Source organism: Clupea harengus, chromosome 10, assembly GCF_900700415.2.
Source record: "Clupea harengus chromosome 10, Ch_v2.0.2, whole genome shotgun sequence".
NCBI lineage: Eukaryota > Metazoa > Chordata > Actinopteri > Clupeiformes > Clupeidae > Clupea > Clupea harengus.
Window position 1 is genome coordinate 11,983,098 of NC_045161.1, and position 71,324 is coordinate 12,054,421.

The following is a 71,324-nucleotide window of genomic DNA, read 5'->3' on the forward strand; positions in this document are numbered from 1 at the left end:
ACGCGCCTACCCACTCAGAAGAGAAAACAATACAGAGGCCAGACGTCCATTTCGCCCCACCATTACTCGCCGGGACGCTTTAATAACCTCCTGCTTATCAGGCTTGACATTTCACTGCTGCTTATTCAAACTGATGTGGTGATTAGGTGGGCTTACACAGTTACGGGAGATGCTGGAGATCTGTTGGAGGCTTGGAATAACCTTCCACAGAGCCTGCCACCACGACTGCTGCAGTAATAATGCCCCCGCTAATGTGATTTGGGCCTCTGCTCACTCTCCTCAGATGGGCTCTCCGAGCAGGAGAGACACTGCCGTCTCTGCTGCCCTTCCTGCATCTCAGCTCTGCAGTGAACTGCACTGGGACACAGAGACCAATGGCGGCTCAGGTGAGACACCTGCTGGTGGGAACAAGTAGGGGTCCATGGTCAGCAGCCACATTTTGTCAAATGTCTGTGTATGTCATAAACTAGTTGTAGAACTCTCAACCACTTCCAGAGAGCAAACTTTGATGGTCGACTGTAATGAAAGCTCCAAAACCTATACTATACTATACCTATACTAAGAGTACAACAAGATTAGTGAAAAAGGTTTTATGGCCTTTGACTCTATGTTATGTCATCTTGGTCTGTGAATCAGTGTAAAGCGCATTTAAGGACAATATATTCTATCTGTACACAAGTGTGTTTGTCTTATTGTTGTGTTTTGTAAAGACTTTGATCATCTGTTGTGTTTTAGGATTAACCTCAGATGGGTACCTGCGAGCTGATGGCCACCCCCCTGGAAGTCGGGACTATGAGGAGCACCTGTATGTCAACACACAGACCTTGGACAGCCTGGAGAACGCTGCCAACGGTGGGAGAGGGGGCAGGGGACCAGAAAGCCCAAAGAAAGATATTTTTGATATGAGTGAGTCCACTGGCCCCAAGGGTTAATGGGAGTCTGAGTTTTTTAATGTTAAATTTTTTTGAAATTCTTGAACAATTTTGAGACTACTGTTTCAAGCTCCCAAAGAGAAATAGGAATTATGTAAATACTGTAAATGGAATTGAATACAAAATTAATAAAAAAAACTCTTAATACCTTCTCATAAAGTACATTCAGGATTGTTTTAAATTATTAGATTAAAAGATTATCCACTGCTCTACTTGAGAGCCTGATGTCCGTGTCCTCCCCTCAGGGCCATTTGAGGACGCGCTGCGTCTGCATGAGGCGGCGGGCGTGTGTGTGTTGGAGGACTGCTGGCCGAGCCCGCCCCGGCGCCGGGCTCCCGTGGCTCCCACGGAGGAGCAGCTGCGCAAGGAGGCCTGGTACCACGGGCGCATGAGCCGCCGCGACGCCGAGAGGCTGCTGGTGCGCGACGGCGACTTCCTGGTGCGGGACAGCGCCACCAATCCCGGCCAGTACGTGTTGACGGGCATGCACTGCGGCCTGCCCAAGCACCTGCTGCTGGTCGACCCAGAGGGAGTGGTGAGTTATTAACCCCCAGAGTTGTTTTAGCTGCGTCAGTCGTCAGTCTCATCTCTGAATCAGGCCACTGATGCGATTCATTATATATGGGATTGCACTTTTTGTATTTATAAAGATAAGGTTTCTGGAAGCAAAGCCCATGCTGTGCTGTGATTTCCTAAAATAAACCCAGCTTCATCCCAGAGCAACAACATTAACTGTAGTAGATGGCTGGAGGGGCTGGCACATCCACATATGCTGTATAAACAATCCCCTAATCGTGTTAGTTTGGTCGAAAACGGGAAAACATCAAAGAGCCTGGTCTGGATTTACTAATGTATTTTCGCTCTGTCTACTGCTTGGCTCTGCAGGTTCGCACCAAAGATATGCTGTTTGAGAGCATCAGTCACCTGATCAACTACCATCTACGCAATGAGCTGCCCATAGTGGCAGCCGAGAGTGAGCTACACCTGCAGCAGGTGGTCTGCCGCAAACACTGACCCCCCCCCCCCCACGCTGCGTCTATCCCACACTGGTGAGGGAACGACACACACCAGCACATGTGGCAATCTAAGAGTAGACCTGTTGAGAATGTCATCATAGCTATTTGACACATTTTTAATTGAGAAGGCTTAGGGTCAGCTCAGGTCTTTTCATTTATATCACTGACTGAAAGTCACTAATTAATCAACATATAAAGGGTGCTATTAGGAATTACCCTGTCCTCCCAAAACACATCAATAATATTTAATTTGAGACCTCAGTTGTGAGCACAATAAATCAATTATGCTTTTATTTTGGATACAAAATGTTAAATGTAAGTTATGTCCATTAGAAAATATAAAAAGGGGATACCAGTGCTAAACGTGATACCAATGCAGTCTCCTGTAGGATTTAATTGGTTGTGAAGACATAAATGAAATGATTATTTTTGTTCCTTTGTTCCTCGTTCTACAGGTGACAGAGGTCCTCCGCACTCCTCCCAGTGTCTTTGAGAAGCTTCAAGTTCTAAACACAAAGACTATTAGCCTGCAAAGGCTTAACACAAATACACGCACACACACACACACACACACACACGCACACTTAAAGATTTGGCTAAAGCTGACTAACTCAGAAGGATCCTGCAAAGTGTGCGTCTCTACATCCAGACTGTTGCCAGGCTACCTAGAAAAATGGAAAGATCTGTTTCTGGAAATATAAATGGTCAGTTCCTAGAAATTTCTAAACCATTTTATTAATTCATACTTCCATTGCCAGAGACATTCCATTGTGTGATTAAATCATTCAGTTTTACAGATAACATGTGATGGCTGCCATTGTAGCTGCTTGCCATGAAAACCAATGGATTGATGGACATTGACATTAGTCAGTGAGCAACAAACGCATTCTTGATGTTATTCTTGCAGTATGTGCATTACTCCGACAAAGTCTACCTGTGTTGAAACAGCTCAGGATGCTAGTTTTAATGTTGGCTTGATCCTCTTGGGTGGTCTTGGGCTGAACGTGTTTTAACTCATTGTAGAGTTGATTACTCTTTTTCCCCCATGATAAAACACGAGGAGGCTCTTGGTTTATCAGTAAATCGACCCTGTGTTATCATTTAATTAATTTAATAACTTCTAACAGTTAGCGTCAGGACCAGACTATCAATTAGAAGTTTTATTATTATTCTTCAAACATTATTTTCTCTCCTGATGAACCTCATTATGTCAGTGTTCTGCTGCAGTCTCACTCACCTCCAGGGAGCTCTATTTCATATTTAACAGATCAGAAACATTAAAAGGACATTACCGACATGACTTCATCTTGAAGCTCTAGCACACTGACTGTCTTTTTCACTTCCTGTTCACACTCTTGGTCATGTTCTGCTCGTAGTGCAGGTCCCCAGGTGACCCAGCTTTCCTGTTAAACATTCAGGGCTTCCTGTTCTTGGTTTAACCCTTTTCCAGTACCTCAACTAATCTACTGCAGTACTGTGGTGTATAATTAGACAGAGCTAGTAAGTCTAGCTTGTCTGAAACTAAGTGCTATGCTCAGTAAAACAGCCATGCCCAGTGTTCCCAATGCAGCGGCCACATATAGACTGCTGTATAGACTCCTATTGATTCACTCAAGTGTTAAAATAGTCCAGTGCCTTACTTACACATAGGGTATGTTTTTGCTGAACATCAGTTGTTAGATCCTCTGTGCTGCTCATGATGGTGATGTGAAGGTTCTCTTAATAGGTGACTCCAATCATTTAAGTGATTACAAGTAAAGGGAGAACTGATAATTCCTAAAAGTTGTTTATTGTGTGCTGGATTATGGCTACACTATGACCATGGAGATTAATCCATAAAGGCACACAGTCAGATCAGTCACATGCACACACACACACACACCATTGAAGTGCACCACCCTTTTATCACTTTTCCTTCGACTCCTTCCTTTGCTTTTCTGAGGAGCTGCATCACCTGTGGCAGCATGTTCCATCGAACCAGAGAGCGAGTGATTGGTCACAGTCCTGTATGATTGATCAGTTATGGGTGTGTCAGTTTGCATGTGTGTGAGCGAATGAGGCGAATGGGGTGGTCTCTCTGTGCAACATCCGCGTTCTTTCAGTGAAGCACAGAGATGAGAGAGACCATATACTGAAAGACAAAGTCAGATGTTTATTTCTATTTGCTTTTTCAGGACTCTCTTGAATCTGCTCCCCTTCCAACTCAAGGTCTTTTCAATAAAAGGATGTCAAAAAAGAAGGTCCCATGTGTTGCCATGTTTGTTCACCTTGGACTGCTCTTGCTGGGTTTAATGTGGGTGATGAGGCCCAATGTTATACACTCAAGAAGATCTTTCAAAGTACTGGGTAATGCAGCATTTTCTTCTTTTTACATACAAGTCAGCGCCAAACATCCTACAAAAATGTGTCCACGTTTGATAGCTCAACATGATACATTTAAAATAAATGATAAATGGTTAATACCCTTTTTATTCACTACAACTAAGTAACTGACGAGTGTCTTCAGCTTCCGTAAAGGAAAGCTGAGGATTCAACACGGATGTTGCTGATGGTGCAAGAAGTCCAAGGTCACTACATTTCCAATCAATTCTTTCAGTTAATTATGTTCAAGGATGCAAGACCACCTCTGCAACCCCCTATGGTATAAGATTCTACTGTTATTGTCAGCACAATGGTCAAGAGAGATCAATGGCTTTCACTGGCTCTATGAACAGTTTATTTTACCAATTCTGTGTTGGAGAATGGAGATTCATTCAATTCCTTGTTTTATTTACCCACATGTAATAAAAGACAAGCCAAATATACAAAGAAATGGGTAGTTGCTTTGGCATCCTCCCAAAGCACTACTGTGGTGGCAGAGGCGGACTGAGTCTGGCTTTCATGTTAATAAGCAGTCAATACACCCATATTTCATATCAATTCTGCCGTGACAGGGCAATCACCAAAGACATTATTTTGAGCTGAAGGCATGAGATATGGAGCTACACACCGTCTCTCCTTATTTATTGAAAGAATAAGGTACAAAAAAAGCGACCAATAGCCCACACAAGAAACAGGAAATATATAGATGGTGTCTCGAAAATCAATACAGATAAACTGCATATTTATTTCTCTATCATCATCATCAAAATACAGGCCAAATATTTCCAAAGGCCTCCGTCAGTTCAGTCACAGGAATCTAATATCTCATTAGCAGCATGGTTTATACGCCACTGCCATCATCAATAGGGCTTCAACTGGCCTCCGTAGTCCGGCTGCATAGTAAAGTAGGCTTGTCTGTGTGTTCCTGGGGCGAGCGTTCATGAATAAGGGGGTTATTTGGCTCCTCAGAGGCTTAGGTCTTTGTTTGACATCCTCAGGATCTGCAGTAGGAGCGTCTGCACCTCCTCATCCATGTGGCCCTAAATCACCCCACAAACACACCGCGGTGATGAACCAGGGAGAGAGGAAGTGTGCTGTTTGAGAACAGACTCTGATGGAATATTACAGAATGATGTGTATGTGTATGGGCCTGGTAGGAGGTGTGATTATGTGGGTGTGTATGTGTGTGTCTTACCTGCACAGCAGAAAGCAGATGAGCGCGATAGATGGCAACCACTTGCTTGTGTTTGCGCTCACAGTCCTGCACACATACGTGAACACAAACACATAATTTATGTGCACTTGTTCTTAGTGTCTGACTCTTTTTTTTAAATCTTTTCTTTTACAATCTACCCTCATCCCTTGCCAGCCCCTCCCCTCTCTCACACACACAGACACACACAAGTGGGTAGTTGTATGCTGTGCTGCACCCTCACCTGCAGCTGCTGGGTCAGTGCAGATACACGATTCTGCAGTGCCACCTGCTGGCCGGGGTTGCCAGGAGGAGGCAAACCCAGCGGAGGGCTTAGAGCACCCAGAGCCTCCTTCAGGCGAAACACCTCCTTAGACAGCTCAGTGATCTAGGTATATACAGAGACAGAGAAGGACACAGACACACACAGAGCAAGAGAGAGAGATGGAATAATTGAGAGATGGAGAAATAGAGAGAGAGAGAGAGAAAGAGGAAGAGAGGGGGAAAATAGTAAATAAGACAACCATAAAAGTAAATAATGCAGCAATGCTTAGAGTAAAGGAATTTCCTTCAATTTCTTTTTCCTCTTCCTCTTCCTCTTTTCCCTTAGAGTCTAATGTCACTCTCCACTCTCTGGTGTGCGTGGGGTCCCACCTTGCGGTCCTTCTCCTTGATGAGACCCTGGGAGTGCTGGATGTCCTGGTGCAGCTGCTGCACGTGGCTGGACTGGGCCTGCAGCTCCTCCAGCTGCTTCTGCACGGCGGCCACCTGGGCCTCGGCCACCTGACGCTCACTCTTATTGAACAGAGCCTCCCTCTGCACCTGGAACACCTGAAATGAGAGAGAAAGGAGAAAGGGGGGTAGGTGGAGAGAGAGAAATGGATAGCAGGAGTTGGAAAAGGCAGAGAGGGATATACAAGGGTAGAGAGAGGTGAGAGTTAAAAAGACAGTGGGAGGCGTTTCATACTGTACATGACATGAAAGTCCATTGAATCTGTCGAATCTTGACAGTCAACTGCATGGACCACATGCCCATAATTCTGCCATCGTAAAACTCAAATCAATCAACTAGAAATCAATCATGTAGACAACAGGATGCATCCTTTATCACTGAGTGTCACTTTAAGATTGATGCAGAATTATCTGGTAAAAAAATTCAAATGAATCAGTACACTTCACAAGCCAAACAAAAACACACTTAGGCGACTACACTGCTGGGGGCTTAGCATACAGGGATATACTTACAGGTGGGATTATGCATGCATGGAGGGGAGAGAAGGTTCATCATTGTCCATTATGAAAATGAACAAAAACTCCCCCGCCCCAACATCACTGTAGCTCGTGTACACTACGCCTCACAAGTCCCTTAATTATCCCTCACATCCACTCAGATGTTAACTCTTCCAGTCGTTCACAATTCATGCATATGCACACTCCCACATACATGATATATGCACAATCACACATTCAGACATACAGAGAGTCACACACATGCACACACACACACGTATACAGAGAAACACCCTCACACATGCACACACACACACACTCATACACAGAGACAGATGTGGCCAGGCTGACCTCTGTGCAGGTCTTCTCGTGCTTGCGCTGGAGGTCGGCCATGCGTGCGGTGATGCCGTTGATGTCGGCCTGCAGGGAGAGGCGCTGGGCTTCGTGGTCCTCCTGGGACACTAGTCCCTGCTCCTTGGCCTTCTGAGACTTCAGCTCCTTCAGCTCCGTCTCCTTCTCGCTCAGCGCGTCCTGCGCCGCCTGCACTTTACTCACGCTCTCCTCCAGGGAGCGCTGTAGCTCCGCCTGAGGTCACAGAGAACAGAGTAAGGGTCAGGGATGGGTTTCACCAAACAACCACATCTACAACCCACAGTCAAAATGAGATTCATGGAATATACAGTATATAGTATATAATATATAATAATATAATAATATATATTATTTTTGCCATATTTTGCATATTCCTCTCTATACTAAGGTAACCTCATCTTCCAATTTTAACCTAAAAGATGTGCTATTCTACCACCTTCCCCCAGGGGGTGCTGCTGGTCAACCTGTGGGACACAAATGGAGGCCACAGGATAGTGGGGTTGGTAAAGAACCCCAAGTTATTAGATAATTGGATACGGTGGCAAAGTCCGAAAGGCAAAATCACCTGATAGCCTTTTTAAAAGCATAACATTGATTTAGAGTAGCCTAAAATGTAAACTACTGGAAACGACTGAATGAGCACGAGTGATATTATACATGCTGCATAATCTCAGTCTGGATGATAGCTTCGGGGTAACTTCAATCAGGCTTGACCAGTGCCATGCACGTCATGTTATGCCCAGCAACATAGTGTCCAAAAGTCTGGATATTAACTTGGGTGAAACTCAAGGTGAATCTCACATGTGCTCCCCCACATACAGAAGCTTTCCTACAGCAGAAGTTTAACTCGGTTGTCTAGCCACCTGGAGTAACCGGCTCAATAGCTGACTGCTCAAGGGTGAACACAATGTCTCAGAGTGCCCAGCCTACCTTGACCTTCTCGTGCTCCTCCCTGCTGATGAGGTCCCGCTGGGCCCCCTGCAGCTCCTCCTGCAGCCGCGTGGCCTGGGCCTGGGCCTGGCACCTCAGCGCCGCCTCCCTCTGGAGCTCGGCGGCCGTCTGGGCCAGCTGCTCGGACAGGCCCACCAGGGCCTCCTGGTGCAGGGCCAGCGGCACGGCGTCCCTCAGCTGCAGCGTGTCCTGGGCTCGGCCCTCGCGCTCCGCGCACAGCGAGTCCAGCGCCTGGGCCGCCTCCTGCCGCGCTGCCTCCAGCTCCGCCCTCACCGCCACCAGGGTCTGCCCACTGCCCGTGCCGCGCAAGGAACGCTCTGATTGGACAAAGGTCAAAGCAGGAGAAACATCAGGAGTGACGTTTTTGGCTGAGAGTTGATCACTTTGTGTCAGGGTTCACTGTTACTGGTTACTGTTGCTGTTATTTCATCATATAACCATTAGCACTGTGTGGGTTCTTGCCGCTATAGTTGCTGTCTGAATCGTCTTAGTCTGGCCTAAAGGTAGGTGGGCCTGTTTCTGCTGTGGTAACTAGGACACGCACACATACACAAACTAACTCTGCAACTTTGGCTTTCCAAGAATGCAAGCAGGCCTCCATCTGTTGTCAAGAGTTATTTCTGCACAGCAGAAATTAAAAGATTAAAAGAAGCACTGGTTTATTTTCAGCTCCCTCTTGGGAGGAAATGAGAGAGGGCAAGAGAGAGTAAGTGAGAAGGAGATGTTGAGAGAGTCAAGAGGGCAGAAAGAGCTGGTGGTCTTTTTGAGCGGTTTTGGGTAGGAAACTTTGCTGCCAAAGCGATAAGCTTGAAACAATGAGAAAACCAGTGTAAATGGCAGATATCAGGTAAAGACAATCAAACATTAATAAAGTAATTAATTAATTCTATTAACATATTATCAACCACACAGAGAAAGATCCCAAAACACGAGAGATGCTGAGCTGGACAAAAGCCCACAAAGATCCCTCACCTGAAATAATTGAGCGCTCGGACCCCTCTGATCGCTCGTCTTCGTCCAGTCCCTCATCGTCTTCCTCATCTCCATTCGATTGCGGCCGCAGCCTCTCCAGCTCCAGCAGGGCATCGTTGAGCCGCAGGGACAACTGGGCCCTCTCCCGGGCCAGCTGGTCCAGCTGTAGAGCCATGGTGACCCGCACCTCGTCCAGCTCGGTCCGCGGCACGCTGCCCCTCAGCTGGGCCTCCAGCTCGCCCGTCCGGGCCTGCAGGTGGCGGGCCAGTTCCCCCTCGCCGCTCCGTCTCTCCCCCGACTGCTGCTCTCGCTCCCCCGCCTCCTTCTTCTCCTCCTCCTTCTTCTCCCGCTTGCTTTTCTCCGCCAGCGAAGCCTCGAGCTCGCTCACGCGCTCCTTCAGCCTCCTCACCGCCTCGCTCTCCTCCTCCTCCTCCCGGTGTGTCTTTTCTTCTTCTTTTTTCCTTTCATTCTTTCTTCTTGCGCCGCTGGCCTCGCGCTCCTGCTCCAGGGCTCTCTGCAGCTCGTCCACCTTCACCCGCAGCTGTCGTGCTGCGTCACTCTCGCCCGGTGGCGCCCGTCGCTCTGCCAGCTCCGCCTCCAGCTGTCTCACTCTCTCCCTCAGCTGCTGGGGTACACCCTCACCCTCACCCTCGCTCCTCCCTGTCTCGGCCCGCTCTACGGAGAACACCCCCACCTGCACCTGCTCCCTCAGCTCCTCCAGCTCGGCCTGGGAGAACGCCAGCTGCTCCTCCAGGCTCCGCACCCTCTCCTCCGCACCACCGTCTCCTCCTCCTCCTCCCCCGTCCGTTGATTCCTCATCCTTTTTTGGTGGCTCCCTCTCCGCTGCGTCCTCCTCTGGCTCCTTGACCTCCTCAGGGTTTCCGTCAGACCTTAGTAGGGAAGAAGAATGCTTATGAACAAAAAGTGCAATAGGAACCATGTGCTCTCTCGTGTCCACTCTTTGAAGTTGGAAACACGAGGAAATGACTGTAAATCGTTTTGCCTGCTCCTCTTTTTTGCTAATACTGTATGTGGTTGTGAATATTAGATTTTTCTATGAAACATGGTCATTTTCTATTTATTGCAAAGTGCTTAAGCAGAGAAGTACATGCATATTAAAAATGAATTCACAGGTGTCAGACGGTGGTCAGAGGAGGCAAAGTCTGAACGCTGTTTTCCTGCCATACACGTGTAATAATATTAAAGAATGTGAACATCAATAATGTAGGTCAATGCTGTAAGTAATTTATGATCCTAACTTTCAATCACAAATATGCTTCAATCACTAGATTAACTACTCTTCCTAGTCTTCCATCCCTGCCACAGAGAACTGTGTTGGATGTATGCAGAACAGTGACTCTTATCTTTCTACCTGTGTTGCCATTAGATGACTGTAGATGGCCTGATTTGACCAGCAAAGATTATGTCCTTTGCCTCCAGCAGAAACATCCTAGTGTGTGTTTAATATTGCCAGTCTTTCACATGGAAGTGAGAAATAGAGATATGTCTGGTCCTGTGCTCACTCTTTGAACATCCTGATCCTACTGCTCTGTACCATACTACTACAGGTGTGCTAACCCAGGTTCCTCTATGCTGGAGCCCTCAGCAGCGGCCTGGGCCCGGGAGTATTTCTCCTGCAGCTCCTCAAACTCTTTCCTCAGGGACTCATACAGCACCGTGGGCACGAAGTCTGGGCCAGAGCTCTGCATGTTCGTGTCATCCGTCTCGAACATCTCCAGCATCTGTGTGAGTAATACAAATAATACGCACACACACACCCACACACACACACACACAGAGATATATGCTGTCCTCTCAGTGCCTGATAACACAATTAGATACAAAAATCACTCACTCACATCCATACTATGCGTATGTGTGTGTGTGTGTGTGTGTGGGTGTGAACGTGCACACGTTTGTGTCTGTGTGTCTTTTGCCACCTCATGTTTCACTTCGCAGTGTTTCCTTTTAGTAACAGCACAGCTGGTGTGTCCCAATATCGGCTACAGATTCTCCCACCCGTAGTCAACACAGCAAGAGGCACTTTGATTCTGAAAGTGCCTCACCCCCTGGTATGGCACTCCTTCCAACAAACAAACCTTAACTGTGTCATAACTCTGCTACAGCACAAATAGTTTTTTTGCTATATATTTGAGTTTTCTACTCATACATAACAACTGGGAAAAGTGGAACACTGCCTACATGATCTCAATCTGGGAGAAATTGCACAGCAGGTGGTCTCTATGAGAAGTAGGTGAGCGTAACACGTGACTCACACAAAAATCAGCCACACCAGTAATCAACACACAGAGCTGCTGGTCCCTGACTGTGTCCAGACCCAAAAACATACCCAGCATGCCTTGTGGGCAGACCAAGATCTCTGACCCAGTCTGGTTTGGATGAGTATGACCCACTTAGAGGAGAACGTTGGCACCTCTCTCCTCCTTCTCTCCTCCTGCTCTGCTGCTTGGCTATTTATACCTGAAGCACACTGCACAGCGACACAGAGCCGGTACCTAACAGTCCAGTCTCTATGTAGTGTGCTGACCGCTCAACCGGCACTTAATCTACTCCTCAGACATACTCAAGAGGACTTCAGCAGTGAGGTTTCTGAACAGCACAGTGGGCCACCTTGTAATGGGAAAGTGTAACAAAGCACTCACAGAAGAGCAATTGTAGGCTCAGTTTCAAGAGAGAATTATAGCCTTTCATTTCGCTGCGATTTATAGAAGAGGGAATCCAGAGCAAATGTTTTTTTTATGATTCTATTGAAAGGAACCCCTTCAAAGTCTTTGGAAGATTCTTTTTACAAAAAGCAACTGATAATTTAATTGGGGGTAAAATTGCAGGCTTACTTTAGCATAAGTGGGATAAATGATTGCACATAATGACAAAACTTCTGGAAGACCTTTTTGACAACCGTAGATCTTAGGTTACTGTTTCCTGTCTTCAGCAGGATATTCTTTCCCTGCAGAGTTATGATGAGTTATGAAGATAGTTATGGTCAAATGACCTCTAAACGTGGGTTTATTTTGAAAGGCTTAGATAGTGCAGCCTACATCCAAAGCTGTGTGCCAAACCTTGATATGCTCTGTCCTTGGTGAACCATGCCAAGGTAATGCGTGGGCAGGCATGTGTATGTGTATGCACTGTGTAGTAACAATATTCATGTGTGGATGGGTGTGGCTGAGGATGGGACTATCCCTGTGTTTGTTAGTGTAACATTTATGCATATTAAGATAACAATGACATTTCAGTAAATCTGGTCTGTGAATGTGACTGTATATGTATGTATGTATGTATGTCTGTATGTATGTATATATGTATGTATGTATGTATGTATGTATGTATATGTGTGTGTGTGTGTGTGTGTGTGTGTGTGTGTGTGTGTGTGTGTGTGTGTGTATGTGTGTGTGTGTGTGTGTGTGTGTGTGTGTGTGTGTGTGTGTGTGTGTGTGTGTGTGTGTGTGTGTGTGTGTGTGTGTGTGTGTGTGTGTGTGTGTGTGTGTGTGTGTGTGTGTGTGTGTGTGTGTGTGTGTGTGTGCCATGTTGGATTGAATTTGGTGTTATATACCTGTACTTTGAGCACTAGCTCAGAATTCTGAGATCTCAGCTCCTCCACTTGTTTCTGCAGCTTCGCCACCACTCCCGGAGCCTCTGGTTGCTCCCCTGACTCATCTGGGTCGGCCTCCCCAGCCGCGGTGGCCTCCTCCTGAGCATGCTCCCCCTCTGTACCCCTAGACTGCCGGGAGAGGAGCTTTTCTGCTCCTGACATATATAGCAATATGAGTGTAGGACATTATGTGATTACACTACTCATGAAAACACGAGTAAATATTCATATATTTTAAGCAGTTTAGATTCATTGAGGTTTGATTAGTATAGACGTTGGTCAAGTCTCTGTCTGTACACACTCTCACAGACACACACACACACACACACACACACACACACACTCACACACACACACACACACACACACAAACTATCTCTCAGACACACCAGGGAAGTCCAGCATGCCCTCTGAATCCTCTGAGTCACTAAAGAGCCCGACACACTGCCCTGCCCTCAGCTCCTCCAGCTCGGCCTGCAGACGATCCCGTTCAACCTCCGCCTGCCCCAGACGCTCACGCAGCACAGCCAGCTGAGAGACAGAGTGGGGGAGAACCGCACATACAGTGTACAGAGACAGGCACGACACATGGGACAGAGGAATAGGCAGACAAAACACAGCCAGATGGATTAAGACGAAGATAACATAAAACAGATGGGTCTATTTTGCACAGTAACTTGAAGATGTGCTGCACTGTAAAATGATAAGAGCTATGTTTACTTCTGGTTGTCAAATGGGAACCCTTCAAAGCCAAAACAAATGTCTAGGAGAATGAGTGCAGTACCTCCTCCAGAGCAGTGTGGGCGCTGTGCTGCTGCTGCTCCAGGACTTTAATCTTCTGCAGCAGGCGTCCCCTCTCAAACCTCAACCTACGGATCTCCTCAAACACCTCCTCATCCTCAGCCTCAAAGACACACACACACACACACACACACACATACACACACACACACACACACACACACACACACACAATCATTCTTTACAATGTGACATGGCTTCCCTGATAATAACTATTGGAGCTTCCAAGATAGGGATTATGTGGTCATGGGACATTTGGACCCCTGACAGGCATCTCTGCTGTTCAGTCCCTCACTTGGCTGATGGACTGTCTGATGGGTTGGCTTACAAAAACACTTCTCTTTGCTCCTTTTAAACATTATCACAAGCATATGGTATTGAAGTTATTTAAATGCATTAAATGGCACCAAAAAGCTCTTCTGAACGACACTACTACTGCACATAATACATAAGCCATTAGAAACAGCATCTGATGTTAACTTGGGAAAATACTGAGAATACCAGCTTTGCATCCGCATCCCTTGACCCTCATGACCCACACAGCTGATGGCTGACAGGAACAAACTGTCACCCATCACAGACATCTCTATAGACGGTGTTTCCTTTCTGCTCCTGCCCAAGGGGGATGTGTGTGGGTGTGTGTGTGTGTGTGTGTGTGTGTGTGTGTGTGTGTGTGTGTTTGTGCGTGTGTGTGTGTCAATACCCTATCTCCGCTAAGCTCATTTGTAAAGCCACACAAGGGCCACATGAAAAAAAAAGCAGCCGACTTGAATAGAGTTGCATAAAGCTGATATCTTCTGTCAGAGTATCCATAATTCATCAGGAGCTCTTTGAGTGGTGCTGGGTGAGTGCCGTGTGTGGTCCATTCACTTCATTCTCCGGTGCCGAAGGGCAGAGTGGAGAGGCTGTCACTCACTCACCAGGTTGGGCTGCGAGTTTATCTGGTTCTCAGGGGACTGGCTGGAGCGTGGGGAGCGGGGTGTGGGCCGGGGGTTCGCCCCAGGGGATGGCTTTGGGGTTGAGGTGGCTTGCGGCTCCGGGGCTAGGGGTGCAGCCTAGAATAAAACATAATCAAATAGGTCATGGCCAACATTAGTGGGGGGTCAGGGTCTGTGTTTGACAATGCATTAGGACATCACTGAATTTATTTATATCTATAAAGCAGACCAAAGGAAATCAACTGGGATTCCTGGGAAGACCTTCCAAATATCTTCTTGACCATTTAAGCATTTTGGCATATGTTAGACAATCAACACACCATAAGTATAATGTGAACAATAATGTTAAGGAAAAAACAACAACGATATGTTCATCAGTTAGTACAGAGAAGCATTATAATAGAAGGACAGGGCAGCGCAGCAGGGAAATATGAAGTATGTAAGTATGAATGAAGATCTGGGTGTCCATGTTAAGGTGCATAGAGCTTAATGGAAAAGTCAGTGCCAAAGCCATTCTCCTACCTGTGAAGGGGAGCGGGGTGGGGGAGGGGCCTTCCTCTTGCGGGGCAAACTTCCCCCCGGAACAGGGGGAGGGGGCGCAGGGGGCTGCTGGTGTCAGACGCCCAGATACAGGGGTCAAAGGTCAAATTTAGGGGAGAAGGGTGTAAAAAGCAAAATATGCAGCAAAATAAATTGAAAAATAGGCCCCAAACCACCTCTGTTTCTATGCATCATCAGCAAAATGTTTCTAGAACATTTTAACATGTGAAGTCTTCAGAAAGGGAGTTCTTTGGTTTGTTCCCATAGAAGAACCCAAAAGGGTTTTTACCTAGAAGCCTTCTTTTGTAGAACCATACAGGAACCTTTTGAGCTATCAGCATTGCAACAGTTTTCAGCTTTGAAGAACCCTGTGGAGTCCCAACTGAACCAAAACAGGAGCAGACAGGGATTCTTTGAGGAACCTTCAACTTTTTAAGAAAGATGTTTCCACATAGATAACACTTTCTGTCAAACTGGTTTTCTTTTCAACTTCGAACACTTTCATAACACTCATAGCTCACCAGGATTTCATACAAGGCTTCTACAAACAACTATTCATTAAATGTTTAAGCAGACACGTTTGTGTTCTCCTGGGGAGACAAGCCAAAGAGTCTCTCTTAAGAGTGTGTATGTGATACATTACGCCAATAATACTTTAAGCAGCATAGTAGGACTACTCAAAAATCTTCCATTTATCCCTGATGGAGGAAATTCTATCAACCGCTAAGTTCTAATGTAGAAATCTACTTTAGTTCCACATTTTGCCAAATGCTTCAGCCAAGCCCAGTATTAATAAAGTCATCCTTCCACAAGGACAAATGATGCTACCCAGCACCGTGGCTTTTTTCTAATGCAGTCTGGGTATTGGATCACTCATGCGGCAGATCCCTGGTGTGGAGAAGCTAAAAGACGAGACAGCGGGAGCCACATTTTATGCTCCAAAGTCTGAGTTGGCTGTTGGCTATGGACAAGCCAGGGCTGTCTTTATGACTGGTGCTGTGGACTGAATGTATAATGATTCAGAGTGATGATGATTTATCTGTGATGTGAAGAAATGCTGAGTTGTCGTGGTTACCTCCTCGCTTGCCCCCTCAGTGACTATGGGTGCATGTGGGAAAGACAGACATCATGACCTTTCACCTTTGGATGTTTCCCCTTTGACACATGCATGAGGGCTCACAGGAACACACACTCCAATTTGTAACATCAAACTCACAAACGCTCATTTCCACACACATGCACAGCTCAGATTTATAGCACAAATTAAAAAAATATTCCAGTCTATCACATCACACCAGCAGTAAAGGGGAAAGTTCAAAAGCAACCACACAGCACACATATCGCATGTCACATTTGAAATACACATTCACCAAAATACACACACACACACACACACACACACACACACACACACACACACACACACACACACACACACACACACACACACACACACACAGTGACCATATGGTTTTAATCAGTCGTTCAAGGCCTTTGTAACCGGAGAGAGAGTGCACTGTTTCTCTCTCTTTCATCCCTGTACAATAATCCACATCTGCCCCTCTGATCCACTTACTAAGATTACTCTCCACTTCAAGGGAACTAAGAGGTACCATAAGCCAGAGGGGACCTGTGCCTGTTTGTGCTTATGTATGTGTGTGTGTGAATTTGTGTGTGTGTGTGTGTATATGTCTGCATGTGTGACTTTGTGTGTGTGTGTGAGTGTGTGTGTGTGTGTATATGTCTGCATGTTTGACTTTGTGTGTGTGTGTGAGTGTGTGTGTGTGTGTATATGTCTGCATGTGTTACTTTGTGTGTGCATAAGTGGATCTGTGTGAGTGTGTCCTGGTGTGTGTTTGTTCGACGCCAGACCCCGTTCTGCAGCTGTCTGCTCGATCCTCTTGGGACTCTCCAAGCTCCAAGAGGCCCTGAGGCAGTCCTGTTACCTGCTGTGGTCTTACCCCCATTCTGCAGCAGCTGTGTGATTCTCTGGTTGCCGGTGGCGACGCTGTAGTGTGACGCGTCATGCCCAAAGACGTCAGTCAGCTGGGGGTTGGCCCCGCCTCTCAGCAATGCTTCCACTGTCTCCACGCTGTCACTCTCACAAGCTATCATCAATGCTGACCTGCAACACAGTTCAAAACTTCATATAGTTAGGTCTAGATCAATACCCATACGATACATTACTGCACACATTACAAAAGCACTTGTCTAAACTTGGTAATCTCCTCAGTAATGACATGCGTTATCCCTTGAAGAGGCTGGTTACAGTATCATGACTTAAATGGTGAATGTATTTGGTCATTTGGTCACTGGAGTGTGCCTCCCACCTGCCCTGCTGGTCCTGTATGTTAGCGTTAGCGCCTCGGCCCAGCAGGAAAGCACACAGCTCCGCTCTGCTCATCTGAGCTCCCAGGATCAGTGCTGTGGCCCCTTCCTGCAACATACACACTCTTACACCTCACACTGACATATACACACCTCGCATTACCCTAGTTAAGATCTTTACAAACATGCACAAAACACAAATGTCTCCTACAAAAAAACCTTCCAAACTATGAACACACTCACACTATTTTTGATAGCCCAGACCCCTGTCCTCAATTCCACCTACAGCACAGCAACATGCTACCATCAGTACACAATGCTTTCTTACACCCATATGCACAACCCAAAATACTGATACTTTCAGTCTTTTTCATCTTGCTTTGTTGTTATCTCTCCACCCCCATAAGACTGCCTCTGAGCTTACTTCAAAACAAAGTTGGATTAGAAGAGAAAGCGTACCCCATCCTGTGCGTCTAGCGTAGCCTTGAAATCCCACAAAGTCTCCGTGCATAACAAACACCCACTGATAGCTGTTTCAACAGAGAGAGAGTGAGAGAGAAAAAGGAGAGAGAAACAGACAGACAGAGACAGAGGAAAGCTGCTTTAATCTTGAGGTTGATGTGATGATTCTAAGTCCTCAGTCTCGCTTTTCCCCACACTAGGCTTTAGTACTTTATTTGACAGTGCCCACGTTTTAACGCGTTATAGCATTATTTAGAAATTAGTCACAATAATTGAATTGTAACCAGTTATTTGGACTAGGGCTAAATACTCTCTGAGACGTGTCTCATGGAAGATTTGAAAGCAGCACCTCTCCTGGCATATGATCAACAGCATTTGATATTGCTCCACAGCCATCAACCAATGCAGCAACAAAGGTGATTATTTATTACCTCATAAAAAGAGCCCTATAACAGGAAGTGCTCAACTGGCACACTGCCCAAAGCCATTTACAGGGAACTACATGATCTAAGACCAAAGCTCCATTAGGGAACACTACTAAGGTCCCTCAAATTGGATTCACAGAAGCGTGCTGTGTGTGCCTCACAGACCTGAGTAATTCTGCACCTATTTTTACAACATTCCCAGGGATGAAAAAGGCTCTGTTACGACCCCTTTCTTTTCATGCCTGGTAGAGTCATTTAGCTTTGGGTGACATCATGTGGACCACAGTACAGCACTGTTTAAGTGTTAAAGGGAATTCTCCAAAAGTATATAAAGAGACAGCCCAAATGCCTTATGGGGTGAGTGAACTCTGGGTCGTTCAGCAAAAGGGCATACAGCACAAGATCAACCACTTCAGTTGCCGACTTACCTGCATGATGCAGGGCGGTCCTTCCGATGGTATCTGTGGAGTCCACTGCCATTCTCTCCTGTGAGTGACACATGCAACAAGCAATCAGATCAAGCCACCTCAGTATGGATAATTAAACGACTCAAACTCAGCCTGCTGAATATGATGCTTAAAGTATAATAGTTTTTGTTGTCTTTTACTGTATATATATAAAGCTATGGAGATGTGAAAAATATACACAAATGCTAACATCACAAATTTGAATGTGAGGATTTCATTGAACCTTCATACATTTTGATATTTTGACACACATGACATCTTTACGAGAATGGACCTGACTTTTAGTGAACAACTGTGGTCAATGACATACAGTCAGTATAATACGCCCCACTGCAGACTCCCTACCTGCAACAGTCTCTTGAGACACTCTGGTTGGCCACTCTTGGCAGCTAGATGAAGGGCATTAAATCCTGCAAAAGAGGAAAACAAGGAAAAAAGAGAAAGGGGAGCTGATACACATTTAGATTAATAAATGAGCTACGGCATATCTGCCGTCCCTTTACCAAATATATTTTCATCTGCTGAGCATTACTCCATTCCTCTGTCTGTGAATGTAAATGATTTCTTTCTGCTTCCACAGGTGAAGTGACTGAAAACAGGCACTGAGCCCGAAGACAAACTAAACACAGCTATGGGGCCTTGACGAGTCATTTTCTTTGCGTACATACAATCACACTTGTGTGTATAACACTGCTTTTGAACAGATGCCCTGTGCATACGATTACTTATATCAGCATCAGGTATCAGTACAGAGACGGAGGGAGATATGAGGGAGCCCTTCTCACCAGCCCCGTCTGTGAGGTTAATGTCCACGCCATGGGACAGGATTACCTCCAGACAGTCCCCACGACCTCGCGACACACAAAGATGAAATCTGAGAAATACACAAGCCAGAGGGGGGAAGCAATGTGAGGTACAAAAGCTACTTTAAGCACTTAACAGCTACTATTTTGCCATTAAGTTATGTAGTATACTATAAGTATACAGGAAATAATATCTCCTCCTCGATCATCAACGGATCAATTTAACAGTCTATTTAAGAACTGATTAATTCTAAACACAGCGAGGGTAAACTATTAGGAGACCTAAGGAGCCGTTTAGCTTACTTATTAAAACAGTGGCCCTTGGAGAGCTAAATCCCCACAATGCTAAAAGTAATTACTTTAACAAGAAAGAAAGTAAGCTCAGACATAACACACTGAGTACAGGTACAGGTGGATCCATTTCAATAAGGCAGCTGGTGGCAAAATACAGCACTACCAGCACCAGGGTCATACTCTCAATTATTAAGAAGCAACTTCAGTTATAAAAAATATGTATTTATTTTCCCAGAAGTCAGGTTGAATAAAAGTGTCTCACGCTGATTTCCCCTCCACGTCCAGTTTCGAGGGGTTGAGGCCCTTCTTGACGATGAGAGCAGAGACTTTATCCGGCTCGTTCTGCTCCACAGCCTGCAGCAGCTTCTCATCGGTCTTATTCCAGTCCTGACTCTGGCCGCAACATAAACAGAACAACAACACAGTCATGCTATCTGTTCGCCAGTGCCCTCTCATCGCCACACTTCTACTGTATTGCACTAATTAAATGAAGCGACAATGATTAGCCAGAGAGGAGGCCGGACTAAGGCAACCTTACCTGGTTATGAAATCCATCTGATCATCTTTAAATGGTTCTACAGAGAGGGCGCCATTCAAGACATTATATGTAGCTGTGTGGGATATACCTCCCCATGTTGAAGTAGCTTTTAATATATATATACTGTATATATATATATGTATATATGTTACAGTTGGAGTGTGTTTGTTTCATGTGTTTTGCTTTGTATGTAACTACAGCATAAAACCTGCTGGGAACTGAATTGACTCTGATTAATCTGACACTGTAATATCAGATGCTCCCATAGGGGACGCTGATAAATGTTTGCCCTGGATGTGCCCACGGGGCAGGAGAGGGTGCACTAAAATACACTATACAGCACATGGCATAGCATCCCACAACTCTCACATGATACAGCACAGTATGCTTGATCCAGTCTTCCCAGGTTAAGTACACTGCAGTACACCAGATTCAACAGCGCACAAAATAGGACACACCAGCAACGGCCACATAGTAAACTTAAAAACACAAGCTAAATGTGAATGTAATTCAGTGAAATACACTTTTGTAAATTACAAAACAACTCTTACAACTGTCAGTTTAAACATTTCAGGACAACAAAGAAGGGAAAATAAACTACAGCAGAGTGAGTATAGTGAATACAGCATAGTAAAACATATGGATAAAACATATAGTCTTTAACCTATGTCTAAATACAAACATCTGAATCAACACCTCCAGCACGTTCAAGGTGTATTACAGAACTGAATAGTATAGTACAGTAGTGTGGCACACGTACATACCCCCAGCAGGGCAAGGCAAGCACAGAAGCGCTTCATCAGGCTCAACAGCGACTGATCCATAGAGCTGAGAGGGCAGACATACCAGTGCTCACCACGTCACACACTCTCTCTCACACACACACACACACACAAACACACGCTCTCGAAGACTTACTCATTCAGAAACTACAGACGTAACCTCAAACTCTCACTCATCCCTGACACTGACCTAACTCCCACTCTTGAGGAACACACCCAGAGACATGCACTCAAGCACTCACAAACTACAGACTACAACTACAACTACACTTTAGTGTTTGACCACAAAACCTGGTCAAACACTAAAACTACATACAATAACACACAACCTTAAAGACAGCACATTCAAACATCTGAATAGTCTCTATATCAGAGCCAAAACTGGACTAAAAATTGGCACTGTGTTAAAGGACTGACATCCGAATAAACATAAAATCAACACTGACAAAACACATGACCTTCACAATAAGCATATAAACACACTATCCTTAACTAAACATAACCTCAAAATTGCTCTTGCGATTAGCACTGACATATATACACACACTTGTGAAACTAGCTCAGCTCATTTGACAAAACCATCCTATCTCCGACATGCATCCTGAATGACTAATTAACTGATTAATCATTTCCTTACACAGGAATTTTAAAAAGATTTAAAGAAACATCATGTTAAACTGACCGGCTTCCTAACCTTTAAAGATGAGCAGACATTCTCGCACAGACTCACATACACTGACACACCCCTTTAGAATCCTCCCATCAGCCTCTTTCTAAAGCTCCTGATCAGCTGATACTGAGTCCCTTCACCCATCTAGGACATTTGCACATACACATACACAGCGCAGTCATTGGTTGGCACAGTCACAGCTGCACTCTCTCTCTCTCTCTCTCTTTCTCTCTCTCTCTCAAACACACACACATCCCTTTCTTCTGTGTCCTTCTTTCTCACACACTCTAGCCTAAAACTGTCGCCTCATGCCCTCTCTTCCTCGCTCTATCCCCATCCCTCCCTTATCTTCCTCTCTCTCCCTCTGTTCCCCCTTTCCTGTTCAGCTCTGCTGGCTGCTGGCTCGGCTGCCTCAGGCCCCTCTTGCAGCTGGAGCTCTGGGCTCAGCAGAAACAGACACGAGCAGACTGGGAGTGCCAAGCTGGAGAGGGGGCACAGGAACGACGAACAGCAGCTAAGAACACGCTCTAGCCTCGTCAGCCGCCCTCAGTTTAAAGCACTCCTCACAGCTAACGTGGGCTCAATACAAACATCTACATTGACCGCAGGTATGCATCTATATCAGTGACATACTTCAGCATTCATGCAAATACTGGCTAAGAGTACATCACATGGCTGCATTGTGAGCCACTGTTTTTATTAACCAGCTCCACAGGAAAGGCAGTGGTACTCCTTGCATCCATAATAAGTCACATAACGTATTTGCTGTTAGATGTCCACCACTGAATACAAATTCTTAGAGGACCATATTTTCCAAATATTCTACACTATTATATGAACATATGTGTCATGTTTTTGTGCTTGTCACTTCTGACAGTATGAAGCAAAATACTCCTGGAAAACCATTCTAGCACAATTAGCAGTAGTTTTATATCCAGTCTCATCCTATCTTTCAGCTGTCATGGAGCCAGGTCATTTTAACATTATTGGTCATCCCATCTCTCCCATGGATGAATTGTGCTGACACAGAGGAAAGATTAAATGACATATGATTAGTTGAAAAGGTGATGAAATGTATCAGAGATCTCATGGCCTTGCCCATTGGCATATTTATACTTACCAATTAAAACATTCCACTGGCCAACACAGACATGTCACAGACAGACTCATGGTCTCATAGTGGAAGGTGCCATTGTGTGTGTGTGTGTGTGTGTGTGTGTGTGTGTGTGTGTGTGTGTGTGTGAATATGTATGTGGACATGAGTGTCACTATTTGCCTATACTATATGTCCATATGATCCTCTACTATATGTCCATATGATACTCTATGGCATGTGTGTGTGTGGTTATGTGTATATCGTGTGAGTGTGTGTGTGTGTGTGTGTGTGTGTGTGTGTGTGTGTGTGTGTGTGTGTATGTTAATAATTTAAAACAGATAGGCAACTCTGGTTACAGCCACAGTCTGCCGTCTGTACGGGCCTCCTGCTGCTTGGTAACACTGACACTGGGTGGTGACCAGTCCCCTAAGCTAACTCTCCCTCTCAGTGCAGGGGTGCAGGACAGAGGCACCCCCACCCTCCTGGTTTACATTACACTCTTCTCTTCTCATTCAGAATAGAATGATCAGGCTAAAATGACACAAGGAAATTAAATTAGAAATATGTTCAAAGTTTCAGGAAAGCCTTACCTCTGTCTTTCGAAACTTGGCTTTCAGAGTCTTCATAATATCAAGTCAATATGCTTTACTTCTCAAACTGGTGAAATGTAAACACATGTAAAAGAAATATTTACATACATACAAAAACTGAAACCATAGAAAAAAGGCTCTTCATTCAATCTATCTAAAAACAACTGTAAACAACTAAATGAAATTCAAAATATATGAACTCACCACGCTTTAATCACATGGATTTCAACACCAAGAATGTACAAACTTTGAAGCCTAGGGGCTACTAGGCTACTCATCAACAACAGCCTGCAACACAGCATTGGCGGATATAAAGAATACACTTTATATCAGAGACGTACCTGAGGATGAACCGTGAGACGTAAGGCCACATAGGGTGAACCGTGCCAGGGAGGGGGGCAACGACTGTAGAGTGACGATCAAGGAAAGGATGCCCTGTCCCAAGCGACGCTTGTTGGACACAGTTTTCCAACCTATGCGTTAATCCACCAATCATCTGAGAGGAAAAGGCTTTTCACAATTTGATTGGAAGTAGTGAGACTATGAAAAATGTTCTGCAAATATTTACATAGATTTAACTGCCCTCTAAAACTATTTTGATAATTTGACCCTCGCATTCCTTTAAGTTACCAATGTAAAAAAAAAAAGACAGATAACAGGCTAAAAGTGTCCGTCTTGCACCGGTATTTCAATGCAGTCTAGAAGAAAATGCTTCGGTTTACAGTGTTGATAACTACCTGAGACCAATAAGGACAAGGTAAGAAGGTATTGACCAATCCGATGTCAAAAGAGGCGGGATTACGTCAGACAGAGGTGCATCCACCGGAAGCATGGGTAACAAATACACGTACAATGGGAAAACGAAACGAGGCTACTTAGGCAAGACTCTGGTGCTACTAAAGCTGACAAAACGCTACCCGTAGAGTTAAAACCACATGAGTTAACTTTAACCGATGACGGGTCATGTTGGCAGCCTAAGCGTCACCTTTAGTGTCTGTTCGCCGTACCTGATGTAGACAGAATACTGGTTGTTTAGAGCACAAAATAATTCATGTAGTGATATTATTTTGCCATACGGGGGCAGTAGGCACATGCAGGCCAGACAATGATTTTCGTAAGACGTACATCTTCTCCCTTAATTTTCCCAATTTCATAGTCATTAATTCATTTTCGTGAAATGTTGTATGGTGAATATAATCGTCATTTATAAAGTACCTTTCCTAGACTTTTATAGTGACTATAACAAATTGTTTACTTAACTCTGGGCCTCAAATATCTTGGTAGGATATTATGTAAAATAAAGCAATTACATTTGAGAGTCATTGCGAAAGGCTTGGGCATTGTCAATGTGAGGGTTAATGTCAGGGTAAGGACCACAGCTGCTGGTCGAGCATAATATTGTGTTATCCAAACAACAGTTAGTAGCTACTTTAAAGCACATGTGTTATTTAAAAGCTTAATAACAAAGCAATGATGGGGTCTGTAGCCTAGTGTTAGCCTTCAGGGGCTGTTTATTCTTTCCTTTTAACTAGTTAACAGGTCCAGGTAGAGATCCTAACCCAGGCAAAGAGCATTCTTACCATTTGGATAAATTATCCACATTGTGTGTTTTGTGAATTTGTCCAAAGTCTTTGGGAAAAGAGAGATGGCGAGTGAGTGAGTGAACATACAAGTGTGTGAGAGGCAAAAAAAGAGAGAGATGGGTTGCTTAGTGGAAAGGAGGGAGGATGGTTGTGCTGGCTGGTATGACCTCATCCTTTCATCAACCTCAAGAGAATATGACGTCATGGCTGTCCTGAGGAGGCGTTTACTGGTATTTTATCATCTTTGCCTCTCACACAATCCACTCTGATTTCAACAGCCCACCAGGAAAATGGCACACCTGCTAAACAAATGAAATGCACTCTGGCAAGAAGACCATATGTGTTGTCTGTTGAAATGTAGGTTGTAATTATACACACTTGATTTGCTCAGACTCCCTCTCTTAATTTTCTCTCTTTGTGTGTGTGTGAGAGAGAGTGAACATGATAGTGTGCAACCGCTTGTGTGAAAGTAATAGAGGTATTTCATTTGTTAAATTACTGATGCAAAGGAGTGTTTTTACACTACTTTTTTTTCACCAAAACTGTTATGGTTATTTGCTTTGAATGTGTTAAGGCATTTTTCCTTGAATGATTTTTAGACTTAAATTTGAAGGTAAATGGCCCATAAACCTTGGTCACAATGGCAATTATTTTGTATGTGGTCTGTGTAAGTATTTGTGAAAATGGTGTGTAAATGTATCTATGTTTGTGTATGTTTTAGTAGTTCACATCAAATCATCTTAACGGAGAGGTTACGTAATAAATATAGTTCTTTCTCAGCCTCAAGTATTCCTTTCTGGCATAGATTAAGCGTCACTCATTTTAAACGAACACTCATAGCCTATTAAAAGACGGCCAAGAGTAAAATGAATGCGTAAAGGCGGCCGTCCCCTTTAAGAGTGTGCTCCCTCTCTCGTACTTTACTCACTCACACTCTCACTGTCAGATGCGTCTCAACGGAGCTGAGGGCTGGATTGTTTTTGCTGGTGGTTCGCCACCTCTTCTTTTTGTTTTAGTCAAAGAAGATACATAGGACAACAACAGCGCTTTCGCATCTTTCAAACGTTCAGGGGGGAAAGGAGGAAATGCAGAAATAGCATACAAGCAGAAAATATATTTTGTTCATTCGTTTGGGAACTGTCTACTCTTGTCGGAATTTTCTCAACTGAAATAGCATCGCTTGTCTAAGCAAAGCACATGTCTCTGGGTTTGTCTCGAAAAGTTGGATATCAAGTAAGTTCATCAAGTTAATTTCAATGCAATGCGTTTTACCGCTATGTATTTGGCATTTAGTCAGCATTAAATGTGCTCCTGTGGAACTTAAGGCATAATTGCTGACAATGGTACATTAAAAGAAAACAGACTGCGATAGGTCAATGTTCAATTGCTTCAACTGCAGAGTGTTACTGAGTGTTTATTTTGTCTGGTTAATTGTAACATTCTCCATCAAGCCTGTAAATGGACTGTGATTGGTACTGAAAAGTAACCTGAACTCAGGAAGAAGTCAGTAGCCTATTTTGCAACAGTAGGCCTATTTAAAAACACGAGTGTCTATTTCGTGATTAAAAGCCTAATGTTATGTTAAAATGTTTTAAAAATCCACGGACAAGTTAGTTACTTTCATGAACATTGGTAAGAATGTGAATAACAAACCTTACTTTGAAAGTGTTAAAACCTCTTTTAATGTATGTAATGCGAAGAGATCAATTGTATCGATTCATTTCAGAAACAGAGCCCAGAAGAGACTGACTCGTGTCAGCTGTTACCGCAGGCGACGAGTGGAGAGGGCGTGCGTTGTTCGGAGTCTTGGGTAAACTTCACCTGCGTCTGGAGACGGCTGGCTTTGGGATCATCGTCGGATTTGAAGACCAGTTGCCGTGACATTTGAATAGGAAATTAAATCCCCTTGGCCTTCACTTTAAGGCCCATGTCCAGAAGTCTACATAAATTGCTATCAGGATGATTACGAAATAACTGAAAGCAGTTTATTTCTCATGTATGTGGATGTTTTAAGTTTAGTTATTTGGTCAGAGTTTGCGTTTTAGCAATGGCGAAGTGGCTGAAAGACTATTTAAGTTTTGGCAGCAAGCGTATGCCACCTCAACCACCTACACCTGACTACACGGAGAGCGAGATATTGAAGGCATATCGGCTTCAGAAAAGTCTGGATTTCGAGGATCCTTATGAAGACTCTGAGAGCCGTTCAAGAAATGACTCCGTAACGACTGACACGTCCCTGTCCGCTTTCGGATCTCCAATGAAGTCCAGCACCAGCCTGGATGGGAAAGTTGTCTCACCTAAACATCGGCTCATAAAAGTCGACTCTCAAGATCTGGGGAAAACTAAGATCCTCCTCAGCTCGGTTTCCCCCGAAGAATCTTTGGAACCAGTAAGTCATCTTAGTTTTTTTTCAGTGAAAAACAATATTGCTATGTGTTCAGCGTAATGATGCATGTATACCCTCTTAGTGTGAGAGGTATCGCATGGAATTCCGAAGTGCCATATGAAGTTTTATAATAAACAAACGAAGGCCTATAATAGGACTATCAATACAGTATGGCCGTAATGTTCACAATATGTAATCACAATAGAGTGCAAACCTAGTCATTTTGAAGGCACGTAGCCTAATCCTGTCTTTATAGGTTAATACACCACAAGTTACAGTCTCCACTAAATTATAAATGAGAGTTTGCTTTTTCATGGAGCGGTATCCCATCGGGAACGTATGACCGAATTCGGTGTCGAATTCAGGACTGTACTACCTAATGCCCAACAGCCAGGCGTAAATAGCAGATATATCGCATGGCACCAAAAGCGTGTACATTCATTTTACGGTACATTCATTGTGTTTATTATGGTCAGTGTGATCTAGTTCATAAGCTATGGTCTAAACTGTGGACTGATGTTTGTTCTCATATGGCTCTTTATTGCCTTAAATGCGCTTCTATATTCTCCCCGAGCCGACGTCCCATCCAAAAGTAAGCTGTAGGCTATACGTGAGCGCTACGCTTTCGCGCGGTAATTAGTTTCTCCATCCCTGGTCTGTAGTTTATAGGCTTCTACGTGGCAAATAGGCTGTTGTCTAATTAATACAGCACATGGCCACGCATTGAAAATCATCATTATTGAACTAACGAGGGTGTTAACATGGGATGTTCTGGCGTCAAACGGGAACCGAGTCGCTTTCGTGTTTTTTTTTTTTTTTTTAATGGTGGCTGTTTTCGAATAGTAACTGCGTGCAGCCGGTGGCTAAGACCACTGTTTGTACCGCCATATGGCTGCCTTTGTAGTTTGTCATGGTGCCAGCTGACCAATGACTTCCCCCTGCGAGAGGATAGAAGAACAAATGTTCTCCACAACAAAACCATGAGTGCTTTTCTCCTATCCATATTTTTTATGGGCTCGCTTTTGGATATATTTGATAAAATGAAATATTTTATTTCTATAGAAGGGACCCCACATAGGGAGCTGCATCTCCCTATGAGATTACAGTTGCACTGCTGGAAAAGCCTTACTGTGCACACAGCTGCACACAGCCCAGAAGGGCAAATTTCAGGCCTCAATAACTACAACAAGAATACAAGGAGCCCCTCGAAAGATCCTCAGCTCCATACCAACCGGGCTTAGATTTGAACATCAGTAATGCACTCTATGCTCCCTGTTAGTGTATGTGTGGCAGTGCCGGTGTGCATGTGTATCCAGGATACATGTTGGTGTATGTGTGGCAGTGCCGGTGTGCATGTGTATCCAGGATACATGTTGGTGTATGTGTGGCAGTGCCGGTGTGCATGTGTATCCAGGATACATGTTGGCGTATGTGTGGCAGTGCCAGTGTGCATGTGTATCCAGGATACATGTTGGTGTATGTGTGGCAGTGCCAGTGTGCATGTGTATCCAGGATACATGTTGGCGTATGTCTGGCAGTGCCAGCGTGCATGTGTATCCAGGATACATGTTGGCATGCAAGTGTGTGATTTATGTCCCAAAGCCCCCGCAGGCATGCTCAGTGTTCCATGCCCTCTTTCTTGCATCAGGTGGTGCCGTCTGCTCCGGCAATGGGAGACACCGATTATTCAGATCCGTTCGACGCCCGGCTGGACCTGCGCTCGGAGCCCGATCACGGCCCCGCTCCCCAAGAGAACAATAGCTACATGGAGCCCTACGAGGCTCAAAGGGTCATCACAGGTGAGTGCTGAGCTCCCTTAAGTCAACACCAATCTCAGTTACAAAAGACATAAAAGGTTTTAAAAGAGCAGGTATGAGTTTGGCATGAGCTGCGCTGCTGGTCTTCTTCCCTGTCTTGTGTTATGCTGGACTCTCAAAAGTTCATAATGATGTCTGTGTCTATGATTTGTCTAGTGTTCTTTGTATTGTATTTAGTATTTTTAACATCGGCCATGCCTCTGCGTGGTGTATTGTCCACTATAGTGATCTTTTAAATTCCCTCTTGCTCTGTTGTGTATTTCCATGGTTCCCATGGGAGTCTGGGCAGCTGTTTAATCTCTGTGTGTGTGTGTGTGTGTGTGTGTGTGTGTGTGTGTGTGTGTGTGTGTCTACACTGTGCATAACAGAAGTATTTTGCTCTGTTATTCAGGAATAATACTGTGTGCAGTTGTGGTGTAACACATGAATCACAGACCAGACAGTTTGGTAGTGATGAGTGAAAGATGCAGAGTCAGATAAAACTGTGTTTAGTTCCAAATCAGTTGAGTGTGGAAACATTTCTACCATGGCTGAATGAGTGACAGTGAGGGTTAAGTGGTGACAGGCAGAGGCACTCAGTCAACCCTAGCCTGTGTGTCTGTAGGGAATTTGCTTTCTGAAACATATCTACACACATACACACATACATTTGCTCTCATACCAACATACAGAATCAAAGACAGATTTCATGGGAAAGGACAGTGCCTTTTAAAAGGCATTTTTGCCAGATTATAGACCTGCTGTTAACTAATGAATCATGTTAAACTGATTATAATTATGAAATGATTGTTTGATGTTGTTTTTTTAAATATGAATATGAACATGTTGCCATCTTTCCAGTAGTAAATACCTGATGCTCTTATTTCACTATCCCACTTCATTCTCTGTCTTCTTCCCTGCGTCCTACCTTCTCCTCCGGTCTTCTCTCTTTCTCTCTCTCTTTCTCTCTGTCTTACTCGCTGTGCACAGGTAAAGATCAGAGCGCACAGTCGCTCTGTGCTGTTGTCGGAAAGACTTAACATCAAAACAGTCCTTGTCACCCCTTCCCACACACACACACGCGCACATGCACAAATGCACACGCACTCATTCGTACCCCTCTCCCCATTTCTGATGATTCCAGGCTCTATCCCCTGGGCCTCCGCTGTCGCCATGGAGACAGATGGGGCGCCCGGTGGTGGAGTGTCATCTGAAGGTTAAAGTTTGCCTCTTCACAGCCCCTCCTGTTCTCTTTCTCTCTCGCTCACATTCTCTCTCTTTTTTTCATTTTCCTGTACTCATCCATCCCTCCTTTCCTCCCTCCCACTTGCCCGCTCTCTCACACACACAAACACACACACACACACACACACACACACACACACACATGGACACACTCACAGGCCCACAGTATGCTCGTATATACAGGGCACCCTGCTATTTTGTATCTTTTTTGTAGCCACATTTTTTTCCAGTCTGCCCCCACCCCCTTGAGGCTGAACACAGCAAAGTGATGAGAACTCAACAGACTAAATCCTTGTGTACCTGATCTTAATCTTCTGTTTGATTTCACTCCCTATATCTCCACATAAATAGAATATATGTTGAGAGAGCCCGTAGATATCTTGGTGATATTTTTAGATTGGTTACGTGAAGGTCGTGTTTGCAGATGCTGGTTCAGATGAAAGGCGTGCGTGGGTTGCAAGTGAGCTGCATTGGAGGGGGGTGGTGGCCCACAGATGAGTGAGACTTAACCCCACCACCAAAGGGACTAGGCAGTGAAACGGGATATCTGCATTGTGAGACAGGGCCCCACTACGGTGATGGAAAGCAGTGACCGTGAACACTGAGCTGTGAGACCAGACCCAGCACTAAACACCAGGAACATGAGACAGCTGTGAGATTGGGGAGAGACAGAGAGCTTGGACCGCAGTGCTCTGAGACAGATCAGGGACTGTTGCACCGTCAGAGAGGGGAGAAAGGCAGGACCCTGGGCACCAGACACACAGTTGGACAACATGGTGAGGGCAGCGAGACCGATCAATGATGGGGCAACCTGGGAGCCCCACAACATGCATATCAGACATAAAGAAAGCCATAACTTAGAGGCAAGACGGGTATCCAGGCACCTTAGAGAGGCGGGGACCAGTTAGCCAGACTACAGTGAGAAAGACAAACAACAATCCTGGGAAACAAACTAATGAGATGAATACAAGAGTGGAACGTTGTGAGTGTGCATATATGACTGAGAGAGGAGTTCTAGAAACAGAGGTTGTAACTAAGGACTCAGGAATCACAAGCTAATCTGCTGCACCCCCGTGCTTCTCCTGATGCCCCAGGCTTCATTCTAAAGCCCTTCATATGACGCCTGAGCCTGCAACAAGCTGTGCAAACACTCTTCCTGCCCCCCGCTCCCCCCAAGGCTTCGGCACAGTCCTCCCTTGCATACAGGCTGCTCAACAGGCTCTCTCATAATTAATCAGCCTCTTCTGGCTGTGCGGACCTGGAGGATGTAGAGCTCATTTCTCTTCTCTGCTCACTCATTTGCCTTCTTATCTCTGTGTAACGCTGAGCAGTCCCAAGACTTGGAGATGTCTGCAGGGTAGAGAATTGCATTTGCTGGAATAAAAATTATATTTGAATAAACATTGCGGGAAAGTAATTAGAAAGCTTCTTGGGCTGCTTGAAAAAATTTTGAGAGCTGCTGAAGCATCGTCAATGATGTCTGTGCACTGACACCCTGAGAATCACTCTGTTGCGGGAAATGAAATGAACAGATTTTAGTTGATCAGATAAAGTGATTGTTTTACTCCTCTGTGAATGTTTCTTCTTATCAATGTTAATTCACATTGTCGTGAAAATGGCTTCAATCACAAACAGTATTTTTCCAAAATCCTCCTTTGTAGTTCCATTTCCAGTTAGCCTTACAGATCCAATGAACCTTATGGTCGTTGATGTTGCAGTATTAATTGCTTGCTTCAGGGTGTTGGGAACCTGTACTTATGTTTTAGCATTAATCTTGACATTGTATCCAGGACTAGAGGCATAGAGGGGAGTCAAGCAGAACTAAAAAGGAGCCGAAATCATGCCAGCAGGTTGAATGCAATTACCATGCCATTGTTCGCTGTGAAGTACTTTAGGTGAATTAATAATTAACATGTTAATTCGTTTCTGTAACTCTTTATCTTCCCCCCTCTTTCTCTTTCTCTCTCTCTCCCTCCCTCTCTCTCTGTGTCTCTCTCTTATTTTCTCCCCTTCAGAGCTGCAGCGCGGCACTACTGTGGGCTGGGGCAGAGGGGGAGTCCAGCTGTACGACACCCCGTATGAGGACCACACCCTGGGGCAGGTGGAGGAGGAGAGGGAGAGCCGCCTGCCGCAGGACGACGAGAGGCCGGCGGACGAGTACGACCAGCCGTGGGAGTGGAAGAAGGAACACATCTCCAAGGCTTTTGCTGGTACATTAGCTCAGCACCCTCCCCCCTCCCCATTTTCTTTTTCCATCTTTCTAACGATTTTCTCTTTTTGCTCTGAGATATTCTCTCTCTCTCTCTCAAGCTGTCTCTCTGACTCCCTGTCAACACACAGATTCACACATTTTCCCTTTTTTTGTCCTTCTTTAATGCTTTAATGTTTCATCTCTATTCCTCTCTTATCTTTCTCCAGCCTTTATTATCTGTCATGCAAATAAAAGATTGCTTTGTCAGGCAAATGAAAGCGTATACCCAACTGTTTATGCCGTCATGTACACTTACATTTCTCATTTTCTCTGTCTTTCTTCTCTATCTTTCTGTAGCACAAAGTTACACTGAACAGAACATAAAAGTGCACATCTATGTCCGTGTGTGAGGGCGACCAGCCCACAGGCAACAGATCTGTGTGTGTGTGTGTGTGTGTGTGTGTGTGTGTGTGTGTGTATGTCTGTGTGTGTGTGTGTGTGTGTGTGTGTCTGCGCGTGCCTATTAGAGTGGTTGTGCCCAATTAAGTCTGTGTTGTGTGTGTGTGTGTGTGTGTGGGCACTCCAGCCTGGAGGCAGAGTATAAGTGCATGCAGCTCTAAGTGGCAAGTTGCCTAATTTAGCCGCACCATGGAGTCAGGGGGTCAAGGTGAGGGATATAAATCAGCATGGGCGCTCTTGTTCATCTGCTGGATCTCCGTGCTCTATTTCACTCTCCATCCCTCCCACCATCCTACCCTCACTCCCTACCCGTCTCCATCTCTCTCTTTATCTCTTTAAGTTAATTACGCGCTCGCCTGTGCATGAATGATGTAGAGCTAATGAAGCCGGTGGTCAGCGTCGATGATTGCTCCGAACCAGCGTAAATCATGTGACTGGGGTGAAAGCGAGAGAGTGAAAAGTGAGTGAGTGAGTGTGTGTGTGAGAGAGAGAGAGAGAGAGAAAATGAGAAGTGTGTGTGTGTGTGTGTGTGTGTGTGTGTGTGGTGTGTGTGTGTGTGTGAGAGAGAGAAAGAGAGAAAGAGGTGTTATCGAACCTCACAGACAATTTATCCTCCTCTCTTACTCACTCTCTGTGCCAATTTCTGCCAAATGTGCGCTTTTGGAATGGGATCACTTAGAGGGTCGTTAACGGGAGGGTGGGAGAGATGGAACAAGAGGCCTTTGCTGCGCTCGCGGTTAGAGGTACCTGCACCCCACAGCACATGGCCTGTTTTAGCAGACTCTAAAATGCACACCAACATGCACCTTTATCCATCCTTCTTTCTATCCAATGCCTCATCCATATATTCACACAAAAGAAATAGCAGCAGGGACTCTGTTTCACTGTGACATGAAACCCACAGATACAAGTGTGAGCTCAGCGTTGGTGCCAAAGAGTGATTGAGAGGCATGGGAACCGGCGTATGTGTGTCATGGGAATTGGGCTGCCAGTTCAACACATGAATCCATACACTGACAGCCGTGCCACGGTGCCACATGAGTTATGGTTCTTCAGTATGATGGTGTAGAGGAGTGGTGTGATGGGGTGTGTGTCTGTGTGTGTGTCTGTGTGTGTTTGAGGAGAGTAGAGCTGGCAGAGGATGGAGTTGAGCACTAATCTGATTTGAGCGCAGCACAGCAGACGAGCCCTGGACCCCCTCGCTACAGCAGGAGGGTCATGAGCATGAGATGGGGCTGAGAGAGAGAGAGAGAGAGAGAGAGAGAGAGAGAGAGAGAGAGAGAGAGAGAGAGAGAGAGAGAGAGAGAGAGAGAGAGAGAGAGAGAGAGAGAGAGAGAGAGAGAGAGAGAGAGAGAGAGAGAGAGAGAGAGAGAGAGAGAGAGAGAGAGAGAGATGGGGCTGAGAGAGAGAGAGAGGCATGAGCATGAGATGGGGGAGAGGGAGGGAGGGAGGGAGGGAGGGAGGGAGGGAGAGAGGCGGGTGATGGAGAGAAAGAGAGATTGATGCTGAGTGAGGTAGAGAGGGAGGAGTGGTGATGGGGGTGTGGAGGGTGTGTGGGGGAGCGTTGGGAGTGCTGGGAAATGAAAGAGAGAGATGGTGTGGAGGGCAGTGGGGTTGATGGGATGGAGGAAGGGAGAGGGAGGGAAATGAGGATGAAGAGGGGGAGCGCTAAATGGAGGGAGAGGGAGAGAGAGAGATGAAGTATGATGAAGATGGAAGGGGGTTGCGCTATTGTGGTGTGTTCCCATCAGTCATACACTGACACCTCCCTGACAGAGGCCTGTAGCCCTGCAACACTGACAGGACCGCCCTCCCCCATTACATACATACACACACAAACACACACACACTCACGCCCAACACTCAACACTCAACACACACGCACACACACCCCTGCTGCTGTGACACAATCACTCAGATAACCCTCTGCAGGGTGCATGGGGGTCCTGCCATCAGCCTTTCTTTGCACTCTTCATCAACACACACACACATGTACACACACGCACGTACACACGTGTGTGCACACACATACACACTTACATTCCCCTTACCACCTCAGAGGAGATAATTATCACCATAGTGCGGTAAAGGACAGTGACAGATTGAAAAAAGCAGTGAGCCAAAGACAGGGATGAATTGAGATAAAGGGTGAGTCTTAGTGACACAAGAACATTTATTTTAATCCAAATGCTTGTCTATTTTTTTGTGTCTGTGTGTGTGTGATGGCAAATGGAGCCAGCGACCCATGCTGGACAGGTTGGCATCAGCAGGTTGGCTCCAGCGAGACGTGTTGCTGTCAGGCTTCTCTCCAGTCACTCTTAATTAGGCCGCCCCCTAAGCTGTCACCGATTACAGCAGGCATTAATTACTCTGAACGGTCGGACACGTCGGCTCGGAGAGAAGCACGGCCGAGGCCACTGAGCAGCCATTACGGAGTTAATCAGATGGAGAGGGTCCATGCCACTCCACCTCCACCCCCCCACCCCTTCCACAGGCTCGCGCTCTGAGATGAGGGTTTCTGATGGAAATGAAATGTGTTGATGCATTTCTTATTTTGCTTTTTTTTTTTTTTCATTGTGAATTTCATTGATTTCAAATGAGAAGCCTAGATGCTGTCTTTTCCCACGGACATGGCAGGCGTTTCCGATGGATTTTTATTTGGGCTCTCTTTGAGAGGGTGCGTGTGTGCATGCGTGCAGAATCAATCTTCCATGCATGAAGACTTTGAAGAGCTGGAGAGAGTGTAAAGAGGAGTGTCTCTCACTGTGTGTGTGTGTGTGTGTGTGTGTGTAGCTGTGTGTAGCTGTGACACAGAAGTGTGGATGCATGTGAGTCACACTTGTATAGTAAAAGTGTGTATGAGTGTGTGTGATTGTGTGTGAGAGAGATTTGTAGCTTGTGCCCTACTCTCTCAACCCTTTGTAGGGAGGCCCCAAGGGAGCAGACAAGCTCCTCCATCAATTTACTCTTCTCTCTCTCTCTTTCTCTCCCTCCTTCTCCCTTCACAGTCCCTCATGTGTCTTTTGCTCTCTTCCTCACTGTCTGTCTCTCCCTCTCTTTTTCTCTCGCTCTCTCTCTCTCTCTCTGTGTGAAAGCATCACTGACATTAATGAAAAGTCCCCCCCCCCCCCCCTCGTGCTCCATTAACATGCTGGGTACGAATATAATAAAAAGAAGAAATGGATGTGGAGAGTAACAGATGAGAGATGTAGAGGAGAGGGGGAGGTTTAAGTGGTGCTTCGAGAGTAAAATAGGAGAATGGAAGAATAGAAAAATGAGAAAATAGAATACTGTACCTCTCCCACTGGACGGTGGCCAGAGAATTTGAGGTTTGTGTGCTGGCTGCTCTATGGAGTAGAGATCCACCACCACCATCATCATCATCAACATCTGACACCATGTCATTGTCACGATATAAAAAACATCCTGAAGGATGAACTCAAAATATTCCAGCACATCATGAATTTTTGTAATTTTTTTGTGCAGAAATGGATTTTATTTTCCCATTGAATTATTTCCGCGAGAATAAATAGGAAGATTAGATGAGACATGCGGTATAATTGGTAATATTTTTAATTGAAAATATTTCCCACTTGATATTTGATATCCTACTGGGAATGTGGGAAGGTTGTGGTAACATCATGCAGAGTTGAGTGTTTCCCAAATGAGGGGAGGATGAAGGCGCCAAAAAGATCGACAGGAAACTCAAACATCACCTCATGTTATAATTTATTATTTCTGGCCTTGGCCGCCCAACAAGTTGCAGACTTGCACGTTAATCACAGTACGCACAGCAACATTCACCACTGTGTCTCTTATGCATGGTGTAACTTGGTCCACCAGGCTGGAGGTGCTGCTTGTGGCCTACATCAGGAGCTATTTACAAATAGTATGGCCTGCTTTAAAAGACGTAAACAGGACACCGTATTTAACGTGTATGGCTACGACTGTAATGCCTCCAATCAAAAATGGTAAATGAAAATAAATGTAATGAAATGAAATGGCTAGTACACATCTGTGATCTGTCCTTACCTCTCCTCGAGCTGGCGCATAAATGTGGCGCTTTTAACAGGATGGGAACTATATAACTGTGGAATGTGAGACTGGCCCATAACCAGACAAAAATACAGCTCAGCTCTTGAGATGAGGAGCAGCTGCAGCACCCAGACTGTCTTGTCTTTTACAGTGCGAGCAGTTCCACATGGCCCGGGCAAGGCAGAGAGAGGTGTTAATTGCGTGTCATTAGTGCAAAGTGGTTTCCAACTCGTCGAGTGAAAATTGCATGCATAACCACGTGTGTCATTGTAGCGAGGTGCTAGTTCGTGAACGTATCCATTCCCATTTCAAATTTTCCCTGATTTTGGTTTCACCTTTCCCCACTATTCGGCTTCATGAGGTCCTCCGTTCGGTGTGCTTTCATATTCAGGGTTCTGTTACAGGATGAAATGACTGGGAGTAAACAGAGAAAATTAGATTCTGTTTGAGGGCCCTTAAGGCATACTGGTGTAACAAACAAAGCCATGCAGTCTGCACCTTTGTTATCTCTCTCTATATCTCCCTCTCCCTCCCTCTTTGGTCTGCTGACAGATGTGTGTGTGTGTGTGTGTACACTATTTCTCTAGTCCTTTTGTCATTCTCTGTAATGAATAACAAAGCCACAGGTTCCTGTTGTTTTGCAGCCTGCTTCAGCAGGAGCCCAGATGTGACCTCAGTGTTCTCACTGTGTGTGTGTGTGTGTGTGTGTGTGTGTGTGTGTGTGTGTTCAGAGGACCCGGAGTGTGTACACAAGGTACTGTAGATTATGTGTGGCTTGAGGGGAATTGTCGAGAGGGTCTGTTAATGTGTATGGATGTGGCATGTGTGTGCTTTGCATCTGTGTGTGCGCGCATAGGGAATGATTAGTTGCCCTTTTTCACATTGGTGCATGCTGGCAGACTGTGGAGAGGAGTGCTGTGATGTCACACATAGGTCATCAGTAGGTAATCCAGAGGTCACAAATCATATTGGGTCAGTCATACTGAGAAACACACATAGACATACACACACACACACACACACACACACACACACAGAAACAGAAACATAGTATAAACACATCATATGACATAGCAGCTAATCGCATACAAACACTATTACACACAAACAAACACACATGCATGCACACATATCTCAGTTCCATTTCCATGTACCCTGAAATGATGGTTACACAGTTCCATGGAGGGAGTGGATAAAAATCCTCCCAGTCAGTTCATTTATACTCAGTGTTGCGGGGGATTGGTGAACAGTTCTGACATGTGTAAACATAACCAAACTACAGATCTGGTCTTCTTCCCATGATTTCTCTGGGGCTATATTCTAGGTGTGTGTGTGTGTGTGTGTGTGAGAGAGAGAGAGAGAAAAAACCTGTGTGAGACAGATGAAGAGAGTAGACTGAGCACAAATGTGTCTACATGTAAGTGTGAGTGATTGAGGGTGTGTGTACACAGGGAGAGGTGGGCCAGGTCACTGTTTAATCACGGCTCGGGGCTCAGTCTTCCCAGATGGGCCATTGTGCCGCAGTGCCATGCATCAATAATTCACCCCTAGCCAGGCAAAAGTGCTGGAGTGTGTCTGCCCCTTCAATAATTAACTAGAGCTAGCAGAAGAAAGACATAGAGGGAGGGCGAGTGATGTATGAAGTGGTATGTTTCTTCTCCTCTAAATGGCTGTTATGCGTCTGCCTTTCATGTCTAGGGCATGGGGGACCAGGCAGAGAGGGGGGGTAGCTATAGGCAGAGCAGGGTTCTTGTAGAGATGTCACAGTCCCTCCAGTTTGACAGAGTGTGTGGGTATGTGTGTTGTTGATGTGGGTCATTATGATGTATGATCTACACGTATATCTATGTGTATGTGTGGTTGTCTATGTCTGACTTTGTGTGTGTAAGTGAGGTTTTTTTTTATGTGTGTGTGTGTGTGTGTGTGTGTGTGTGTGTTGTTGTGTAAAGTGCTGAAGCAGCATTGAGAGGGCTATGATTGTTTTGTTTTATAATGAGCTGTGTAGGATCCTGTCACATGCTGTTTTGTCTCTTCCCCTCTCTCTTCTACCATCTTCCTTCTCCTGTCTGGAGCTGCTTCACAGCCCAGCACTGGACAGATCACCGTGCCCCCCCCCCCCGCCTCTCTCCCTTCTCTTCCTCTCTCTGTTGTATCTCCTGTCTTGCTCTTCTCTTCCTCCTGTCATCTCACTGTATCATCCCATCCAGTTCTTTCCTCTCCCCTTTCCTTTTCCTCTCTTGTCATTTCTTGTAGCTGTCATCTTTCTCCCTTTCTCTCTCGATCCCCCCAGTTGTTTTCCTGCCCTCAGAGAGATTAACAGTGGAGAAGGACGAGAGGTCGAGGGAGCAGAGACAGCACTCTCATCCTCTCTCCTCTCCTCTTTTGCATTTCTTTCTCTCCTAATCATTTTCCACTCACTGTCTTATTTTCTTTTTCTTATCTGATCGTGTCGTTGTGCCCTCCACCTCCTTGTTTGTTTCACCAGTCTCGTCACTTCTTTCTCTCCATTGGACACTTTTCCTATTTTTTTTTCTGCCTTCAAGGCCCTGTTCACACCTGGCATTAACATGCGTTTTGAGTGACAAGTGGACAGCTCTATACCCACAGGAGTTGCAACATGGGAGGCAAAGCAGGCCCGGGGCCCTGAGCTGCATCGCGGTAACACCGTGAAACGTGACTAGCTGTCACACTACTATTAACAAAAGCGCAGTTGATCAGAAGGGAAGAAGGAAAAACAAAACCGTGAGAATTAGTTAGTGAGAATCATGCAACATGCCAGCCAGACTGTATGACTGTAATCACTGTTGAGCTCTGTGGGTTGGCTCATTATAATGAGTGTTTTTAGCTTGCTGGGTGTATTATAAGGAGTTTGTTTATACTTATATTATAATATAATTAATTAATTATAATTCTCGCTGCTACAGTTATTTCCTACACAGTCATCTGTTTTTAATAACCTGTTTTTAATAACCTGTTTTTAATGCGTAAATGGCACATATTGTATCTTATATGGTTGTTCAGGTCTGACGCTGTACAACGCCTTAGCATAACCTAGGATGCAGCCAAGGCTGTGGATTAAGAATTTCATAGAGATCTTAAAAAAAAAATGTTTTTGGAGGATTTGAGCTGTGCTGGCATTGTTCTCTTCAAACCAATAGAAATAAAGTCAAAGCTAACAGATCAAATACAACTATGCTCTTTTCTGTGAAGGAGATTAGCTTAAGTTTCTTAATGCATCTCAGTAAGCAGGCATGTCTCCTAAAGATAGGCCTACTAAAGAAGGTAGGATCAGTTAATCCCAATATGAAGATGACAGTGACTTGTATTGTAAAATATCAATAAGGTGTCCACACACACACATTTTTTGTTATTTTGATCATATAATTATTTCTAGCAGTTCCTTCACCTTCCATCTCTTTCTGCTCATGATGTATACATGCACAAACATGACAGTCACTACATCAAGTATAGTATGCACTTCATTCTGTACTTTAAATAATTAAAGGTTCATTTGGACAGATTTATGTAGTGCAGGGAAGTGAGATCTGATCACAAATGGTCGGTGCAGACGCGCGTGGAGACACATTCTAATGCCAGGTGTGAACTTGGATCACACATCTTGGATCACCCAAGATGCATGTTAATGCCAGGTGTGAACAGGGACTAACATGATGTGCTGTGCTTTTGTCTTTACACTTGAATCAGTCTTTCTTTCTTTCTTTCTTTCCTTCCTTCGTGTGTATGGTGCTGTCAGACATGACTGAGTGTACTGAGCGGCCATGGCCCCCTCCAGTGGGGCAGTTGGAAGAGGAAGAGTCTCTCCTTAACGACCAAGGTGACCTCTGACCCAGAGGAATCTTACCCCTCCACCAACCCCCTGCCCTCTGCACACCTTACTGCCCCCCCTCCCCCAAACCAGTGTCCTGCATCAACCCTCCCGCCCACGAAACCTGGCTCTGGCCTTGTGATGACCAGCCTGCTGAGTCATGCCGCCCCCGCTGGCACCACAAGAGTTACCCTCCCTCCCTCCCCCGTACCCCCAGCCACATTCCTCTGATGTTGGGTCAACACCCTGTCTGCCTCCCAGAGATCCTCCAGCATCAGAGTCCAACCCCCCCCCCCCCCCCCCCCGACTGAATGTGGACGTGTCAGGGTTCACAGCTCACTCTGAATGCCTTTGATTTCCCTCCTCTAGCCTGGTCTGAGCTAGCATGCCCTCTGCCTCAGCTGAGCCCGTCTGGCCCTACTAGACTCTGCTCCCTCTGTGAAGGACATCATTCCTCTATGCTGTTTGTGCCCAGCCTTGGAAATGCAAAAGAGCATGCATCCAGTGTGGCTGACTGACCTGACGTTATGCATATTGTGGTTTTATGTTCCTTGGCACTTGTGCAATCAATCTGAAAACTCCTAACAGAAGCAAAGTTCTTGTGTAATTCCTGTTGTTATGGTGATGGGGTTGTTATGGTGATGTGTTCTCACAGTACTCATAGGTCACTTTTCTGCTGTATTAATCTTTTTCTTGGCCACTTTCCCTCTCACACTGTCTCTCCAGTTCAGTTTGAAGGTGCCGAATGGGATCGCTCTTCCTCCCCCACCGATCGACTCCGACACCCCCGATCCTCGCCTCTCGCTGGGGGCAGCATGAAGTTTCGCAAGCCCTCAGACTCCCTCACCTTGATGGGCGAGCGGGTGGACCCCACTCTACCGCTGGAAAAACAAGTGTATGTACTGCTCCACTGACACAGCAGAAGCCCCAAAAGAGAGACTTGTGGTGAAACCTGGGTGTTCGGGTCTTTCTGCTCGTTTACAGTTGTTGATAACTGGGGTTATATACAAAGTCTAGTAGTGCTGACACCGCAAAGTGGTGTTGGGGCGGGAATTTAATGTAATTGAAAATTCAATTCAATTCAATTTTATTTATATAGCGCCATAACAATACAATTGTCTCAAGGCGCTTTACAGAGCCCAGAATTCAGTCATTTTGTGAGGGCTATAGCCTACCATGAAGCAACTTTGTAAGGCCAAGAGCCATATTCACATAGAGCTGTGCATTATTCATTTAAAATGGGTCAAAGCTTGCCATATTGTTAATGTATTGTCTCTGCTAAGGCAAATTGAGACTCATTGGCCCTCATTCTCGAACATTTTCTGAAGTTTCTTCTGAAATGTTTCTTACGGGCTTCGGAAAAACAACGTAAGCAAAAGACATCCGCCAAATTCATGCACGCTTGAAAATGTGGTCCTACGCAGCAGAAGTTTTCTGGGCTGTGCTCCCCCGGAAGAGTTTTCTTAAATTGAAAGCGCGTTCTCGTGCTCCTGAATTTGCATACATACACGCCCTGCCAGCTCCTTATAAGGGCACGCAACCGTAGTGACGTGTGCAGTCGGAATCGACCGAATCTACACGAAAGCAACTCGTAAACGAGTCACGTCAAAGCGGAAAGCATCACCGTCGAGTAAACGCAGATCTAACTTCAACTATATATGTCTATGACTTGAACGGTGCAGAGATGGACTGTTGCAGGATGTAGATGTGTCCATTCTATTCCACTATAGCTATATCAACGTGATTGAGTTTAGTGCTTATTTATTTATTCACTTACATTTGCAGTGTTCGTGTACATTACATTTAGTCATTTAGCAGACACTTTTGTCCAAAGCGACGTACAAGGGATAGAACAGTCAAGCTACGAGCAATAGAGACCTAGTGTAACAATAAATACTACTTTACATAAGAAATAGAAAAACGAAATAGGAAATAAAACGAAGTGCAGGAATGTAACTGCTATAAGTGCAAGTTAAGCATTAGTCGAAGTACCAGTTAGGAAGGGAGGTGCTCTCTGAAGAGTTGGGTCTTCAAAAGCTTCTTAAAGGTAGAGAGGGACGCGCCTGCTCTGGTAGTGCTAGGCAGTTCGTTCCACCAACTTGGAACTACTTGAAAATTCTGGATTGCCGTACTTGCACAGACGGCAGTGCCAAACGACGCTCACTAGACGAGCGCAGCATTCCGGTGTAGTCCTTTTATTTATTTTATGACATCACGGTGCCTCGTAGAATCATGACTATAGGCCTACATGTGAAACGTAATTGTTAATGATACTTTAATCCGAGGATCTGTAGAGTTGATGTGAACGCAATCACCAACGATTTCTCACAAATTCATTAACACGGAGAGTTTTCTTAAATGCGATTCCTCAAAAAACCACAAGATGGCCCACGGGGCCATCTTGTGGTTTTTTAAGGAATCGCATTTGAGAAAACTCTGGCCGAGTTACGACTGCTATTTCGAGTTCGGAAAGTCTTCTGAAGTTCAGAGCAAATCCCAGATGAGAAAACTTTCATGAATGCCAAATGTTGTCCTAAATCCAATTCCTCTTAAATTCCTCTTAAATTCTTCTTAACTGCGTTCGAGAATGAGGCCCATTGACTCTACACTGGGCTGTATTTCACTGCTCAGGTGTTAAGAGGATGAGGAGTGCTGCTCAGTGCGCTACCACAAAACAGGTGTTTTATCTGCAGTGATGTCTGAAATCCTCTTTAAGACTCTCACACAGCGCTTAATGACTGTAATCACTGTTGAGCTCTGTGGGTTGGCTCATTATCAGACAGAGTCAACAACAGCTGGCTGTGGGGCCTTCACAAGCGCTAAGCTGCCTCATGAGTGCGCTCATCCCCGTCTCTCGCGCCATTTATTCCTTTTATTCTTGTGACATTATGTAGAAATGTCCTTTGAAATCTGTGAATTTTGTACTGGCATGGTCACCTAGAAAACCTGAGGGTATACAGCAGTCAGCAGCACCCCTGGGCCTGCTTCACTCTACGGCTTCCGTGGTGCACCTCCCAGTTGCCAACACTTTATGGACCATGTGCTAAAAGGCTGTGAAGATGTGTAAAGTCTGAGCTGAGTTGATTGCTGTTGTATGCATGACGGCTCTTCTTTCCACTTTTACATTATGCTATACACAGCAACTAGACAGACAGAGAGAGTGGGTTTGAACAGGATTTATGCAGCCTGGGCTAAAAGTGTGTGTGTGTGTGTGTGTGTCTCAGGTGGTACCATGGGGCCCTCTCTCGAGCGGAGGCTGAGTCTCTGCTGACGCTGTGTAAGGAGTGCAGCTACCTGGTCAGAAACAGCCAGACCAGCCATTCCGACTTCTCCCTCTCTCTCAGGTAACCCATTCTATCTATCCACCCCTGTCTATCTGTTTGTGGCTCCTTGCCTTTCCCTCTCCCTCAGGTAATGATTAGCTGGGATGTAAGCGTTGTTCCATCTCCTCCTGCTGGACGTCACAGCCTGCAAGCTTTTTGGTTTATTTTGTAACCAACACACAAGCATCAGCTCGGTCTCTTGGTCTCTGTGGCATTAGATCTTACAGTATGTGAAGAAAGTTCTGGCATCTCCTTTCTGGAGGCATTCACCAAAGAAAATCTGAACGCGGCATGAATCTGAATTGCGGAATACCGAATTTATGTATTCAGGTTGGGGGGGAAAAAAACCCTGATGAATTTAAAGTGCTTTTCCATCTCTGATATGCATAGTGTGTGTGTTGGCAGTCCGTCGTCTCCTCCAGATATTTCATTCACTTCAGAATCCCATCTGCCCCCTCTCCTCCTCCTTCTGCGGCTCCTCTTTAGCTCGTCGAAACACTGATTTTCCTCTCAATATTCAATCACCCCACAGAGCGCTGCTTATCTGGTCAAATCTCTTCCCTCCTAATTACGGTCCTGATCTCTGGCCCACTCCCCTGCCTCTCCTCCCCACGCCTGTGCACTAATCACAGAGGTAGCCCAGACGCTCTCCATCATGCACACGAGACAGCCCACACACACACACACATATACACACGCACACGCGCGCACTCACTAATGAATATGAATTACCGTCTGTAGATCACACACAGAGGTACTCTCTCTCACACGCACACACACGCACACACACACACACATAGACTGACAGACGGGATTCTCTGATCTTCTCAGTGTGTGTATGTTCTAAAGTAGATGCTGCTGTTCTGCACTCTGCTGCTGGGTTGTTCACACAGTGTGATTGAAGGGCTCTGGGGCTGTACTGGGCCGGGCTGTGCCGGGCTGGGCTGGCACGCTGCCAGGGGTGCTTGGAGACTGATAAGGAGCCGATGTGACAGATGAAGACTTTGAGCTGACAGTGAGTCAGCATTGCGCAGGATGTGTGCGAGGTTGACAGGTGTATGTGTGTGTGTCAGTGTGTGTGTCAGTGTGTGTGTCAGTGTGTGTGTGTGTGTGAGTTAGAGAGAGTGCTGTAAGTTTGGCATTAGCGGCCTCATGTTTAACTCTGTTTTATTTTTATTTTTTTTACGTTTTTCCAGTAAATGATTTAGATATTTGCTCCATAAGAATATTTTTAGAAAATAATTACACAAGTGTGTGTGTGTGTGTGTGTGTGTGTGTGTGTGTGTGTGTGTGTGTGTGTGTGTGTGTGTCCTTATGTTTTCTTCATCATAGTCTGTGTTATGTCTTCAGGACTAAGATACTCTTTCTCACATCAGTTTGTGTTTTACACTTCGAAGTGACCAGCCATAGCCAGCCAATTACAGTGCTCGGGTCTCCCTCCCGTTGCTATAATTAGAAACACATCATCTCAGACCTAGGCTGTCTTAAAGGGGAGGTTCACGAGTCTTCAAGATCCATGAGGCTCGCAGACACAAAGACCACTTCGCGATGCTCCAGGATAATCTTCATCCCATTATAACTACCCATACAGAAAGGATACAAAAAGACTTATTCACATCTGTACAACCCCACAGAGACTTATAACATAAGTCGATGTCAGCTTGGTATAGAATAAAGTGCATTGGATTCTTAAAGCCACGTATTGTCCCACCTGTACACAAGTAAGAGTTTTATTCGGTCTGTATTTTCTCACCTCAAATGACCCTGGTACACTTTTGTTCTTCATTTGCTTCATGAACTGAGCCTCATGATTTCTGTGTTTTGTGTAAATGAAATGAAGTGCTAGCTGATGTTCTTTTGTTTTATGAGACTAATTAGAATTCTCGAGTCGAGTACCCCCGCATGCCTTTTGCTGAATGGTTGTCAACCGGTTGTGAAACTTTACCACAGCACTCAGCCCCACAAGAACATCTGGCCTTTTGTTTGTGGCCACGTGTCTGTTGTACAGTAGTGTGACGTTTTTTTATAAGTCTTATCTAGTGTTGTCTCTCCCTCTTCTCTAGTCTAATCGGTCTCATGTAATTGCTCTTTAATGCTGTATTTAACTCCCTCCCTCTCTCTCTTCTCTTTTCCTTCCATCTCTGTCTCTACCTGTCCCAGGAGCTGCCAGGGTTTCATGCACATAAAGTTTTCTCAGTCCAAAGACGGGAAGTACGTCCTGGGCCAGAACAGCCCTCCCTTTGGCACCATCCCTGAGGTCATTCACTTCTACACAACCCGCAAGCTGCCAATCAGAGGGGCCGAACACCTCTCCCTGCTTTTCCCCGTGCTGGTCCAGACTCTCTGAACATCCGCGGCCCCCGTTGTCACGGGTAACCAGCAGCCACAATGCCTTGACTGACAGTGCGACAGGGAGCTTTTCTTTCCCTCGGAGCGGCCATGGGTGTTCCGCTATTCAGTGGATTTGTTTGGTATTGTGCGGGCACAGGGAGGTGCAGTAATGCATCTGCTAATCCACCACACCCCCCCTCCTCCACTCCACCCCTCCGCCTGGCAGGACCATTCTTCTCAGGCCTGCAAATGGACACGTTTGAGGGGATAACACGCACTCAGTTCGCGGAGGGCTTTAACCTAATTAAAGGCCTCTCAGTCCTTGCGACTCAAGTCGTCTTCAGAATGGAACCATTTGTGATGTTTGACGCGCTCTGACTAATGAACACGCAAGGACGTGGTTCTGATTGGTCACACAGATCAGATACACTCTCTCTCTCACACACACACTCGCATACACACATACACTTCAGACTGACAGTGTTTTATTGTCCCACTCCTACGGCGCCTTTTAGGTCCTTTTGATTTCCAAGTCGGCTGTGTTCGTAACTGTCATTTTGATTTCTAGTTGTTGTCCTGATTGGCCAAAGAAGCCACTGATGGGAAGTGCTTATCTGCAGTTCAGACACTGGCGGGCCCCTCCCAATTTTGACAGTACATGTGCATTTTGCGCACACACAAACACATATATACACACGCGAAAGGAGTCGAGGCATTCTATCTTTCCAGCCTCTGAATCAAATGATCCAGGCCAGAGGCTATTTTAGACTGGGTGTTTGGGTGTTTTGGTAAGATGTGGGAGTGCAGATTTCCTGCTGTGCCATCTGCAGTACACCTCCGCTGCACAGCCCGCCAGAAACAACTGCTTACGATGGGCTGCCAGCGCCATTAAACCCACTTAGACTCTCACACCTGTCGCCCCATGCCCAGACTGCCAGTCTCCCCACGGCTGCCATCCCGGGTTGGTGGGCGTCATCGTGAAGCGGTTAATGATTCACTAGCATTCCCATCATGGCCACAACCTCCAGTCGCAACATGGACAGCGTCTTTATTTATTTAACACAAGTTTCTCTGTGCAGTAGCATAATCACAGTAGGTTTCTGGTCGGCTGTTGTAATCTGGAGAAATATCCTTATTTAGCAACTGTGTTTTATTTTTTATGTGGGTATGAAATAAACTTTCTAAATGCCTTCTTTTGAATGTGTCTGTCTGTGTTCAGAGATTCTTTGTGTCCCTAGCCCATGCACCGCATGTAATATTTGGCTGTAAGTAGGTGGCGGAGGGCTTTTTCTGTCACATGTGGTCTATTGTGTAGCAGGCTTTGCATGTGGAGCACTTTTCTTGGGCACGATTGATGCTGAGCCACACAAAAGCATCCACCTCATGCAGAAAAGCGTCCAGCGCACAGCCTGTGGACCATGCAAGAACAAGCCGTTTTTTTTTTAGTAGACACAGGATTGGCCCCCTCATGCAATCAGTGGAGGGGGAGAAGAGGTGGGAGGGAACTGAGGGGAGGCTGGAGAGAGAGTGTTTGCTGGGGGGAGGGGATGTGAGCTCATTATTTTGGTTCTGCTGGAGTGGAGAGTGCTGGGATTGCTTTCATTAGAGAGCCAAATGAAAATGGCAGAGGCTGATTATTAGTGTGACGGGGAGTAAGGAAGAGTGAGCATGCTGTTTGTTTGTGTGTGTTTGTGTGTTTGTGTGTTTGTGTGTGTGCGTGTGTGTTTGTGTGTGTGTGTGTGTGTGTGTGTGTGTGTGTGTGGCTGGGAGGTTGTCTCTGTCTTCATCTATGTGAGTGGGCTACAGTGGCACCATTGTAGCAAGAGACCAGAGTTTTTACTGGTTCTGCTGACAACATGAGTGTGAGGAGAGTACTTACCAGGCCTGTTTTCTCCTTTCATGAAATAGTAATCCAGCGGGAGATCCAATAATGAGTGAGACACAATGAGCGAGTCTGAGTTGTGAGTCTTTACTAACCGCAGGGTTCTTCTAATACTGACTCAGTTTGCAAAACCTGGTGTTTAATTTAAATCAAATTAAAACGCATTTTATATTAGAATGTATTTCCCCTTGCTTATAAAATATCCTTTTCTCTCACTATCAGACAATATTCACATACCTGTGGCGATGTTGCTATGCAGTCGCCCAAAGAACAAGCAACAGAAATGGTGGCTTCAGTAGACATGGCGCTGTCACTGAGTGTGTGGACATGTTCTTCATTGTTATTTTGCATTCACCATAATTTATTCATCCAAGGTATTTTTCTTATTCTACTGGTGAATATTATATGCGTGTCCTTGATATATCCTCGTGTGAAGCAGGATGATTTTGGTCTGTAGAATGTCATCAAGTGTTGAGATGTGCAGCTGTTGAGGGGCTGGTGACTGACAGACCTGTGGAGATGTGTGTGTGTGTGTGTGTGTGTGTGTGTGTGTGTGTGTGTGTGTGTGCGCGCGCGTGTGCATAGCCACCTGTTTAATCACAATCTCAGCCATGTCAATCCAGAGCTTGCATGTCTGTGCCTGCATCTTGCATGTGAGTGTGTGTGATAACAGCTGAGGATAACTCTGATGATATCCGAGCCAGAAACAATTTCACACTGAACCCCCCCCCCCCCCCCCTACACACACACACACACAGTCACCCACATGCATACACACTAGTAGTCATCCACCAACCCCCGCACTGAAATCCAGAAATTGTACCGACACACACAGATAGACAATACCAAACTTGTGCCAACGCAGACACCATAGCTGTGTGACACACTGAGCATTTAAATGTCGAGCTGTGAATGAACCAGCTGTGCCCACAGCCCACTAATTTCAGGCATACACAAAAGCATATCCATCTCTTCTGTCCTCTGACTGTCTTGTCCATTTTCACCCACTACATCCGCTCTCACAAGCATATACATGTTGTGACACCTGCCCCAAACTGTATACCTTATGTAGAGAGTGAGGCTTTTGTCTGTAGGTGCATGTCTATATCCATATGTATGAGTAGATGTGTGTGTGTGTGTGTGTGTGTGTGTGTGCACAAAGACATCTGAATAACTGCAGTCTTATTCATCAGTAAGTCTCCAATTGTTTCCTGAGGCGAGACTAGACCACATGTTGCATGGGCTTTTCAGTAAGTAGAACTTACAAAGGAGAGCTGATAGAAGGTGAAATAACTTGTTCTTTGGAGTGGTAAGTGTCCTGCCGGTCAAGCGAAGAGCCTCAACAAAAGCAGATGTAAAAAGGCACTTCAGGTTTCAAGGACTTACTTGAGAACAATCTTCATTTCTACCATGCATGGCTGATGCCTAAAAGCTGGAAACGGGAATGATTGTGTGGGGTTCTTTTGTTTGTTTGTTTTTTTGTGTGTGTGTGTGTGTGCGTGTGTGCGCGCATGCACTAATTGCCTGTTTCAGGCATCCAGCTTCCTGTTTGGAACAACTGACCTCTGTGCTGAGGTCTGTTGCTGGTCCGGTTCCTCCATTTGCTGACGTGACCTTTGGCCTGTATGTTGTGTAGGGGCAGCTGTTCAAGATGACCCAGTCCAGCTGATCACTGAAGCTCCACACAACCAAACCAAGCCCCAGGCTACCCTTCCTCCAACTCCAGCTGGATGATGAAACACACATGTAAGTTTAGGGATCCCTACATGGAGTGTCTGGGTCCTCTGCAGCTCCTTCAGAATTGTAGCGAGAAATTGTGGGGGCCCTTAAATATGCCATCTTAAAAAAATATCTTTCAGGTGCTGGAGCCCCTGAACCTTTCGCTTTCCAATTTCTGCTTCCTTGCTTAATATGCATAAGAACAACATTAAAACCAACGCCATGAAAGAAAAGAAGGATTTTCTGTTACATTCTCTTTGTCTCTCTCAAACACACACACAGACACTCACACTAACTGATCCACAGTCCCTGAAAGGGGGGAACAATTCCTACCCTGGCACACCCTGTGATGCTGACTAGATGGAGCCTTTGTTTATACACACTCACACACACACACACACACACACCACCTCCAAAAGTAAGACAAAGCAGGCAGGCGGGCACAGTAAGGCAGTGTGATCCTCTAATCTCTCACGTCAGGTTTGTACAAATGAAACACCTCAAAGCGAGAGCTCCCACATCTCAGTGAAGAGGGTTTTGGCACTGCACCCTCCACAAGCCCAGGCCAGTCATACACAGCTGCTCTCCCTGAGTGCTGTCTGGTTTTAATGCCCACAGTCTCACATTAGCAAATGGAATACATCTCCTTCTATTGTTGTCTCCATAAAATGCACCTGTTGTGTCATGTGCAATGTACACACACCATGCATGTAAAAATGTTTATACCGTACATGCCGTTAATGACGTACTAAAAGGAGGTGGCTGGGGGCTTCATAGTGAACATCAAAGCTCAAGATTACATAAAAACACATGTATTGTTTCACAAAATGAATGGAAATGGGCTCTTGTTTTTAGTAGATGCAGGGCTCGGAGGGAAAAGGTGGCCTAAAATGAATGCACTGCATCCTGTGATTCTGTGCCAAGCAAAGGTATTTACCTCTCCCACGGATCACCTCTGCGCCTACAGAAATATATTGTGTTCTTGAACCAGCGCATGAGCAAGGCCTCTTCATTTCAGCAAATGGGGATAGTTGCCATGTACCTCCCCCGGGGCTTTTGTGTCTGAATTCACCAAATGTAATGTTCAGCTTCGAGAGCACTGATTGTCCTTGACAGGCTTTCTTTGTGGAAACTGTGGTAACTTTAGGGTGACATTTTCTGTGCGCTGATCACATTTGATTAGTGGTATATGTCTGGATGAAAAGGTCTGTGTCATGTTGGTTTTTCTTAAATGCTCATTTAAAGAGGTATTTATATTCATCCTGTTTGAGCTGATCTGAATCACACCGGCAGTATTAACCTTTAGGTTGATGAGGTAATCTTCGCCTCCTCCTTGACGACTTTTTACTCCTTTTCTAAACCAATGAATTCCGTGTGCATGACAAAGACAGAGACAGACAGACAGAGAGAGATAGAGAAAGAAGGTGAGGTTATTTTGCTCTGCAATACCATGCCGTCTAATATGATCAGTCCCGTAGGATACTTCTGAAAGTGTCACCAACCTCAAAAATGTTGTGGGCACATGCGCCCACTAGCTATAGGATGAGGTAGTGCTGACAAATGTCATGCAATGTGTCAGTATTTTTCATGGACAATTTTAACATTATGAGCATGGACATATAGTTTAATAAATAATAATGTTGTATTTTCAAATTGCTGTTAGACCATAATACGTACCTCCTGTAGAAACATTACAATGTATTCAAATCAACAGAGCTAGTTCTCTGTGGCATTTAAGAAGATCATTCTTCGGTGGTCAGCAAATTCTCAATGATCCATTAGAAAGGGGCATTTTCCGCTAAATTCTTCAGTTATTGATCTATTCTGTTAATGTAGTTTATAGGAAAAACAAACTCACCGAAGGAAGGCATCACAGTGTCTGTCAGTTTTGTGTTAAGGTCTGTTGTTTAAAAAAGATTTTTACATTAGCTGAATTTAATTTATTCAAATGTCATCTGAAACCATCCATTTCCTTTGTTGTGGTCATAGAAGAAGGGGATTAATTCAGTGGCCAGCTTTATTGTACGTGAATTATTGCATTATCTCCACTAGGTGGAGGAGTTGCACTATGTACTTTCCAAGGAGATTCCATCCAAGAAAATTTTTGGGTAATTAATGATGAAACAACAACTTCAGGCATATTTCTGACTATCTCAGACTGAATATTGAACAACTAATTTGGTAAAAGAACATTAATTACAGATTTTTTTTAAGATCATATCATATTTTATCCAATCAAGTGTCCCAAAAGACCACTGAGACATGTCAGCCATTGGACAGGAGATACGAGTTTTATTTGGCTTATCATGACCATTATTGCAATCTGTGTTCAGGCGCTGGCCCTTGTCTAACTGAAACTACAACAATTACACTTCACAATTCATATGTCATGCAGTTCAACATCAACACGTTTTGATGACCATTTTTTCGTTTCTCACTTAGAGAGTGTGAAAATCCAGGACTGAGAGTGCAAAGTGTGAGAGCAAACCCATAGTGAGACAGGGTGTTATGATAATATGAATATTTCTAACTTGTCTTCTTACCTGTCTCACATTTGTCTGAGAAACAAAAGTTAATAAAGGTAATTTGCTGTACCATTATAGTGGATTAAAATACATTGAATAATACTGTCAGTTTTTTATCCTTAGGTAAAATCAATATGTTGTGGTATAGATAAGGCAAATACACACATTTGAAAGTTCCTCTAATCACTGTGTATAGTGCGTTACAAGGTGCATACAGTTCATCTGTAGTTTACCCTGAAGACCAAAACACACTGAATTTACACCAACTCAGTTGAAGGTTATGTCGTATATTCATAACATAAAGATGTACAAACATTTGGCAAAGGCTTAACTGTTTAAACTTTGTGAGATTTTAACTCCAAATGAAACTTAAATGCAGCTTACTCCTCCAAGTGTGGAGTAATTACTCTTTGAGTGCCGCGAGACCCAACATCAGCTGTTCTTTTAATGCATCATGCTTGGTCTTTGATTCTTTTGCACGTATTGTATGCAGATGGAATGCAGATGCATTCTGGGAGTGGCATGAACTCCAGAACTAGGCCTAATCCTTCTGAAAACAGTTCAGTGCTTGTACTGTATAGTCTAGTGCTGTGATTATGGTCCTCTTCAGATCAGATTACCAATAGTTATTGGTGAACATAAACATAGTGGCTACATACTGATGATTAGAGGTGAATCCATATCTGTACCTGTCCAAACCATGCAGGGAACTCCTGACCCCAGCCCTCATGTGGCCCTCAGAAGGATAGCACTGTGACTGACCTTCCTTGGGGGTCTGAACTGCAGTATCATCCGAACATCTATGAATCATATCAACATATCCACAGGATCTAGACAGCATCCAGGGCACAGCTTCTCCCACTGAATGCTTTCCTCATCTTCTGTCCCACCCAACACTGTGGGATCACAGGTTCCATTACAAGTTAAGTCACTGCGAAAGTCTCTAGACCTTGGGCCGTTGCAGTCATAATTTTCCCAGAGAGGGCAAGGCGCCAGCTTTGACAAGGACCACTGTGAGAAGGTCGGCTTTGCCAGTGTGAGTGGGGGTACCAGTGGGTGGTGAGTCAGCAGGCTGATGGTGTGAGTTCTGAGGTGTGGGGATCTTGCCTCTTAGAAGCGTCGATCTGGCCGGCCCGATGCTGGACTTGCTGTTCTCCATGGTGGGGATGGGCGTGCCGGGGATGTTGATGCCCGGTATGGTGGGTGGTGGAGGCTCAAGCGAGGGGTGGCACCCACAGCAGCAGAGCAGGCGGAAGAAGGCGACGCGCATCTCACGGCTGGACAGCGTGTAGATGAGCGGGTTGAGTGCCGAGTTGAGCACGGCCAGCGCGATGAACCAGTCCACCTGGTAGAGCAGGGGGCAGAGCTGCGGCGAGCAGCCCACATCCACCAGCAGCAGCGAGAAGAGTGGCGTCCAGCACACCACGAACACGCCCAGCACGATCACCACCGTCCGCAGCAGCGACAGCGCCCGCTCCGACGGACGCCCGCTCACCCGCCGCCCGCTGGACGTCACCAGCCGGTAGATGCGGATGTAGAGGATGATGATGGCCAGCAGCAGAGCGCTGAACACGCTGATACAGAAGGCCACGTAGCTCTTGGCGTAGAGCGGCAGCACGGTGGAGCAGGCATGCAGCTGCCCGCGGCAGTTCCAGCCCAGGCTGGGCAAGGCACTCAGCAACACCGACACCAGCCAACAAGCGCCCAGCAGGCCCAGCAGACGACCCCGGCCCGCCGCCTCGCATGGCCGCAGGCGTACCATGGTCATGTGGCGCTCGATGCCGATGGCCAGCAGACTGAAGGTGGAGGCGCTTAGGGCCACAAACATGCTGCCCTCCCGCGCCAGCCATTGCCAGGGCTTAAGAAAAAAGGTGTTGCGGCCCGAGGTGAAGATGTTGACAGCGTACGCCACGCCTGCCAGGAGGTCGGACAGCGCCAGGTTACCGATCAGGAAGTACATACGGCTGTGGAAGCGCTTGTTGCGCCAGAGTGCCAGCAGCACAGTCACGTTCTCCAGGACGATCAGCATGCAGATCAGGATCAGGACGGCCATTTTGCAGACCCCCACGCTACGCGGCCTGTTCCACTTGCCTGAGTAGTTGTAGTGGGCCACGATCTCAGAGTTCATGCCCAGCTCGAAGCGATCATCCATTGTAGGACACTGCTCCAGATCACACACTAGGGGGCGATGACAGGAAGATTAACAAAGACAGCTGAGCCGTGGAACCTTCTGCTACAAGGACATCATCCCACAGCTCTTGGACCACACCAGATCTTCAGAAGTTCTGCGATGAATATAATGATAAGTTGACAAACGTGTGTATATATATATACAGAATAATTAAAGTCCACCAAGTGTTACAAATGGAACTGACACTGGAGGTGTTTAACTATAAAACAATTGTACAGTAGACTATGTGGCACAGTAAACAGTGAAAAATTACAGATTTATCGAAGAATGTAATCGCCTTTTAACTTTTCTGGTGTTATCTTGTTTGATAAAGACAGTGTCCAGAGTTTTTCTGTAAATTACTGTGGTGGATGCTAGAAATTCACAAAACCTCTGGAATGTCTGTGGATGAAGCTGACTATGGGTGATTTTTGATTAATTCCGAAAATCTGAATACCTAAAAATCATCACTCCTGAAGAGGAGAAAAACACTTCACTCACAATTCTTTGGACTAAAATACGTTTAGTTACTAAATCAATCAAATATGTTTCGTGAGGTGTGTTAAAAAAATATCTGTTATGAAGTGACTGGTTTAATTCGTCTACAACTATTTCGGAAAAGCACGATAACGATTTTAGTTTTGGCCCTGCTTAGGGTGTACATATGTAAATGGTTACTTTTGCTTCTTAAAAGTTCACAATTTGTGGAAATGATTTACCTTTGTGCCGATTCGTTACATCCCGAAGACGCATGTTCCTTCCCAGGCTTCTCAAAACTTCTCTTCATATTTCAAAATGGGTATGCTTTCCCCCTCTCTCTTTTAGGTCCTCAGTTAATTTAAACGTACATTTTAACTCAAAATAAACAACTCCCTTGAAAACATTAAACGCAACCTCTATCTGTGTACATAGCCTACATTATGTCAGTGTCAGAGAATAAAATCCTTACTTCGCGTAGCTCATTTTGTGATTAACTTGCTCCCCACGTCCATCAAGAGTCCCGCACAACTTCGTGAAGCCCAACCTTGACTCGGGGCGGGATTTTCGCGTTCGGTAGGGCGTGCGTTCCTGAGCGCTCCTGTCGTTTATGTTCCAGGGTTGGCCATCATCACACTGTTCAGGCAAACACTACTGTGGTCAGGGTTTAGCTGTTAATCATAAATTAAAAGACGCTATGTCACACTCTTGTCATAGAGAAAAACGTCGTTGAGAGTTGTGTATAGTCTCCGTATCTCCTTATATAGCCTGCAAAATGACTGGTTTGTTTGGATACAACTTGTGTCATTCTGCGGTGTGAGTTCCAAAACAGTGAGGTGTCACTTTAATAATGACCCTCAGCTGACTATTCTTGAGTGTAGTTCCTCACACAATAGCTTGTTCCGTTGTCCTAATCATTAACCCATCAGTTAGTATAACTATTAGTTAGCATAACTGAAACAACTTTCTGCCAAACCAAATCTCACAGTATGCTGTATCAAACACAAACTTGCTATGATACTCGTTATATTCTAAATATTTTCTTTTTATAACATGTCCAACCAGTTAGATGCACTTCAAAGTATCTTCATGATCTATTTGGATTCCGTGGTCAATGGAACTAGGCCATAATGCAGCACAAATGAAGACTCTCCTGAAAGCAAATATGATTGTGTACACAGGAAGAATGAAGGTAAATGTTTACAAATGTTTTCATTTAATTACTGTTTACAGATAATACTTTTTTTCAGTTAATGGTTTATGGCTTGATTTTACCATTACAGCTGTGAGGAACTCTTGTCCATATAACCAACTGTTTGTAAAAATGATAGCAGATATGCATTAAACTCTTCCGTTTAAGCCACTGTTTTACACCCTCACTCATAGCTCTTTGTCTATATTTTTTCATTTTCTTTATTTGTCTTTCTTTCTTCACTCCTGTCTGTCTTTCCCCCCTTTTTTGGTCCTCTCCCTTTGTGTAGCTGTCTTGGGTTTGGTGTTTATAGAACAAGCAGTGCATTCTCACAGCGGTCCCTCAGGACTGTGGTCCAGACGTCTTAGATGGTGAGTGGCCAGTGAAATGTAGCCAGAGTTACTGGAATGGGAGGCCACTCTTATCATATCTAAAACTGCCCCCCCCATACACACACACACACATTTAAGTGTCTGTAGCAGAGACAGTCAAGCCGTACGGGGGTGACGGTCACTCCGAGGACCAGAAAACTGTGAGAAGTGGGCGTTGAGAGCGATTCTTCACAGGCTTCTCTGCCCTTTGTCTTCACCCTGTGCCTTGTCCACCACTCCCAGTCATCTCCTCTATCCTCTCATCTGTCTTTTGCTGTTTTTTCTTTCTCACTCTTTTAAATATATTTCCCCATTGTCCCTTTGCTTTGCCTTCCTCTTTCCTAAACTCCACGCTGTACTTATGCATCCTACTGAGTCATACATTCTCCTTTCCTCAGAATGATCCTCCTTTCCCTTCCTCCTCGCCCCCATCCTTTCCTCCCCTCTGAACACCTGTCTTATCTACTTTCCCCTCCTGATCTCTTCCTGTACAGTTCCGTCTTTCATCTCATCTTTTCCTCAAGGCTCTTTCTCCCCCACTCTTTTCTCTCCACTCTTCTCCTCTCCTCTCCTCTCCTCTCCTCTCCTCTCCTCTCCTCTTTTTCAGACCAGGGTGCAGCTAACTGATAGATTAGCCTGAGCTGTATTTATTTTACCCTGAGCGTTGACACTCTGCACATCCATTAATAACAATAAACAAATACACAAGGGAAGGACTGTTGTCACTAGTGTGTGTGTGTGTGTGTGTGTGTGTGTGTGTGTGTGTGTGTGTGTGTGTGTGTGTGTGTGTGTGTGTTAGCTGAGAGGGTGTGTGTGTGTGTGTGTGTGTGTGTGTGTGTGTGTGTGTGTATGTGTGTGTGTGTGTGTGTGTGTTAGCTGAGAGGGTGTGTGTGTGTGTGTGTGTGTATGTGTGTGTGTGTGTGTGTGTGTGTGTGTATGTGTGTGTGTGTGTGTGTGTGTGTTAGCTGAGAGTGTTTGTGTGTGTGTGTGTGTGTGTGTGTGTGTGTGTGTATGTGTGTGTGTGTGTGTGTGTGTGTGTGTGTGTGTGTGTGTTTGTGTTAGCTGAGAGGGTGTGTGTGTGTGTGTGTGTGTGTGTGTGTGTATGTGTGTGTGTGTGTGTGTGTGTGTTAGCTGAGAGGGTGTGTGTGTGTGTGTGTGTGTGTGTGTGTGTGTGTGTGTGTGTGTGTGTGTGTGTGTGTGTGTGTGTGTGTGTGTGTGTGTTAGCTGAGAGGGAGGAAACTCCTCAGAAAAATAAGAGTAACTGGATCCCTGGAACCACTCATTTGCCATGTAAAGTTATATGTTTATATGTTTACATCACTCTGTGTACGTGTATGTATGTATGCCTGCGTCTGTATGTGTGTGCATGTCTTTTCTCTTTTGTATTTGTGTGAGAGAGTTTGTACATGTGCAGTTGCATTGCCGTGAGTCAAGGCTGGCTGACGTAGAAGCTGGCAGTGAGTGAACTGGTCTGGAATTTTGTATTCAGTGGGAACTCGGGGGCTGGGTCTCCTGGGCCTTCACCTTTTTACCCCCAACACCCCCCACTCCCCAACCCCCAACCCCTCCATACAGTACCCTTCATCTACGTGCCCCCCCCCCTCCACTTCTTGCCACATACACACACCAAAACAGTTACACTAGTTTAACATCTGGCTTTAGACGTACTCTCAAAGACATGCACAACATTTCCTGTCAGTGAGGCAGAGTTTACATTGTTTCCATCACGTCAGAAAGGCTCTGACATGTCTTTGAGCCCTTACCCCACAATTAATATCAAGGCTTCGCCTAAGCACATAAAATAACCAACAGCACAAGTAATGTGAATGCCTGGCTTTGGCCCTATCTTTTTCTATCAGACTCATTTCCCACTGATTTCTCCAAGAGCAGGTTTCTGGTGAAGCTCCTTGGCTGATACATTATCTGTGTTGGTAATATTAGCCATTAGCCGTTGGAGCGGCAGGTCCCTTTATCTGTAAAGTGATAAGGTTCGTTACAGAGACCCTACATGCGCCTTTCCTTCTATGTCTTAACCTATGGGCTTTAAATAGTAAGATCACCCACAAGGGGCTTTTGCCAAAGAATGTATCCCTTTTCTCTCAGTTTATTTATTATAATTACTTGTAGGCTATAACTGTGAGGGCAGGGAGGGATGGTGGGGGCTGGTACCACAACATGGAACCCCACTGAAAGAAATCCAAATCCTTCAGTGGGATGGTGAGATTTTTCAGTGTACTGCATCGACTATCATTCTCATCTCTTCACTGCCTTCATGGCCACTGATGGAAGTTAAAGGACTCTATTAACAAAGTACTTTTTAATGGCATTAATATGCCCTCCCTGCGATCTTTAAAGTACTAAATAAAGGGCTGGCCCTTGGTCTCCAAATAACTCAAAAATAACTTGGAGCTAAGTCGTGTAAACATCCCTGGCCTCAGATTCTGGCTCACGCTCCTTCCAATGTTTGGCCAGAGGCTGGGAATGATGGCATGGCTCATACCGGTGCGTGCGAGCTCTGGGATTGTGTGTGTGTATGTATGTGTGTGTGTGTGTGTGTGTGTGTGTGTGTGTGTGTGTGTGTGTTTGTATTACGCATGTGTAAGAGTGTGTGTGTGTGTATGTGTGTGTGTAAGAGTGTGGGTGTGTGTGTGTGTGTGTGTGTGTGTATGTGTGTGCGTGTGTATACCTTTTGGGTGTCTGCGTATGCCTGTGTGTATGTGAGTGTGTGGGTGTGTTCAAACTGAAAGTATTTAAAAGTTTATGGCAGGATTATGAAAATTAGTCTGCAGTCTAGTAAGAGTGTCCGTTTTTTCCTGCCATAGCCTGAAAAGTTGCCAAAATAAACATCATTAGTTAGAGCTGCCTGGATTACAGGGCAAAGGTCAGATGGCCTCTGAATGGGAGAGGATCTTAAAAGTGGTTCAGTGTGTCTGCCCAGATGGAGAGTATTCATGTTAGTGTGTGTGTTTGTGTGTGGTGTGTTGGTCATGTTAGTGTGTGTGTTTGTGTGTGGTGTGTTGTTCTCCCACCATTGTCAGTAATTGCCCAAGTCATGTTCTCATAAACGTCTGGATCAGTTTGTCATCATCTACGTTTCTCAAAACACACACACACACACAGGATTGCCTACATCCACTTACCATCACATCCTTCCTCACCTGTGAGCAAATCACTTTTATGCCTTTCTAGAGAGTCCATTGTCTCTTCCATCTCAGATAAGCACAAACACTCTTAGAGAGACGCTCTTACAAACAATTCCCCAGATTTACAAATGGCAACACAGAGCAAAACAGCTTCTCATTCAGGAGTTTCACGTACTGATTTGTTCTTCTTGATGAATGACAGGAAACCAAGATCAACTGATTGTGATCGCATTAATGTGATTAAGAGTATACAGACTGATGATCAGATGTGCCGATATGCTGATTATACTTTGAAGTTGGAACAGTCCTACTGTTGAAGGACATTATTCATTCATTCATTCATATATAATTATTATGTGTTACATCTATTTGATCTTTGCTTGGAAAAAATAGAAATCTAGTATGAATAATACAATAATAAAATAAAAAGATTACACAAGCCACAAAGAAGAATAAAAAACAGTCTTATTCAACCGTGTTTCTTCTAGCTTCTTGCTGAGTGAGAGGTACTTGCCAGCGTGACATCTGGACCACAGAAGCCTGCTGGCCCCGCAGCACACTGCGAGAACCGAGACATACGCTAGCGTTTACAGCTTCACAATCACATTGACAAGTCCTGCACGTCGTGTGTGAACTCTGTGTGTGAAAGGCTGCTCAACCCGTGAGTAAGGTGTGAAACATATCTGTGGGGGGAAAATGTGTCATTTCTTACTGCTGGTGCTCAGAGTTTGAGTCCGTGTTTGAGTCTTGAAAATACATTTGAGGCTGAAGAAAGGCTGAATGTTAGGTGGTTGTGGTGTTGTTGTGGGTGTAGTGTTTGAGTGGAAATCTTTAGGGTGAATGTTGTGTCAGGTTTCTGTGGTTAGGATGTGCACGTTTTGATTATTGTTACATGCTTTGTTGCCACTGTCTATGGACATCCCATTTTCAGCCTGAGCTCCTATGCTGCATAGTGCACAGTTACGCCATAGAAAATGGTTTCAGCATTTCTTTTTAGCAAGATGATTGAAGATGAGTGGTGAATCTAAATGACAGAAAACAGTTCAGAATACATGTGTGGCAACAGAGGAAAGAGACAGAGAGCGAGAGAGAGAGAGAGATAGAGAGAGAGAGAGAGAAAATGATAGGAAGACAACAAAAACGCTTTAAAAAATAAACAGGTAACAGACAAAGAGTGTGAGCTCACTCAAGAGACAAAGGCATAGAATGAAAGGCATAGAATGAAAGGCAGAGAGAGAAGAAAGAGAGAGTGAGCAACAGAGGGAGCATGAATGAGCATAGCTGCTCATGTGTTTTGGTAGTGGGTGCTGGGGAGAGCTGGGCTCTTATGTAGTGTCTGCATGCTGACGGCATGGTCTCCTCTGGAGGTCAAAACCCACAGAAAGCCCTCTGATAGGGATCTGCAGAGGTGGCACGAGCCCTTGCTGAGCCAGCAACCGGTGGAGGCTCGAGACTCCCCAACCCCCCTCCACCACCCCCCAACAACCCTCCACCACCACCCCCACCCTAGTCGTCGCTTCACTCTGGCACCCGACAAAGCCCTGCGGCTCCAGCGCCAAGCCCCCCAAACTAAAGACTAAAAACACATTTCACACGTCATTAACGCGCCACCGCTGACGCGGTTAGCCACCACAGACCATGCACGCGCATGCCGAACCTCCGCCACACTCTTACGCCACAGCACGGTGCCGTGCTCTAATTGGGCACGATGTGGAGTTCAGCCGAAAGGAAAGACAATCGGTCTTTGCCAGGCATGGTAACGTGAGACAAGGTTTTAGTGGGAATGAAGTGTTAAATTGTGGGGTGGTTATTGTGAGTTATGTGGAGGTGGCTAACTCTGTGGGACGCCTAAGTAATAGTTTAAATGATATACAACAGGCGTTTATATATATTAGCCTACCAGCACTAAAGTCAGCCATGCCTTTGCAATCATTTAAGATAACATTTAAAAAAAATATTATCCCTCCATTTCAGATGGTGAATGATTTATATTATATATACTTTATAGCCACATTCTGGAGACTATTGCTCTATGCCCTATGAAAACATTTTACTGATGATGTTGACAGCACAGTTTTGATTCAGTTTTATACATTCAAATTGGTAAATGATTTCAATAAAGAACCGTTGAAGAGTAACTTATGGAGTTCAATGATGTTTTTCTCATACTACCAACATAAATCAATAAAAGAGCATCACAATAATGCAAAGGCAGCTGGTACCAAGAACAATCTCTTTTTGACTTTCTCTTCCTCAGTCATTTTGGGCTTTGTTTTCTTCTTTACACTAAAACCGTGACATATTTATATAAAATGAAAAATCCAAGTTTAACACTGTCAGGTATTATATTGAGAGACCAATTAGCACTTTGTTAACCACAATTGTAATGTTGTTACAGTAATGACACATTCATTGGCTCAATAAGCACCTGGAGATGCATGTTTCAATTTCTGAGCAAACCAAACAATATACACAACTATGACATCTCCCTATCAGAGAAATGTCACATAGATTCTCTGAAAGAGCTGCAGCTGTCCGGATTCTGGTCAAAGCATGAGGGAGTGTGTGTGTGTGTGTGTGTGAGTGTGTGTGTGTGTGTGTGTGTGTGTATGTGTGTGTGTGTGTGTGTGTGTGTGTGTGTGTGTGTGTGTGTGTGTGTGTGTGTGTGTGTGAGTGTGTTTGTGTGTGTCTCTGTGTGTGTGTGTGCGCGCGCGTTTGTGTGTAAAGGGCAACTGAGAGTCATCTGTGGGTCATATGTTCCCAGCAATGGCACAGCCTGTGTTTCTCCACTGGTCTGCCGGTAATACACTTGTGTTTACAGTACAGGAGCGAGGAGCCTGCTGTCTTTGATGGGTGGTGAGGAGGCTCTGGTGGGCAGGACCCCCAGTGAGAGGAGAACTGGAGCGGAGGGCTTATGGTGCTCACTCCGGCTGGGGATGAAACAGGGCCGCTCTGAGTCTTTTTTTTTTATGAAAGGTTGGCCATGGACGGAGAGGTGTGAAGGAGAGCGTGGAGGCAGCCGTGAGGGAATGTGGTGTGAAAATAAACGTGGGCCGTGCACAGACAGCGGTGCAAACAATGGACACTGGCGAATGGTGTGGTGTGTGTGTGTGTGTGTGTGTGTGTGTGTGTGTGTGTGTGTGTGTGTGTGTGTGTGTGTGTGTGTGTGTGTGTGTGTGTGTGTGTGTGTATGTGTATGTGTATGTGACTGTTAGAGAGAGGTGTTTGCAGCACCTTTGCAACATGTGTGCAGCAGCCTGCCAGAAAAAATGAGGTTTTACATTTGAGGTCACTTGCACAGATACTGCTCTCATCAAATTACAATACTCATCTCATACCTACAAACCCACCCTCCCTCCCTCCCTGACAGTGGTGCAAACAATGGAAAAGTGGTCAATATATATATGTGTGTGTGTGTGTGTGTGTGTGTGTGTGTGTGTGTGTGTGTGTGTGTGTGTGTGTGTGTGTGTGTGTGTGTGTGTGTATGTGTGTGTGTGTGTGTGTGTGTGTGTGTGTGTATGTGTGTGTGTGTGTTTGCATCTGTGTGTGCGCGCATAGGGAATGATTAGTTGCCCTTTTTCACATTGGTGCATGCTGGCAGACTGTGGAGAGGAGTGCTGTGATGTCACACATAGGTCATCAGTAGGTAATCCAGAGGTCACAAATCATATTGGGTCAGTCATACTGAGAAACACACATAGACATCCACACACACACACACGCACACACACACACACACACACACAGAAACAGAAACATAGTATAAACACATCATATGACATAGCAGCTAATCGCATACAAACACTATTACACACAAACAAACACGCATGCATGCACACATATCTCAGTTCCATTTCCATGTACCCTGAAATGATGGTTACACAGTTCCATGGAGGGAGTGGATAAAAATCCTCCCAGTCAGTTCATTTATACTCAGTGTTGCGGGGGATTGGTGAACAGTTCTGACATGTGTAAACATAAACAAACTACAGATCTGGTCTTCTTCCCATGATTTCTCTGGGGCTATATTCTAGGTGTGTGTGTGTGTGTGTGTGTGTGTGTGTGTGTGTGTGTGTGTGTGTGTGTGTGTGTGTGTGTGTGTGTGTGTGTGTATGTGACTGTTAGAGAGAGGTGTTTGCAGCACCTTTGCAACATGTGTGCAGCAGCCTGCCAGAAAAAATGAGGTGTGCGTGCGTGCGTGCGTGCGTGCGTGCGTGTGCGTGTGTGTGTGTGCATATGAGAGACACAGAGAGAGAGGGAGGGAGGGTGGGTTTGTAGGTATGAGATGAGTATTGTAATTTGATGAGAGCAGTATCTGTGCAAGTGACCTCAAATGTAAAACCTCATTTTTTCTGGCAGGCTGCTGCACACATGTTGCAAAGGTGCTGCAAACACCTCTTTCTAACAGTCACATACACATACACACACACACACACACACACACACACACACACACACACACACACACACACACACACACACATACACACACACACACACACACACACACACACACACACACACACACACACACACACACACACACACACACACACACACACACACACACACACATATATATATTGACCACTTTTCCATTGTTTGCACCACTGTCAACTCGTGTTTATTCACCATCCTCTGTAGAGCATTGTCTTTCATTTCATTTCTTCTGTGTGTTTCCTGCTATTATGTGTGAGCACTTCTGCCTAGCCTGCTGGTACCACTCATGATCAACCACAGAAGTTCCCACATGATGATTTGTGCTCTTAAATCCGAATTGTGGTCCTCAATGAGGAACTATCCAGTTTTGGTCATGCAAGCCATAAACTCACTGTGGGTAGAAAACAGGATGAATCGATTACGAATCGAAGATGTGTCATTTGTGAAGTCATACCTAGCTTGATGTGAAGCACCATGACACATGGAGTGCATGTGTATGTATAACTATTCAACCTTCACATTTAGCCATTCACACACTCAAGCTCATGAAAGGCCTTAGAGCTTGGGGAACTATCCAGTTTTGGTCATGCAAGCCATAAACTCACTGTGGGTAGAAAACAGGATGAATTGATTACTAATTATCACACTGATTCAGGGGGGTTGATGGCATTCTTTACCATATTTGAAAAGTAGTGTGTGACAGAGACGTAGGGTGATGAAGATGTGTCATTTGTGAAGTCATACCTAACATGGAGTGCATGTGTATATATAACTATTCAACCTTTACATTCAGCCATTCACACACTCAAGCTCATGAAAGGCCTTAGAGCTTGTCCACGTGTGTGTGCATGCATGTGTCTGGTTGTGGTTTGCAGAGTTGGGAAGTAACAGAATACTAGTAATGGAATTATGTAATTTAGAATACAAAATTTGAATAACTGTATTCAGATAAGCTACAGTTTAAATAGATTGTTATCAGAATACAGTGCATACATTGATCACTTGAAGGGATTACTTTTTAAATTGTCAAGTGTAGGCTATTCGCTCTAAAATTCAAATATTCCCATAAGCCAGTGTTTCTCAAACCAACGGTGGTCCGCGAGAAGGAAACTGCCAGTCCACAGATCCCTGCCAGAGCAGGGTAGCTCAGTAGCTCACACCAAGCAGACTAAGAAGGAAAGATGTAGTGGGCAGAAACCAAAGGTTAGATTGCCAGGTGCCTCTGAAGTCAAGGAATGCAATTGTATCAATGTTGATTGAAGGTGAATTTTGGAAGGATTAAAGGGTACAGCGAAAAATGTATTTAATCACCTGGGTTAGGTCTATGATTGTGGCATGGAAAGATATGGAGTTTGTCAGAAAGCTAGGAAGGAAAAGCAAGGTCAAGCCAAGTCATGGCGACAGGCTTGAGATGGAAGTAATTGAAACGAGCAGATGATGAACAGAGGGAAAGTATTAGTGTACTGCAGGCAGAGGTCAAGCGTAGATTGGCCACATTAAGGAGTACGTAGCCAAGGAAGGAAGGAAGAACAAAACAAGCTAGGATTGCATTCTACAAGGATTCTACAAGTTTGTGAAGTCTTTATTCACTCAAGAGAAAACCGGATGTTTGTGAGTTGAAAGAAAGGATCTAGAGGAGTATCTTTAACAGCTACACACAGACAATCAGAGGCATGTGAATCTCGAGTTACCAGCATACATTCTTCCAACTGTAGAAATTCACCAATGGACGATGGCCTTCCCAGGTGGAGAGAGGTGCAGGAGGTTCTCCATTGTGCAAGGGCTGCATCATCTCCTGGCCCTAAAGAGGGACCTTATTGTGTCTTCAAAGGAGTGCCTGATGTTTTGAAATATCTATGGAAACTTATGGTGATTGTATGGAAAAAACAATATCGTGGATGTGCCATTGGGCAGGTAGTACTTTAATTCCAAAGGAGAAGGACAACGTCACCATTGACCATTTGGATTGGAATTTTTTTGTATCAGTTAGTTAAAACTGGTGGAAGAGATGTTTTATATTGAAGGTGATGTGATTCTTTCTATTGTAGAAAAACCTGTGAAGAGCTTAGGCAGGTGGTACAATTCCACACCGAATGACCAAGGACAGGTTTCAGAGCTAAGAGAATTTGTTGTTTAGTTGTTTAGTAGTTGTTTAGTTGTTGTTTAACCCTTCTTGCTCGATAAACAAAAATTGTAGTGCTTGCAGTTTTAGCTTTTGCCATGCGTGGTCTTTGACTGTGTATTAAGTAAGCTATTTAAGAGGTGGAGAAATTTGAGAGAGTCGTGAAAAAGGCAGTTAGGAAATGGCTTGGGGTGCCATGTTGTCTAAGTACTGTAGCTTTGTATGGAAAAGGAATTTTGGAGTTACCAATGACCATCTTGGTGGAGGAATTCAAATGTGCTAAGACCAGCCTGGAGATGACTTTGTCACAGTCTAAGGATCCAGTAGTAGAACACTGCTCCAACAGTAAAACCTAAAAGTAAGAAGTGGAATCCAGGAGAAGCAGTTCAGCATGCACAAGGCGCATTACAGCATAGGGATATCATTGGGCAGGCACAGAGTGGAAGAGTAGGGTTTGGGCTAGGTGACAATTGGAAAGCATGGAGTAAGACTACATTGCCAGAGAGGAGGCAGATGGTAGCTAGCTTTGTACGTGACCAAAAAGAGGAAAATAGATGACCAGCAGGCCTAATTCAACGAAAAGCTGATGGATGAAGCGGCTTTGTTGTTATGTCCTGCTGCTCAGGTTCTATGGTTGGGCAGTCATACTGTTGTGTTTAGCAGTTGTGGGCTGCTGGCAGCGCATGTTCTACTGTGAAGGAGGGCCCTGTACGGATCCCAGATTCAACATGCGGCGTGTGTTGTGGCTGTCACCTGTTATATTGGTCAGGTTAGGTTGTTGGTGTTCATGGGGGAAGTACCGAACCAATAACAAGGAATTTAACATATTTTCCTGTGTATAATGTCGTATTTTTACCTACTTATGTGTGTATTGTTGAATAATGTGTGTATTGCTGGTACTGGAACATGGACATAGAGGTAGCAGTTAGATGAGAAGGCTGCCACACCGCAGAAGGGCCTTTTCTGATAGGCGGCAGAGATACCTTTTCTGATAAATCACGTGATAGAGATGCCATAAGGCACAGGCCTTCAGAAAGGCGCTTCTGAGAGGCCATGACAGGGTCACAGGTTTCTCTAAGGCACTTCTGAATGGCCACAAGAGGCCACGAGATAGGTAGTTTGCAGACTCCATACCTGGTAAAGCTGAGACATCACAGGAAACTGTGCAATATGCACACTGTTAAAAATAGATGTACCAAAGGTTCTCGATGTGGTTAAGTCTGATAAGGTAGGCAAGGGTTACAGAGAAGAAGAAAGGTGGCTAGATCTATAAAAAGAGCTCGGGGACTTGCTCCTCAGTTAATCTGCTTGATCGCTCTTGCCTTATGCTTAGAGTTTTTGACATGCTCAATGGACCAGCTCAGCAGTAGTTAACTCCTCTGAAATAAACCGTTCAGTATATTCATACCTGTTTGCCTTGAGAAGTTTCTTGAGAACTCTTAGAATTTTCCACGACAATAACAAAGGAAAAGTGTGTGTCATTTAATTGACTTGGAATTCTGTAAAAGGAAAGGGATGAATTGGCTAATAAAATCTAAAGTACTGAAAAATGATTTAACCGAAAATGAGAAAAAACATCATATTATTTCACATTACATTTGAAACACAGGAATAGGCTTGTATCAGACAACATGCTTTGAGACTCCATGTCATAATGAAAGCACCAGCGCATTACTTCTTGCCAAAAAATGTTTTTAAATTGTTTGTTAGGTCAGAGGTCAGCCTTCATTGTGCCAAAGCTGTTCAAATGGCAAATGGACTACATTTATACAGGGCTTTTCTACTCATAGAGCACTCAAAGCACTTCACAGATGAATGCCTCAGACATTTACCCATTCATACACAGATGGCAGAGGCTACTATCTCAGTTGTCAACCTGCGCATCGGGAGCAGTTGGGGGTTCAGTGTCTTGCTCAAGGAACCTTCGACACGAGGAGTTGGGATCGAACTAACAATCTCTCAGGTGCATCTTTCTCTTTCTCTCAGGTTATAACAGCCTAAATAAAAACCTGGGTTTGGGAATGTAAAATCAGTTTATCACGTAGTAGGCCAGCACGTTTCAGACCAGTCATAGGTCCAGGTTTTTGATACGGTGTTGTACAAAACGGCATGTAATTCCCCTTCCTTATACTGTATGTGTTGGTAATGTTAATTTAAAAACAATTATTAGGGCAACGTTAGATTTGGTAGTGATTTATGTGCAGACAAAACATTGCTGTGGAAGGTTCTTTGAACAAATGATGTTAATAATGTCTCATGGGCATGTTATAGTTGGTAAATAATAACAACAACAATAACAATGCTGATGTAATCAAAAGAATTTTGAGTAATCTAACAGAATACTTTACATTTCATTACAAAGTATTCTGTAATCTGTAGAGGAATACATTTTAGAGTAATCCTCCCAACAGTTTTGGTATTTGTGTGTGCGTGTCCTCTCGTAACCATAGCTAGTCACGTGCTGCTAAATTTAGGGGAAGTCTATTAAAGCTCTGCAAGAAGAGTACTATGTCTGGTATTTTTCTATAGATGCAGTTGAGATCACATAAAAACATCATTACCCTTCTTCCCAACTTTAAATACTACTACTGGGCAGCCAACCTACGGTGCATGTTATACTGGTGGCGTTACCATCTCAACCTTGAATGTCCATCTTGGGTTTCCATGAAAAACAGTGCTTGTAGGCAGACCTCTTTGTCAGCATATTTGGGTGCTGCTCTCCCTGGGATTAGTCGTACGCCTACAAACAACCCAGTGGTAAACCACTCTCTCAGGGTGTGGCTTCAGTTCAGGAAGACATTTGGCTTTCAGAGAGCGTCCCTACTAAGCCCCATAGCATTGAACCACTTATTTGCTCCATCGATGCAAGATAAGACATTTATGGCATGGCATGAACTAGGGCTACACTGTTTTAAAGACCTATTTATAGATAAGACATTTGCCTCTTTTGAGCAGTTGTCAAGACAGTATGACTTGCCAAAAACAATTTTTTTCAGATTTCTCCAGGTCAGGCATTTTGTGCAGTGTCAAGTACCAAACTTCCCATCTATGCCACCTGTGAACCCTTTGGATGCATTTCTCTCTCTTGACCCATTTGCTAGGGGATCTATTTCAAGATTGTACAAATTAATTTCGGGTCTGGACTCTCCACCTCTGGCTGCAGTCCGAGCAGCCTGGGGGCAGGACTTAGGTCAATGCCTTCCAGATAGTAGCTGGGAGTCAATTCTTAGACAGGTGCATGGATCTTCTATGTGTGCACGCCACTCCCTGATACAGTTTAAGGTTGTGCATCGCGTCCATTTGTCTAAGGTAAAACTTTCTAAAATATACCCAACTATTTCTCCCAAATGCGATAAATGTAAAAGTGCAGATGCCTCCCTAATTCATATGTACTGGTCCTGCCCCTCTCTAGAAGATTTCTGGCGTTCAGTATTTGAGACTCTCTCTGGAATTATAAACCACAAGATTGACCCTGACCCGCTTGTGGCACTGTTTGGGGTTATCCCGGAGGAACTGCAACTACCTGTAGCAAAACGTAAGACCCTGGCCTTTGCTTCACTGTTGGCACGCCGTTCCATCTTGTTGAAATGGAAAGAAGCTGCCCCACCCAAACACACCCACTGGGTCAAAGATATACTGTCTTTTCTCTCATTAGAGAAAATTAGATATAGTCTCAGAGGATCAGTGAATACATTCTATAAGATCTGGAGCCCTTTTCTTGACAGTGTCAGCACTTCAGACATAATTGAGGACTGGTCCTCAATAATTGATGGTTTACCTTACTGAGCACTGTGGCTTTTCTGATTTTGAACACAACAGAGATAAAGTTTGGTCAGTTTTTTTTTTATTTATTTTTTTTCCTGTATTGTTTCTTTGTGTGTTTGGGGTGGGGGGATGAGTGGTGGGATTTAAATTGTATACTGTATACATGTCTTGTTTGCAATGATATGAGAAATCAATAAAAAGACCATTGATTAAAAAAAATACATCATTACCCTGAGGTGCCTTGATTAACTACATCCTGTTACTTCATTACTTCACACCTCTGCATATCAGGCGATGGTGTGCATGTGTGCAGACTTGGATTCCTTCAGGCCAAATCACGAGTATTTTTAGTCCAAAGTCAGAACATGGTCCCCAGGGAATGATTTTATCTGAACTGTATAGCTGCATATCAAATCAAATGTTCGGGCCGAGTTGTTGGATGTGATGGTTTCCATTCAGACTGGGTTAAGTCGAGATGTTTTCCATGGACCGAGCCCAAAAGATTAAACTGTATGTTTCTGCCTGTCGCCACAGCACTCCCCCCCCCCCTCTGGCTCTTGGAAAATGTGGTTACAGAATATTCACAAGGCACTTATAAAATCTAGATTTGTTTTATGACGTAGAAGAACCCTTTGACACTTTCAAACCATAAGGATGCTTACAAACAGATCATGTCTGCAATTATGATGCATAATAAATGATGATAGGAAACTGAAAACACTAGTTTGGCCAATGTAGGCCGATTTTTGTGGCACTAGTTTTTACTAGTTAATCATTTAAAAGCCCCAATTCACATATTTTCTAATCATTCCTTGCCTCACAGGAAGGGATTCATGGCAATGCTTACATTCAGTCTGTGCCATTTTGTATCAAGGGCAAGTAACAGTTGTTCAAGCTATGGCACCAACAAGTGAATAATTGTGTTAGGTATCTATGGAACATTTGTGTACATAAGCTCTCTGTGTATGTG

General features: G+C 44.9%; 4 protein-coding genes across 9 annotated transcripts in view; 2 read left to right on the forward strand and 2 right to left on the reverse strand.

The window, feature by feature from the left end:
• shc2 (SHC (Src homology 2 domain containing) transforming protein 2) overlaps positions 1-4,187 on the forward strand; it is an 18,286-nt gene extending 14,099 nt beyond the window's left edge. For 3 of the 4 annotated variants that reach the window (XM_012839472.3, XM_031575392.2, XM_031575390.2), the window contains 5 exons: positions 284-386; positions 736-906; positions 1,178-1,467; positions 1,818-1,981; positions 2,404-4,187. In XM_012839472.3, the coding sequence (XP_012694926.1) occupies positions 284-386; positions 736-906; positions 1,178-1,467; positions 1,818-1,946 (693 nt within the window). In that variant the 3' untranslated portion in view covers positions 1,947-1,981; positions 2,404-4,187. The remainder of the gene's footprint in view (positions 1-283; positions 387-735; positions 907-1,177; positions 1,468-1,817; positions 1,982-2,403) is intronic. The other variant, XM_031575391.2, reaches the window with a different exon arrangement.
• Positions 4,188-5,021: 834 nt separating this feature from the next.
• ankrd24 (ankyrin repeat domain 24) lies at positions 5,022-14,522 on the reverse strand. The gene is made up of 12 exons (XM_031575389.2): positions 14,361-14,522; positions 13,424-13,543; positions 13,029-13,170; positions 12,601-12,794; positions 10,605-10,768; positions 9,027-9,916; positions 8,034-8,371; positions 7,083-7,316; positions 6,156-6,332; positions 5,746-5,889; positions 5,505-5,570; positions 5,022-5,349 (listed from the first exon to the last, which is right to left on the reverse strand). The coding sequence occupies exons 3-12, from the start codon at positions 13,042-13,044 to the stop codon at positions 5,275-5,277; spliced, it is 2,298 nt and encodes a 765-aa protein (XP_031431249.1). The 5' UTR covers positions 13,045-13,170; positions 13,424-13,543; positions 14,361-14,522; the 3' UTR covers positions 5,022-5,274.
• Positions 14,523-25,909: 11,387 nt separating this feature from the next.
• Positions 25,910-50,382, forward strand: shdb (Src homology 2 domain containing transforming protein D, b). Of its 2 annotated transcripts, none has more exons than XM_031575393.2 (7): positions 25,910-26,189; positions 26,683-27,345; positions 28,991-29,141; positions 32,399-32,593; positions 41,621-41,789; positions 44,119-44,238; positions 50,067-50,382. In XM_031575393.2, the coding sequence occupies exons 2-7, from the start codon at positions 27,004-27,006 to the stop codon at positions 50,083-50,085; spliced, it is 996 nt and encodes a 331-aa protein (XP_031431253.1). In that variant the 5' UTR covers positions 25,910-26,189; positions 26,683-27,003; the 3' UTR covers positions 50,086-50,382. The 2 variants fall into 2 exon arrangements, with proteins under 2 accessions (XP_031431253.1, XP_012694950.1); XM_012839496.2 differs by lacking the exon at positions 50,067-50,382 and adding an exon at positions 46,378-47,738.
• A 2,034-nt stretch (positions 50,383-52,416) lies between these two features.
• On the reverse strand, positions 52,417-57,480 carry s1pr3a (sphingosine-1-phosphate receptor 3a). 2 transcript variants are annotated; one of them, XM_012839446.3, is made up of 2 exons: positions 55,564-57,480; positions 52,417-54,852 (listed from the first exon to the last, which is right to left on the reverse strand). In XM_012839446.3, exons 1-2 carry the CDS (start codon positions 55,595-55,597, stop codon positions 53,639-53,641), a joined length of 1,248 nt encoding a protein of 415 aa, XP_012694900.2. In that variant the 5' UTR covers positions 55,598-57,480; the 3' UTR covers positions 52,417-53,638. The 2 variants fall into 2 exon arrangements, with proteins under 2 accessions (XP_012694900.2, XP_031431254.1); XM_031575394.2 differs by having other exon boundaries at positions 52,417-54,959; positions 55,564-57,479.
• Positions 57,481-71,324: the final 13,844 nt, after the last annotated feature.

Coding starts and splice junctions, on each gene's coding strand:
- ankrd24 (XM_031575389.2), bottom strand. Junction 10,769..12,600: donor AGCTAGTGCTCAAAGTACAG/GTATATAACACC, acceptor TTACTCACACAG/ATGCTGGAGATGTTCGAGAC. Junction 6,333..7,082: donor ACGAGAAGACCTGCACAGAG/GTCAGCCTGGCC, acceptor CTCTCATTTCAG/GTGTTCCAGGTGCAGAGGGA.
- shdb (XM_012839496.2), top strand. CDS start 27,004: ATGGCGAAGTGGCTGAAAGACTATTTAAGTTTTGGCAGCAAGCGTATG. Junction 32,594..41,620: donor CATCTCCAAGGCTTTTGCTG/GTACATTAGCTC, acceptor CTGTCTCTCCAG/TTCAGTTTGAAGGTGCCGAA. Junction 41,790..44,118: donor CTACCGCTGGAAAAACAAGT/GTATGTACTGCT, acceptor TGTGTGTCTCAG/GTGGTACCATGGGGCCCTCT.
- s1pr3a (XM_012839446.3), bottom strand. CDS start 55,597: ATGCGTCTTCGGGATGTAACGAATCGGCACAAAG. Junction 54,853..55,563: donor TGTAACGAATCGGCACAAAG/GTAAATCATTTC, acceptor ATCGCCCCCTAG/TGTGTGATCTGGAGCAGTGT.